The following is a 72089-nucleotide window of genomic DNA, read 5'->3' as shown; positions in this document are numbered from 1 at the left end:
GTGGGCAAAGAATTAAATCAGTTGTCAAATGCCGCGTTCCACAACCAGGTCTTTGTTAGTTTCCTGAACGTCATGAGGGAGGGGGCAGTTCTGATCTCTAATGGCAGGGAGTTCCAAAGTCGAGGGGCCACCATCGAGAAGGCCCTGTCCCTCGTCCCCACCAGCCGTGCTTGTGCAGGCGGTGGGACCGAGAGCAGGGCCCCTCCAGATGATCTTAGTGGTCTTGATGGTTCGTAGGGGAGAATACGTTGGGAGAGGTAAACAGGGCCGGAGTCGTTTAGGGCTTTATAGGTTCGATTAGCTTCCGAGCACTTTGAATTGTGCTCGGAAGCTAATCGGCAGCCAGTGGAGTTTGAGTAACAGCGGAGTGGTGTGCTCCCTGTACCCCGCACCCGTTAGTAATCTGGCTGCCGCGCGTTGTACTTGCTGCAGCTTCCGGGCAGTCTTCAGAGGCAACCCCACGTAGAGAGCGTTGCAGTAATCTAAGCGGGATGTAACCAAAGCGTGTACTACCGTGGCCAAGTCAGCCCTCCCAAGGTACGGGCGCAGCTGGCGCACAAGTTTTAATTGTGCGAATGCTCCCCTGACCACCGCTGAAACCTGTGGTTCCAGGCTCAGCGATGAATCCAGGAGAACTCCCAGACTGCGTACCTGTGCTTTTAGGGGGAGTGTGACCCCGTCCAGCACAGGCTGTAACCCCGTACCCTGTTCGGTCTTACGACTGACCAGGAGTACCTCTGTCTTGTCTGGATTTAGTTTCAATCTGTTGTCCCTCATCCAGTCCGTGACAGCGGCCAAGCACCGGTTCATGACCTGAACAGCCTCCTTAGTGGCAGGTGGAAAAGAGTGATAGAGTTGGACATCATCTGCGTACAGATGACATCGCACCCCAAAACTCCGGATGATCTCTCCCAACGGCTTCATGTATATGTTAAACCCTCCACTCGTGCCTCCTCGAATTCTGCAGCACTGCTTCCAGTTTTGGCAATTATTCAAGGCCACATTAAACATAAAAGCATAAAAATACACAACACATTAAACTATGAAATTAAATAAAGCATATAAATATGATTTAAAACTGTTAAAACATTGCACCTAACCCCATAATCATAATCCATGCTAGGAGCCTCCAGTAGCGCAATGTGTTAAACCTTTGTGCTGGCTGGACAGCTGACTAAAAGGTCAGTGGTTCAAATTTGAGGAGAGCAGGTTAAGCTCCCTCTCTCAGCTCCAGCTCCCTATGCAGGGCCATGAGACAAGCCTCCCAAATGGATGGTAAAACATCAAAAATCTGGGCATTCCTTGCGGACGGCCACACCAGAAATAACTCACAATTTCTCAATTCACTCCTGACATGAAGAAAAAAATCCAAGCTGCTTCATGTATATCGACTCTGTGGATATTGCAATGTGCTTGTGCTACTCCTCAAACACCTGGTTCCACAGCCAGGATTTGAGTGTCTTTCTGGAAACCAGGAGGGAGGAAGCGGATCTGATATCACTGGGGTGGGAGTTCCACAACCGAGGGGCCACCACTGAGAAGGCCCTGTCCTTCGTCCCCACTAGTCGTGCTTGCGAAGGATGTGGGACCAAGAGCAGGGCCTCCCTAGCAGATCTTAATATCTGGGCTGGTTCATATGGCGAGACACATAAGGAAAGGTAAGCTGAGCCAGACTTGTTAGGGCTTTATAGGCTAAAGCTGGCACTGAATTGTGCTTGGTAGCAGAATGCCAGCCAGTGGAGCTGACGTAACAAAGGAGTTGTGTGCTCCCTGTATGTCACTCCGTTGAGTAATCTAGCTGCTCCCTGTTGGACTATTTGAAGCCCCACATAGAGCATGTTGTAGCAGTATATTTAAGATGTAACAAGAGCATGGATTATTGTGGTCAGGTGTGACCTCTCAAGGTATGGGTGCAGCTGTCACACAAGTTTTCATTGTGCAAAAGCTCTCCTAGCTGCCATTACAGTATACCCATAAGATGCTTTCTGAACCTAAGTTATGTTTTCAGAACAAATATGAGGAAATGTTATATACAGTAGAATCTCGCTGATCCAACCTTTGCTCATCCAGTGTTCTGTATTATCCAACGCAGTCTGCCTCCTGCTCAGATCCACAGCTATTTCAATACATTGTTATGTTTTGGAGCTAAATTCGTAAATACAGTAATTACTACATGACATTACCATGTATTGAACTGCTTTTTTTGTTGATTTGTTGTAAAACACGATCTTTTGTGCTTAATTTGTAAAATCATAGCGTAATTTGACGTTTAATAGGCTTTTCCTTAATCCTCTCTTATTCTCCAATATTTTCACTTATCCAATGCTCTCCCAGCCCATATATGTTGGATAAGCAAGACTCTATTGTACTACAAGTTCTCAACTGCAGGACTTTTTGCACAGAAAGATATATTTCTTTGCAGAATATACATTTTGTCCAAAAAGCTCATGTTCAGATTATTGCTGTAATATATAATTGGATGCAGTGTTGCTGCGAAAATTAAAGATGTTTGCATGGACATTTAACTTGATTTCTTTTTAGACATAGAAGCATAGAATCATAGAGTTGGAAGAGACCTCATGGGCCATCCAATCCAACCCCAAGAAGCAGGAATATTGCATTCAAAGCACCCCTGACAGATGGCCATCCAGCCTCTGTTTAAAAGCTTCCAAAGAAGAAGCCTCTACCACACTCCAGGGCAGAGAGTTCCACTGCTGAATAGCTGTCACAATCAGGAAGTTCTTCCTAATGTTCAGATGGAATCTCTTTTATTGTACTTGAAGCCATTGTTCTGCATCTTAGTCTCCAGGGCAGCAGAAAACAAGTTATCTCTCTCATCCCTATTACTTCCTCTCACGTATTTATACATGGCTATCATGTCTTCTCTCATCTTTCTCTTCTTCAGGCTAAACATGCCCAGCTCTTTAAGCTACTCCTCATAGGGGTTGTTCTCCAGACCCATGATCATTTTAGTCGCCCTCCTCTGGACACATTCCAGCTTGTCAATATCTCTCTTCAATTGTGGTGCCCATCTTTCTAATTGACCACCCATCTAGACAGTGACAATTGCTTAATTTACATTTGCTTACAGAATATTAATTTAGGTCTCTATGGTAGATTTAATTGGCCTGAAGAAGTTGTTTTGCATTCTCTTGCTGAGAGAGTCCAGCTAGTCACGTGTTCTCTGATTCTTTAAGACCGAATGCATTTAAGTTTTATGAAAAGAGCCTCTAGCATTCCTTGAGGGATGCTTGTCATAGCTCAGGGACTTGCCTGTTTTTCACTTCTAAACCTCTGTAAAGGTGCCATGTACGTGGATGATACAAAATAAATAATACACAATACCGGAGGTTTATGATATTTGCATTGGTTTGGTTTTCAGTTCACACTTTCTTTATAGCATCACCTTTTTGCAGCGGACCAACCATTTCATTGTATGCACAACACTCTTGTATGTGTTGCATTTTGGATTAAGGGAAAATATTTCATTATGAATATCACATACATAAAAGTGGTGAGTGAAATGGTTTTTTCAACGGCACAATGGAAGCTGCATTGTATATTTTGAAAGACCCATGTCCTTCCAGCAGTCAAATAATATCAGGACAAAGTAGAGTTTTACTGCTTTGTGCCAAAAATATTAGTGTTTTTGAGGGTTGTCATCTGGATGTGCCACTTGAAGACCTGCATTTTAGGGCCTGTCTGGGCATGCATTTTAGGGCCTGTCTGGATGACCCTGCAGCCTAATGTCACGTTGCCCGTGCTCTGCCAATATTTAGGCAGAGATGAACCAAACTCCCAGTTTGTGTTAAACAGTTTAATTAAAACAGCACTTACTTTCTGGCTGTTTTAATAGTCCAAAATATAAAACATAAAGATAGCACTCATTCACAGAATATAAAACAAAACTGTCAGCAAACACTGTTGCAGGTCCAGTCCAGTGGTCAAACACCGAGAGTTCAATGGGCAAGTCCAGGGATCAAGAATCTATACCGTAGTCAGAAGCCAGTCCAGAGATTCAAGGTTCCAGGATTCCAAAGGTTCATCAGTCCCAAGGCTAGCTCATTATATAAAGATCTGTAACCTATCTCTTGCATCCCCTATCCCCAGAGGCGGCCCTAGGTAATTTTCAACGGTAAGCAAACAGTATTTTGGCGCCCCCCCCCAACCAGTCATTGATATATATTTTCTGATTGTCGTGGGAGTTCTGTGTGCCATATTTGGTTCAATGCCATCATTGGTTGAGTTCAGAATGCTCTTTGATTGTAGGTGAACTATACATCCCAGTAATAGTTCACCTTGCCACATTTGCTCCCTTGCCTGGCCCGCTTTGGGTCTGGAGGCGTGCCTGAAGACCGCGTGCACCGAAGGTCGCCTCTTCTCCTGACTTTCTCTTCAGCCATTGGGACCGAGAGAGAGAGAGAGAGAGAGGTGGAGATGCCCACCTTTCCTGAAGGTAGGTGCAAAAACAAAGGAGGGAGCGGAGGTGGGAGATACCTCCAGCTGGAGGGGCTCCCTCCCTCCCTCCCTCTCTCTCTCTCTCTCTCTCTCTCTCGCTTGGTCCCAATGGCTGAAGAGAAAGTCAGGAGAAGAGGCGACTTTCGGTGTGCACACTGGGGTCTTCAGACATGCCTCTGGACCCAAAGCAGGCCAGGGGTGGCGGCTCCGCCTCTTGGCCCACCCGTGGATTGGGGAGAGGAGAGGAGGTGGGTGGAGCGCTGGGGGATCGGAAAAGGGAGCCGGTCATGGGGAAGGGATTGAACGAGGAGAACGATTGAGCACCGGCTCTGCTCGCGCACCCGGTGGCCGGGTGGAGCAGGAACAAGAGGGGCTAGGCGAGGCTCAAGGGCCCGGCCCCTTTGGGAAGAGCATCGCCCGGCAGCGAGGCAAGAAAGCAGAGGCTCCCCCCGGACTGCTAGGGCTGTTGTGAGCTGAGGGGGCACTCCTCAAGTGGCAGTCGAGGGGCATTTACAGAGGCGCCTCTGCACCCCTGGCAAAAAATAGTGTTCTGCGACCGCTTACTTCACGTAATGGACGAGCCGCCCCTGCCTATCCCCAGCTGCAACCTATCTCTTGCATACCTCCACTTTTAATTGCTTTCACCCATGAACTCTTATTTACATATTATTCAACCCTTTAGAACTAAAACTTACATTAATGCTTCCATCACCAACTGCTAGGTCTACCACCACCAACCACCATCAACTTCAGAACATGATAAATGACACCTAACAATATCTGAAGGGACATTTTTCTGTGTCTCTGGGCTAGAATGCATTGATACAGGAAGACTGCAGATTTTATCGAGGCTAGGCAGCCAGGAATCCTACATTTGTGATGCATTGATCAAAACACTTCATGCTTTTATTGTTATTTCTTCATGGTTTTGGAAAGAAATAGAGTTATCTCCAAGCCTCAGGCAAGGAAATTTTGCTTCATTATGCATCAACACTTGCGATGTGCAGCTTTTGCCTTTTCTGAAGCCAGCTTGTTGTGGGATCAGACATGGGTCTATTTTTTCCATAATTCTATGCAAAATAAGTCTCTCCAGAACTTTGTAGAGGTGGTGCAACATGGAGATTAGTCTGTAGCTTTTTGGGTCATCGCAAGTGTTGAACCTGACTCAGCACATAGAAGATGGCTTTGAAAAGCAGCAGATCACAGGAGCTGTCTTCATAGACCTGTCAGCAGCTTATGATACTGTGAACCACCACCTCCTCCTGAGAAAAATGTATAATATCACAAAGGACTACCACCTCACCCGCCTCAAAGGAAACCTACTACAAAACAGGAGCTTTTTTGTTGAGTTCCAGGGCCAGAGAAGCAGATGGCGGAAACAGAAGAATGGCCTGCCTCAGGGGAGCGTGCTTGCTCCATCCATGTTCAACATCTACACAAACGACCAGCCACTGCCAGAAGGGACAGAGAGTTTCATCTATGCTGATGATCGTGCCATTACTGCTCAAGCAGGGAGCTTTGAGATGGTAGAACAGAAGCTCTCCGAAGCTCTAGATGCTCTTACTGCCTACTACAGGGAAAACCAGCTGATTCCCAACCCATCTAAAACACAGACATGTGCCTTTCATCTCAAGAACAGAGAAGCATCCCGAGCTCTGAAGATCACCTGGGAAGGAATCCCACTGGAGCATTGCAGCACACCCAAATACCTGGGAGTCACTCTGGACCATGCTCTTACCTACAAGAAGCACTGCCTGAACATCAAGCAAAAAGTGGGTGCCAGAAACAATATCATACGAAAGCTGACTGGCACAACCTGGGAATCACAACCAGATACAGTGAAGACATCTGCTGCTGAGTATGCATGCCCAGTGTGGAACACATCTCACCACACTGAAACAGTGGATGTGGCTCTTAATGAGACATGCCGCATTATCACGGGGTGTCTGCACCCTACACCACTGGAGAAATTACACTGCTTAGCCGGTATTGCACCACCTGACATCCGCTGGGAAGTAGCAGCCAATAGTGAAAGGACCAAGGCAGAGACATCTCCAGCTCATCCCCTGTTTGGGTATCAGCCAGCACGTCAATGATTTAAATCAAGACATAGTTTTCTAAGATCTACAAAGACACTCACTGGAGCACCTCAGCAAGCGAGAGTCCAAAAGTGGCAGGCTCAAACCCAGCACCTCAACCAATGGCTGATACCAAACGAGAGACTCCTTCCTGGGCACACAGAAGACTGGGCATCTTGGAAGGCACTGAACAGACTGCGCTCTGGCACCATGAGATGCAGAGCCAACCTTGAGAAATGGGGCTACAAAGTGGAATCCTCGACATGCGAGTGTGGAGAAGAACAAACCACTGACCACCTGCTGCAATGCAACCTGAGCCCTGCCACATGCACAATGGAGGACCTTCTTGCAGCAATACCGGAAGCACTCTAAGGGGACAGATACTGGTCAAAGGACATTTAACCAACTACCAAACTCACAAGTTTTGTATTTCTCTGCTTGTTTGCTTTGTTCTGTTAGAAATGTAATATAATGGACTGGTTGCTCTGACTCGACAAATAAATTCATTATGCATTTGCAATTTAGTAGGCAATGAAGAACATGGTGGTTCTTCTTAACTGTAGTATCCCTCCATTGCCTGTTGAAACCATCTCAGTTGAAAGCGCTGAGATCCAGCTTGAAGAGGAACATTGCATGCTGTCCTGTGCTTATTATTAAACTCTCATCCAGCAATTTGTTTGGAACGAAGAGTCTCGTCCTCCATTACCACCAAGTAATACCACATCCTGTATTAGTTGTGTGAGATATGCAGGTTTCTGAGAAATGAGCAGATATAAATATACTTATTGCCTTGGATAGATAATACCACAAGCTCCTTTCCCCCTAAAGAGATGATTAGTAGCAAGGATGCTAACAATTCTGGTTGCCCTAGTGATGGCTGAGTCTACTGGGTATATAGTCTCACTCATTTTTATATACAAGTGTGCACAGTGGACTAAAATTAGATTTATACTGCTGGTAAAAAAACAACCCAACAAATAGATATTTCCAATTAATATCAACACGCAATAGATATGACGTTCAACAGAAATCCTGTTGTGTGGCAGCCCTGGGAGTCATTTTCTTTTAACAGAAGGACAATCAGAAGAGATTACGTGCCTGTATGCATATATACACCCAGGATTAGAAATACAAGGGAACATAAAACCTCGTTTATTTATTTAAGTTCTCAGATCATGTTTTAGGAAAGGGGTTCTCAAACTTTTTCAGACACGGAGCCCTTTCTGAAGCAAACGTTTCTCATGGAGCCCCAAGAAATGTTATTATATTATATTATATTATATTATATTAGAATCATAGAATCACAGAATCATAGAATCATAGAATCAAAGAGTTGGAAGAGACCTCATGGGCCATCCAGTCCAACCCCCTGCCAAGAAGCAGGAATATTGCATTCAAATCACCCCTGACAGATGGCCACCAAGCCTCTGCTTAAAAGCTTCCAAAGAAGGAACCTCCACCACACTCCGGGGCAGAGAGTTCCACTGCTGAACGGCTCTCACAGTCAGGAAGTTCTTCCTAATGTTCAGATGGAATCTCCTCTCTTGTAGTTTGAAGCCATTGTTCCGCGTCCTAGTCTCCAGGGAAGCAGAAAACAAGCTTGCTCCCTCCTCCCTGTGGCTTCCTCTCACATATTTATACATGGCTATCATATCCCCTCTCAGCCTTCTCTTCTTCAGGCTAAACATGCCCAGCTCCTTACGCCGCTCCTCATAGGGCTTGTTCTCCAGACCTTTTATCATTTTAGTCGCCCTCCTCTGGACACATTCCAGCTTGTCAATATCTCTCTTGAACTGTGGTGCCCAGAACTGGACACAATATTCCAGATGTGGTCTAACCAAAACAGAATAGAGGGGTAGCATTACTTCTAGACACTCTGCTCCTATTGATGCAGGCCAAAATCCCATTGGCTTTTTTTGCCGCCTCATCACATTGTTGGCTCATGTTTAACTTGTTGTCCATGAGGACTTCAAGATCTTTTTCATATGTACTGCTCTCGAGTCAGGCATTCCCCATTCTGTATCTTTGCATTTCGTTTTTCCTGCCAAAGTGGAGTATCTTGCATTTGTCACTGTTGAACTTCATTTTGTTAGTTTTGGCCCATCATCTCTCTAATCTGTCAAGATCGTTTTGAATCCTGCTCCTGTCCTCTGGAGTATTGGCTATCCCTCCCAATTTGGTGTCGTCTGCAAACTTGATGATCATGCCTTCTAACCCTTCATCTAAGTCATTAATAAAGATCCTGAGCAGGACCGGGCCCAGGATGGAACCCTGCTGATGGCACTCCACTTGTCACTTCTTTCCAAGATGAAGAGGAAGCCTTGGGGAGAATCACCCTCTGGGTTCGTCCATTTAACCAATTACAGATCCACCTCACCGTAGTTTTGCCTCGCCCACATTGGACTAGTTTTCTTGCCAGAAGGTCATGGGGGACCTTATATTATTATATTATATTATATTATATTATATTATATTATATTATATTATATTATATTATATTATACTAGCTGTCCCCTGCCACGCATTGCTGTGGCTTAGTCTAGTGATCTGGAAAATAAAATAATGAGAAAGTTTTGGTTTCTAATATATGTAATGTCTTTATGCTTGTGGGTAAACAGTATTTCTTGTTGTTTCTTTGTCAGTGTTGATGTGGAGAGTGTCTGGTTTTCCTATTCTGGAACATGCAACATATATTATCTTTCTTTAGAAGTCCCTTTCAAATCTATGTGAGCACCCAGATGGTGCTCACCAATGCTTCCTCTTCATCCTGGAAAGAAGTGACAAGTGGAGTGCCGCAGGGTTCCGTTCTGGGCCCGGTCCTGTTCAACATCTTTATTAATGACTTAGATGAAGGGCTAGAAGGCAGGACCATCAAGTTTGCAGACGACACCAAATTGGGAGGGATAGCCAATACTCCAGAGGACAGGAGCAGAATTCAAAACGATCTTGACAGATTAGAGAGATGATGGGCCAAAACTAACAAAATGAAGTTCAACTGGGCTTTCCACAGAAGTTGAGGAAGCAGGAACCCATTTTGTTTCCTTCTGCTTCAGGGTAAGCTTTGTTTGAATTTAACAGCTTTCAGGGCTGCTTTCTTTGAGAGGCGGGGCTTCCTGAGTTTAAAAACTAACTGCTAAGAGGCGGGGCTTCCTGGTTATCCTATATAAACCAGTGTCTGAACCCAAGGGGCAGCTGGGCTTTCCACAGAAGTTGAGGAAGCAGGAACCCATTTTGTTTCCTTCTGCTTCAGGGTAAGCTTTGTTTGAATTTAACAGCTTTCAGGGCTGCTTTCTTTGAGAGGCGGGGCTTCCTGAGTTTAAAAACTAACTGCTAAGAGGCGGGGCTTCCTGGTTATCCTATATAAACCAGTGTCTGAACCCAAGGGGCAGCTGGGCTTTCCACAGAAGTTGAGGAAGCAGGAACCCATTTTGTTTCCTTCTGCTTCAGGGTAAGCTTTGTTTGAATTTAACAGCTTTCAGGGCTGCTTTCTTTGAGAGGCGGGGCTTCCTGAGTTTAAAAACTAACTGCTAAGAGGCAGGGCTTCCTGGTTATCCTATATAAACCAGTGTCTGAACCCAAGGGGCAGCTGGGCTTTCCACAGAAGTTGAGGAAGCAGGAACCCATTTTGTTTCCTTCTGCTTCAGGGTAAGCTTTGTTTGAATTTAACAGCTTTCAGGGCTGCTTTCTTTGAGAGGCGGGGCTTCCTGAGTTTAAAAACTAACTGCTAAGAGGCGGGGCTTCCTGGTTATCCTATATAAACCAGTGTCTGAACCCAAGGGGCAGCTGGGCTTTCCACAGAAGTTGAGGAAGCAGGAACCCATTTTGTTTCCTTCTGCTTCAGGGTAAGCTTTGTTTGAATTTAACAGCCTTCAGGGCTGCTTTCTTTGAGAGGTGGGGCTTCCTGAGTTTAAAAACTAACTGCTAAGAGGCGGGGCTTCCTGGTTATCCTATATAAACCAGTGTTTATTCGTACACTCAGTAACCTATACTTTCACCCCTGCATACAGACAACAACATCAAACACACACCAAGAGCATTAGCAACCTCCAGATGGAACAAACACGGAAACTTCCCATCTCATGCACAAGCTGTGGCATGTTCAGCTTTTTCACACTACAATTACTCAATTACATCTGCCCCAAGTGTACACAGATCACTCGCATGGAACACAGGATACGACAACTCGAGGACCGTATTAAGACCCTTAAGGACACTCAGGAACTTGAGCTCTTCTTAGACACCACTCACCACACTGGCCTAGACACGCAGCCCATATCGCACCAACATTACGGGGAGGCTCAACAGAACAGCACCTCAGATGTGGACAACCCTCAGGCTTGGAGAAATGTCACCCTTAGAAGGACACATAGGACCCAGAAGCCTCCTCAGAATACCTCCGCTCAGCTGCAGTTACACAATAGATTCCAAATTCTCACACAACTAGCACCTGACCAAGAAACACAACATATTGGGGAAGACCAGAATGGCTTAGATACTGATCAGTGGCTCATCCTTGATCAGTGTGCGGGGGATAGCCCTGACAGGGACAACACTTCACAACATTCACACTTGCACAATCCTGCAGGTGTACCATCCCCAACCATAGACCAGGAGCAACAGGAACACACACAGGAGAACCATAGGCTCTCGGACGAATCTCAATGGATTGTCCTTGACGAATGCACCGGGGATGTCGAGGAGGAGGACAACACTTTTCACCTACACAATTCACACCAACAGGATCACTTTTCTGGAGACCTACACACTACATTGCACAAAAGGGGCGCTGTCATTCCTGAAAGTAAACAGGTCTTGGTAGTAGGCGACTCCCTCCTTAGAGGAACGGAAGCTGTCATTTCCAGACCAGATGGGATGGCTCGAGAAATATGCTGCCTACCGGGGGCAAAAATACACCATATCACTCAGAGGCTCACCAGGCTCCTCAAGCCCTATCACCGTCCTCCCCTCATGTTGATTCATGTAGGAACCAATGATACTGCAAGGCATACGTTTCAAAAGATCACAAATGATTTTCGAGCTCTAGGAGCAATACTAAAAGAATGTAATGTACAGGTGGTCTTTTCATCCCTCCTCCCTGTTGTAAGACACGGACCCACAAGAGCCAGAAAAATAGTACAGGTCAATGACTGGCTTAGAAAATGGTGTCAGGAGGAACGCTTTGGCTTCCTCGACCATGGCCTGCTATTCCAGGAGGATGGCCTACTGGCAAGGGATGGGGTGCATCTCACACAAGTAGGAAAACACTTTTTTGCTCACAGACTCGCAAACCTCATTAGACGCACTTTAAACTAGGTCCACCGGGGGAGGGGGACAACAGCCTTGCGAACACTACTTTACCCATAATGTCTGGGAATCGCCAGAAGGCTAAACGGAGGGCTGCACAAACACAACAAGGACCACGTACCAAAAGCACAATAATCCCAATTAAACAGCTCAAGGGAAGATCCCAGGGGCTCACATGTCTTTACACTAATGCACAGAGCATGGGAAATAAACAAGACGAACTCCAACTTCTAGCACAACACCACAAATATGATATCATAGCCATCACTGAAACCTGGTGGGATGACTCCTATCGCTGGAATGTAGATATCGAGGGGTATAACCTCTTTCACAGAAACCGAACAAAGGGGAGAGGAGGCGGAGTAGCCTTATATGTCAAAAACTCTTATGATGCAGAAGAAATTCAAGACAGCAATCTGGGAAACCAGCTTGAAATCATCTGGATAAGAATCAAGGGAACTGGGACTCAAAAAGACGTCGTTGTAGGTGTCTACTACAGACCCCCAAGCCAGGAGGAAGATCTTGATGAAGTCTTCTGCCAACAGTTGACCAAACAGGCACAGAAAAGAGATGTAGTAGTCATGGGCGATTTCAACTATCCCGATATTTGCTGGAAAACAAACTCGGCCAAGAGTACAAGGTCCAACAAATTCCTCGCTTGCCTTGCAGACAATTTCATGGTCCAGAAGGTAGAAGAGGCAACAAGGGGATTGGCTACTCTTGATCTCATCCTAACAAATGTGGAGGACCTGATCGATGCGGTCGAAGTGGTAGGATCCTTAGGGGCAAGTGACCATGTGCTCCTGCAATTTGAGGTACAAAGGAAGGCCGAAACTAAGACAAGTCAAACCCGCATTTTGGACTTTAGGAGAGCTGATTTCCAAAAAATGAAGGAAACGCTGAGCAGCATTCCGTGGACACAGATACTAAAAGACAAGGGAGCTACGGATGGATGGGAACTTCTCAAGAGTGAAATACTCAAGGCGCAATTGCAAACCGTCCCAACAAAGAGAAAAAATAGGACAAGTGCAAAGAGGCCAGAATGGATGTCCAAAGAACTTCTAACTGTGCTAAGACACAAAAGAGACATGCACAAGAAGTGGAAAAAGGGAGAAATCACCAAAGAAGAATTCAAACAAATAGCCAACACCTGTAGGGAAAAGGTCCGCAAAGCTAAAGCAAAAAACGAGCTCAGACTTGCCAGGGACATTAAAAACAATAAAAAGGGCTTCTATTCTTATGTCAGTAGAAAAAGGAAAAACAAGGAGGCGATAGGACCTCTTCGAGGAGAAGATGGGGCAATGCTGACAGGGGATAGGGAAAAGGCAGAACTACTTAATGCCTTCTTTGCCTCGGTCTTCTCACAAAAAGAGAGTCTTCAACCTCAGCAAGATGGAGTGGATGAGGGATTGGAGGACATCCAACCCCAAATTGGGAAAGAAGTCGTCCAGGAATACCTGGCCGCTCTTAATGAGTTCAAGTCCCCAGGACCAGATCAACTACACCCAAGAGTATTGAAGGAACTAGCGGAAGTCATTTCGGAACCATTGGCAACCATCTTTGAGAGTTCTTGGAGAACGGGAGAAGTTCCAGCAGATTGGAGGAGGGCCAATGTGGTCCCAATCTTCAAGAAGGGAAAAAAGGACGACCCAAACAACTACCGTCCGGTCAGCCTCACGTCGATACCGGGCAAGATTCTGGAAAAGATTGTTAAGGAAGTGGTCTGCAAACACTTAGAAACAAATGCAGTCATCGCTAATAGTCAACATGGATTTATCAAAAACAAGTCATGCCAGACTAATCTGATCTCTTTCTTCGATAGAGCTACAAGCTGGGTAGATGCGGGGAATGCCGTGGATGTAGCGTACCTGGATTTCAGTAAGGCCTTCGACAAGGTCCCCCATGACCTTCTGGCAAGGAAACTAGTCCAATGTGGGCTAGGCAAAAGTACGGTGAGGTGGATCTGTAATTGGTTAAGTGGACGAACACAGAGAGTGCTCACTAATGCTTCCTCTTCATCTTGGAAAGAAGTGACGAGCGGAGTGCCGCAGGGTTCCGTCCTGGGCCCGGTCCTGTTCAACATCTTTATTAATGACTTAGATGAAGGGCTAGAAGGCATGATCATCAAGTTTGCAGACGACACCAAATTGGGAGGGATAGCCAATAGTCCAGAGGACAGGAGCAGAATTCAAAACGATCTTGACAGATTAGAGAGATGGGCCAAAACTAACAAAATGAAGTTCAACAGTGACAAATGCAAGATACTCCACTTTGGCAGAAAAAATGAGATGCAAAGATACAGAATGGGGGACGCCTGGCTCGAGAGCAGTACGTGTGAAAAAGATCTTGGAGTCCTCGTGGACAACAAGTTAAACATGAGCCAACAATGTGATGTGGCGGCAAAAAAAGCCAATGGGATTTTGGCCTGCATCAATAGGAGCATAGTGTCTAGATCTAAGGAAGTAATGCTACCCCTCTATTCTGCCTTGGTTAGACCACATCTGGAATATTGTGTCCAATTCTGGGCACCACAATTCAAGAGAGATATTGACAAGCTGGAAAGTGTCCAGAGGAGGGCGACTAAAATGATCAAGGGTCTGGAGAACAAGCCCTATGAGGAGCGGCTTAGGGAACTGGGCATGTTTAGCCTGAAGAAGAGAAGGCTGAGAGGAGATATGATAGCCATGTATAAATATGTGAGAGGAAGCCACAGGGAGGAGGGAGCAAGCTTGTTTTCTGCTTCCTTGGAGACTAGGACACGGAACAATGGCTTCAAACTACAAGAAAGGAGATTCCATCTGAACATTAGGAAGAACTTCCTGACTGTGAGAGCCGTTCAGCAGTGGAACTCTCTGCCCCGGAGTGTGGTGGAGGCTCCTTCCTTGGAAGCTTTTAAACAGAGGCTGGATGGCCATCTGTCAGGGGTGATTTGAATGCAATATTCCTGCTTCTTGGCAGGGGGTTGGACTGGATGGCCCATGAGGTCTCTTCCAACTCTTTGATTCTATGATTCTATGAACTGTGACAAATGCAAGATACTCCACTTTGGCAGGAAAAACGAAATGCAAAGATACAGAATGGGGGACAATGCCTGGCTTGAGAGCAGTACGTGTGAAAAAGATCTTGGAGTCCTCGTGGACAACAAGTTAAACATGAGCCAACAATGTGATGTGGCGGCAAAAAAAAAAAAAACCAAAAAAAAAAAAAACCAATGGGATTTTGGCCTGCATCAAGAGGAGCATAGTGTCTAGATCTAGGGAAGTCATGCTCCCCATGCTCTATTCTGCTTTGGTTAGACCACACCTGGAATATTGTGTCCAATTCTGGGCACCACAATTCAAGAGAGATATTGACAAGCTGGAATGTGTCCAGAGGAGGGCGGCTAAAATGATCAAGGGTCTGGAGAACAAGCCCTATGAGGAGCGGCTTAGGGAACTGGGCATGTTTAACCTGAAGAAGAGAAGGCTGAGAGGAGATATGATAGCCATGTATAAATATGTGAGAGGAAGCCACAGGGAGGATGGAGCAAGCTTGTTTTCTGCTGCCCTGGAGACTAGGATGCGGAACAATGGCTTCAAACTACAAGGGAGGAGATTCCATCTGAACATGAGGAAGAACTTCCTGACTGTGAGAGCCGTTCAGCAGTGGAACTCTCTGCCCCGGAGTGTGGTGGAGGCTCCTTCTTTGGAAACTTTTAAACAGAGGCTGGATGGCCATCTGTCAGGGGTGATTTGAATGCAATATTCCTGCTTCTTGGCAGAATGGGGTTGGACTGGATGGCCCATGAGGTCTCTTCTAACTCTTTGATTCTATGATTCTATTCTATAACACTCTCATTCCTTCCTGTGGGAAACTGCACTTCTTTACTGTCTATAACAGGGACGTCTATAACAGGGACATTTTGAACCAGACTGTGAACCTGAGTCCCATCATCCTCACCAGAGACACTCTGTGATTCCCAGCTGAGTCACAACAAGCAACTTGTTGAGGACCGGAGACTTGCGCAGTACAGAGATGAAACCCAACAGGCTCAGCCCAGGTTGAACTGGCCTAATGGCAACTCCAAGAATCTTGGCCATTTTCACCAATTAGAACTGCATCCTCAATTTCAAAATTTTATAAACTGGGGTAATTCTGGCAGTGGGCGGATACGTTTTTAGTGCACAATATGGCTTTGCTATCCACATTTATCATCTGGAAAAAAGCCAGTCACCTGTCAGGCATCATAACAAAATAAACCTAAGGGTATTTTCCGACAGCCATTTAGATGTAGAGCTTTTTTTTTTTCAATGAACAAAAATGAGCAAACGAATTTGACGGCTACATAAGCCTCTCTGAAACATGTCTGTGCAGATTTATCTCTGTTATTTCTTGCTAATCTATAACAGACACACAAATATATATATATAGGTAATAGCAGTCTGGTGTCTGGTTTTGATCTATTACAAAAGACCAGACATAAAACGTATAGTTAGAACAGAGAGGCACCTGTTTTCATCATATTTATGAGCCAAATATGTTCTGCTATTTCCTCCAAAAAACTTTCAAAGGCATTTGAAAAAAATGTTTTAAATGGCCATGAAGGATGCCAGATGAGCATCCTGTGAATCATCCATCTGAACTGGCATCCCTTTAGTACCATACACAAATATATCCACTTTCCAGTCCTGTGTCATCTATATATCTGTCTTTGGACCTTATCACATGGACAGAGGTAAAGTGGGGGACAGCGGGGGACATTGTGGGGCAGTTGTGGGGCACCGGAGGGAGTCATTAGGCTCTGTTACGTCTTATTTATTTATTTATTTATTATTTACATCACTTATATCCCGCCCATATCAGCCCGCAGGCAACTCAGGGTGGCACAATTTGATGCCATCAATACAATACAACAGCAAAAACAATTAAATGCATTTAGACACTTAAAGTTTCTAAGTACTTATAGTTTCCCTTCCCACAATGTTTCCCCATCTGTTCCTGCTTTCTTGTCAGCTCTCATGCCTTTTGACTATGAGAAGTCAGGTGGACAATAGACTCCTCTCCTCTGTGCTGCTAACATGATGCTAGCATGGAGCTCAACAGAGCCCCACTGGAAATAGCCCTGTGTCATATGATGGACTTCAACGGACTCCATGCTGGCAGCATGTTAGCAGTGCAGAGGAGCTCAGAGAAGATGCTTCTCATTCTCAATGTGATGAAGTCTTCTACCTCAATATCTACATCTGTTGGTCACTCATTTCCACCAAATTCTAAGGAGGCTGTCCAAATCAGAACAGATGCTGCTAGTCAACCATGAAGACGAGATCATTTGAACAGGAATTCCATGAGGCTTGTGCTTGGTTTCCAAACGATGCCTGATCTGACAAGATTTTCTACAGGCAAACCTTAAATCCCAAGAACTGGTTTCATTTCCCCCCCAGTCTTTGACTTAATTGATGAATTCTTTCAGATCTACATAAACATTGGGCCTCTTGTCAATTCTGGCTAATCTCCAGCTGCCGACTCTGCTTATCTGACACCTCATTAACTTTAGCAGGTGTCAGACTGTTTTCCAAACTAGAATCTGGAGAAACATTCTCATGAGAATCTGCCCTTTGCACCAAAACTTCTCTGTTGGTGTCTGCATGAAACTCATTGACCAAAGTGTCTCTATTTTGCACCTCACAGTCAGTCCCAGCATCCCTCACATCAGAAGCAACAGGTTACTGATTTCCCTCCTCATTGTCCATATCAGACACAGAAACATCAAGAGGCTGAAACACATTCAATCACAAGCTCTGGTTCAATCACAGGCTGAGTCTTAACACCACAGTCTCCCAAAGCAGTTGCTCTACTCCGAACTCAAGAACGGAAAATGGAATGTTGGTGGGCAGGAAAAGAGTTTTAAAGATGGGTTCAAAGCCAACCTTAAAACCTCTGACATAGACACTGAGAATTGGGAAGCCCTGGCCTTTGAGCGCTCCAGCTGGAGATCAGCTGTGACCAGCAGTGCTGTAGAATTTAAAGAGGCATGAATGGAGGGTGAAAAAGAGAAATGTGCCAAGAAAAAGGTGTGTCAAGCCAACCCCGACCGGGACCACCTTCCACCTGGAAACCAGTGCCCTCACTGCGGAAGGGAGAACATGCAGATCAAGAATAGGGCTCCACAGTCACCTATGGACCCACCACCAGCACACTGATCCTGGAAGACTATCCTACTTGGACAACGAGGGATCGCCTAAGTAAGTAAGTAAGTAAGTAAGTAAGTAATGATGGAGCACAGGCCTGTTGATAGTTAGAAGAACTTTGCAATACCTCCACACTGCAAAAGCCTCCCTATATTACACATACTTAACATTCCAAAATCATTTTTTAAAACATGCACCACCTTTGGGCTGCATTGAGTTACAGCCAGAGGAAAATGTTGGGCATTTGCCCAGGGATTCATGAATAAGCATCCCATGACTCATTACCATTTTTACAAAACTGATTTACTTACAGCCGTCCCTTTCGACCTCTTCTTCCCATCCTGTTGCTGGCAGCGAAAACACTTGGAACTGGCCACCGCTGTGAAATACGCCTTATATAAAAACCCTCCAAAGGATAGCGTGGATATGTCCAGCACTTTGTCATGTTTGTTCACAGCAAGCTGTGGTCTCCTAACTAAAATAATTGTTCCAGAACTTTAATGCACATTAGCAATCTGTTAAGAGATTGTCACATACATTTGTGGTTTGTGAAGTTTGCTTTCCTCAAAAAATATTTGCTTAATGCAAATGCAGACCATTTGGCTCCATGACGCATATGTAATGGGCTTTTGCAATTTGCCGAAATCAATATTAGGAAAGTTGCCTTTCACCTCGATGCAAACCTCATCAAAAATCAGAAATTACTTTGCTTTTGCTGCTACTGCGAGAGAAGAAGTTACTCCACTGAATCTTTGGCATATAATCTTATCCTTCTACTGGTTGTATCCGCATCCAAACTAGGAAAGGTTGGCTGTGACAACAATATATATATATTAGGCCTGTCGATTTTAGTTCGGTAATTCGTTTTTCGGAATTTATTCGTTATTTTTAGCATATCCGACGCGATTTCAAAACATATTTTCAAACCCGGAAGGGTTTAAAAATATCGAAACAGCAGCCCCATTTTTTTTACGAGCTTCAGCTCGTCTCGTTAATGGGATGGAGGCTGCTGTGCTGCTGGTGCCTGGGAGCCCTTTCCCTTTCCCTGCTTCACCTACGGAAAGCCTGAAGGGACATACTTTCTTCCTCAAAAAAAATTACGTATTTTGAATACTTGCTTGGTCTGTGAAGCTTGGTTGGCAGGTTGAGGGCGGCGTGTGTGGGGAGGGAAACTGATGGTCAAGGCGAAGGCACGGGAGAAGGGCGCGCGCGAAAGGGAGGGAGATGTGATTGGCCGGCGGGGCAGATGATTGACAGAAACAGGAGAAGGTCGTTGCAGCCAAGCGAAGAGAGAGAGAGGAGGGCGCCCTCCTCCTCCTCCTCCTCCTCCAGCTGGGAAGAGAGCAAGCGAAGAGAGAGAGAGAGGAGGAGGAGGAGGAGGGCGCAGGAGCGCGCGCGCCATCCGATCGGCTCGGGCTGCTGCGCCCTCCTCTCTCTCTCTCTTCGCTTGCTCTCTTCCCAGCTGGAGGAGGAGGAGGAGGAGGAGGGCGCCCTCTTCTCTCTCTCTTCGCTTGGCTGCAACGACCTTCTCCTGTTTCTGTCAATCATCTGCCAAGCGAAGAGAGAGAGAGGAGGGCGCCCTCCTCCTCCTCCTCCCCCTCCAGCTGGGAAGAGAGCAAGCGAAGAGAGAGAGAGAGGAGGGCGCAGCAGCCCGAGCCGATCGGATGGCGCGCGCGCTCCTGCGCCCTCCTCCTCCTCCTCTCTCTCTCTCTTCGCTTGCTCTCTTCCCAGCTGGAGGAGGAGGAGGAGGAGGAGGGCGCCCTCCTCTCTCTCTCTTCGCTTGGCTGCAACGACCTTCTCCTGTTTCTGTCAATCATCTGCCAAGCGAAGAGAGAGAGAGGAGGGCGCCCTCCTCCTCCTCCTCCCCCTCCAGCTGGGAAGAGAGCAAGCGAAGAGAGAGAGAGAGGAGGAGGAGGAGGGCGCAGGAGCGCGCGCGCCATCCGATCGGCTCGGGCTGCTGCGCCCTCCTCTCTCTCTCTCTTCGCTTGCTCTCTTCCCAGCTGGAGGAGGAGGAGGAGGAGGAGGGCGCCCTCCTCTCTCTCTCTTCGCTTGGCTGCAACGACCTTCTCCTGTTTCTGTCAATCATCTGCCCCGCCGGCCAATCACATCTCCCTCCCTTTCGCGCGCGCCCTTCTCCCCTGCCTTCGCCTTGACCATCAGTTTCCCTCCCCACACACGCCTCAACCTGCCAACCAAGCTTCACAGACCAAGCAAGTATTCAAATACGTATTTTTTTTTGAGGAAGAAAGTATGTCCCTTCAGGCTTTCCGTAGGTGAAGCAGGGAAAGGGATTGCTCACGCCGTAGAGCAGTAAAGATGGCGGCGCCCAGGAGAGCAAAGTGATAGCGTTCTGGAGGGGGATCTTTTGGCCAAGCAGGTAGGTGGCTCCTCATAGTTACTCAGGCTATTTATTATAATAATAAATAATAAAGGTGGGAAAGAGAGAGAGAACTAGGCCTGTTTGATCAAGAAAAAAATTGTTTCTAAAATGTTTTGTAAATATTTACGAAATTTTGTAAATAACAAAACATTTTTTTGGAAAGTTTTGTAAATATTTTAAATATCGAAACAAAAAAACACCCCAATTACGAATTGATTTTAGAAACAAATTTTTTCTTGATCAAACAGGCCTAATATATATATATTGTGTTATAGTTAGTATTTTATCTATTTTCTTAAAACAAAGTCCTTGTTTGCATGCATTGCCATAATTCATCTTCCCACCCCATCATCACTTGCTGTTAATGACATCATAATTTAAGTGGATTTAATTGCTATTACATCATCAATTTCATTATGCAATGCTTGGTTGGCTTGAATCACAATGTGGCTAAACTAGGTCAAAGTCAAAGCAATAGAAGAGGCTGCATATGGCACTTAGTTTTAACCATATCCTTTTGTCCTTTGTAACACCCTGAATGTTTAGCAGCTGAACATCAAAAAAACCAAGATTATAGCAACAAGAATGATTGACAACTGGAAAATAGAGGGAGAAAATGTGGAGGCCGTGACAGACTTTGTATTTCTAGACGCAAAGATTACTGCAGATGCAGACTGTGGCCAGGAAATCAGAAGACGCTTACTTCTTGGGAGGAGAGCAATGTCCAGTCTCGATAAAATAGTAAAGAGTAGAGACATCAGACTGGCAACAAAGATCCGCCTAGTCAAAGCCATGGTATTCCCTGTAGTAACCTATGGATGTGAGAGCTGGACCTTAGGGAAGGCTGAGCGAAGGAAGATTGATGCTTTTGAGTGCTGGAGGAAAGTGCTGAGAAGTGCCTTGGACTGCGAGAAGATCCAACCAATCCATCCTCCAGGAAATAAAGCCCGACTGCTCATTGGAGGGAAAGATACTAGAGACAAAGTTGAAGTACTTTGGCCACATCATGAGGAGACAGCAAAGCCTAGAGAAGACAATGATGCTGGGGAAAGTGGAAGGCAAAAGGAAGAGGGGCCGACCAAGGGCAAGATGGATGGATGGCATCCTTGAAGTGACTGGACTGACCTTGAAGGAGCTGGGGGTGGTGAGGGCTGACAGGGAGCTCTGGCGTGGGCTGGTCCATGAGGTCACGAAGAGTCGGAGACGACTAAAAGAATGAACAACAACAACACCCTGAATACTGTTGTTATTCCCAACTATTGTAGATCCATTGATTTGAGGGGATTTACCAATGTGTTTACTAGAGATGTGCAATCTATAAAAAATGGTTCAAAAGTCATTACAAAACTGGGGTGCACTGGCACTTTGTTTCTAAAGTGTTTCTAAAGTATACTTACTGAAAATGTGTTACTACAATGAGAGTAACAAAATTTTGTTGCTATTTCGTTATAGTAATGTCAGATTGACAGATTAGAGAGATGATTGGCCAAAACTAACAAAATGAAGTTCAACAGGGACAAATGCAAGATACTCCACTTAGGCAGAAAAAACAAAATGCAAAGATACAGAATGGGGGACAATGCCTGGCTCGAGGTGTGGTCGTACTTGGCGCATGAGTTTTAATTGTGTGAAGGTTCTCCCGGCCACCGCCGACACCTGCGCATCTAGTGTCAGCATTGAGTCTAGGAGAACCCCCAAACTACGACTCTGTGACTTCAAGCCAACCTAGCAGTTTGAAAACATGCAAATGTGAGTACATTAATAGGTATCACTTCTGCAGGAAGATAACAGCACTCTAGTGAATCATGCTGGCCACATGACCTTGGAGGTGTCTATGGACAATGCTGGCTCTTAGGCTTAGAAATGGAGCACCAACCCCCAGAGTTGGACTCAACTAGACTTAATGTCAGGGGAAAACCTTTACCCTTACCTTTTAATTGTACATAAATTACTGTAATTGGGGAAACTCCAGGGGCTTCTTTCTCCCTCATTTTAAAGCTATTGGGGTGAAACCTGCAACAATGATAAAACACATTTAGCACTGTTAGCCTACCAAATTTCAGAACATTTCACTTATCAATGGATTTGTGATATTATTTGAGTGTTTCTTACAGAGCTCTGTGCTTTAGAACTATTTGTATTTTCCATTCATCAAAAAGCATCTTCCCTTCATGAAAATTCATGCAGACCCTCTAAGTGCAAGTAAGGTTTCTCCATAGACAGAATGTTCAGATGCCACTTCATAGTCTGGGTTTCTAATTAATTTGATGGAACCATTTAATAATAGTTTTTAAGCTGACGTGACTTGCTGAAAATGCAGAATATCAGCAGTATGTTGCATCAGTCCAAGGATTCCCAGGACTTCTCCAAACTTGAAGGTTAGAACACAAGGTGTTTTAGAACAAGAAACAGAACTCCCAGAAGGCATAGTAACATAATCAGAGAGAAAGTGAGACTGATAGATAGGTGCTAATTTCATTTCACTTTGGTTTTGCTAAGAATTTATCCATATTTGCAAAATTCAATTTTGGATGGAAGGACAGTATGAATCATAGAATCATAGAATCAAAGAGTTGGAAGAGACCTCATGGGCCATCCAGTCCAACCCCCTGCCAAGAAGCAGGAATATTGCATTCAAATCACCCCTGACAAATGGCCATCCAAGAAGATTTGACCTTTCTTGGATGTCACCATTTCACCATGAATTTCCGGAATCAATTGCTGCTCTGGGGCCAGAGTGAAGAAGGGGAGCCAAGAAGACACAGTTCCACCATATCTCCTGGGTCATCAGTTGGGAGCCCCTCTCCCCAGCACCAAATGCCGCTCTGGGACTAGAGTGAAGAAGGGGAGCCAGGACGCCAGTTTCACCATATCTTCTAGGTCACCAGTTGGGAGCTCTTCCCCCAGCATGAACTGCTGCTCTGGGGCCAGAGTGAAGAAAGGGAGCCAGGACGACAGTTCCACCATATCTTCTAGGTCACCAGTTGGGAGCTCTTCCCCCAGCATGAACTGCTGCCCTGGGGCCAGAGTGAAGAAAGGGAGCCAGGACGACAGTTCCACCATATCTTCTAGGTCATCAGTTGGGAGCTCTTCCCCCAGCATGAACTGCTGCTCTGGGGCCAGAGTGAAGAAGGGGAGCCAGGAAGACAGTTCCACCATGTCTCCTAGTAATCAGTTGGGAGCCCTTTCCCCAGCATAAATCATCATCATCACCATCATCATCATCATCATCATCACTTTATTTCTTAATTAGTCACTCTCCACCAAAGTGCTCCGAACAACTTACAATTTAAAATAGCAATTTAAAATAGCTTACAATATACATTCAACATAAAAACATTCAACATAAAAACATTCAACAGTGACTATGGCAAAATTTGATCCGATCACTTAAATGCACAACCAAACAGCCAAGTCTTGAGCGCCTTTGCAAAAGGTCGCAACTCCGACATTGCTCTAATATATGGAGGCAATGAGTTCCACAGAATTGGAGCATAGATTGAAAAAGCTCTACGCATTGTAGCTTCCAAATGTGCCTCCCTAGGACCCAGTATGTATAGGAGATTTTCCTGGGAGGATCGAGGTGACCACTGATGGGGAAAAGGAATGAGGCGGTCCCTAAGATATCAAGGTCCTTGGCCATTTTGAGCTCTAAATGTCAGGATCAGTATCTTGTAAGAGATCCGATGTTCTATTGGTAGCCAATGCAGTTGTTGCAGAATCGGTGTAATATGGGATCTTATAGATGATCCCGCTAGCAGCCTGGCTGCCGCATTTTGAACCATCTGAATCTTCTGGGTCGTTGACTTCAGAAGGCCGGCAAATAAGGCATTGCAATAGTCCAACCTCGTGGTGACTGTTGCGTGGATTACAGTTGCCAATGTTTCTACCAAAAGGTAGGATGCCAATTTCCTTGCCTGGCGAAGATGAAAAAAGGCCTGCTTACTAGGCCTGGGTAACAACGGAAAAATTTGTTTCTAAAATCGATTCGTTTTTTGGGGTTTTTTGCGTTTCGATATTTTAAAAAATTCCGAATTTTTTTTTTAAAAAAGTTCGATATTTACAAAATTTCCTAAATGGTAAAAAAATTACAAAACAATAATGAAACAATAACGAATTGATTCGTTAATGGCGGACTCGACCGCGCAATACTCTAAAAAACCTCCAAATGGGACAGGGGGAACTTCTGAAGCTTCCCTCTCCCTCTGTTGTTGGCTGTTGGTGTGATATTATAATTTTTTTTCACTAATTAAACAAAAAACAACTATAAAACTTGCCCCAGACATGCGGAAATAATAACGAAACGACCTCAAACCAATAACGAAACGAATACATAACGAAATACCAAGCATTTACGAAACGAATTGAAAAATTCGTTTCATTTTTAAGTTGCTCCAGAATGGTTTGTTATCGCTTCGTTAACAAAAAAAATAACGAATTTTTAACGAATTACGAATTAACGTAACGAAACGAAACCGCCCAGCCCTACTGCTTACTTATGGCAGTGATCTGGGCCTCCATTGTCAGCGATGCATCCAACACAACCCCAAGGCTTTTAACAGTGGCAGATGGAACCAGAGCTTCCCTATCGAAATCAGGCAGAGACTGGGTTAATTCTGGCGGCTGGCTGGGCCAGAGTATCTCAGTTTTTGCAGGATTGACTTTTAGTCTGCTTGCTCGTAGCCAACTCACCACTGCTTCCAAACACAGCTTAAAGTTCTCAGGAATCACGGTGGTTGTCCCAGGTTCGAGACGCAAGAGTAGCTGGGTATCATCTGCATACTGGTAGCACTCTATGCCAAAGCTCTGCACCAGTCCAGCAAGTGGTCGGACGTAGATGTTTAATAACAGGGGCGAGAGGAGAGCACCCTGGGGAACTCCACAGCAAAGGCAGGAGCTCTCAGAGCTTTGGCCTGACCACTCCACCCTCTGTCTCCGGTCCCGGAGGAACGAATTGAACCATTTCAGGGCTAAACCTCGTACACCAGACAGAGCCAATCGATAAGTCATCAAGTCATGGTCCACGGTGTCAAATGCAGCTGTGAGGTCCAAGAGTACAAATAGCACTGATCCGCCTCGGTCTAACTGATGACGAATTTCATCAGTAATAGCTACCAAGACAGTCTCTGTCCCATGACCTGAATGAAAGCCTGATTGAAAGGGGTCCAAACCTGCAGTCTCATCTAAGAATTGCTGTAGCTGCCCTGCCACTTTCCATTCAATCACCTTGCCCAGGAACGGAAGGTTTGAAACTGGGCGATAGTTACTAGGTATGGCAGCTCTGGGGCCAGAGTGAAGAAGGGGAGCTAGGAAGACACAGTTCCACCATGTCTCCTGAGCCCCTCCCCCAGCATGAACGGCTGCTCTGGGGCCAGAGTGAAGAAGGGGAGCCAGGAAGACACAGTTTTACCGTGTCTCCTGGGTCATCAGTTGAGTATGAGGAAGGGGATGATGGGTTTGCAACATGTAATTTCTGAGAATTCTGAGAAGGATAGCAGGATCCTGGAGAGAAATTGTTTTGGAATCTTCAGCCATTCCTAGGCAACAGGAGAACATTATATCCGTTCCCATGGGAATAGGTCACAGAGGACTTTGAAGGAGAATGTGGGAGATGAAGATTTATCCAGATGGAGTCGTTTGGAGATTAGGAGAAGGAATGTAAAACAAAGATAAACTCATTTTACTCAGAGGCTTAGTGATAAGGATAGAAAAGGCAGGTGTATGCAAAATGATGTAATGGGAGGGATGAGGCCTTTAATGTGGTTTTTGGCCACTCAGGCCTTTAGCGGGAACAATGTTGTAAAAAGAGGAAACAGCTCTTGGTTTCTAGGTTCCTGTATTTCAAGAGTCTTGTTTTGATTTCTGTTTATGAATTCACATTCTTAGAGGCTTTTCTTTTCTTTTCCCGTTTTCATGTTTATGGATATAACTTTTGAACGATACCTTGCTTAAGTATTCTTTTGCTTTGTGTTAATTCAAGTCTCTTTTTCTAGCCTTGGTTCAAAAGCTGATGAACTCTTGCTCTCATTGGGAATTACCTTTTGTACTTTTGCTGCTTCTTTTTTTTACTTACTTTTTCCCTTTTATAATTCATTAATAAACTTTTACTTATTGGATTATCAGCTTACTTACTTACTTAGGCAATCTCTCATTGTCCAAGTAGGCTGGACTTCCAGGGTCAGTGTGTAGTGTGCGGTGGGTCCGTAGGTGATTGTGGAGCCCTATTCTTGATCTGCATCTTCTCCTGCAGGGAGGGCATTGGTTTCTAGATGTTTTCAAATGTAACACCGCCTGAGCTCTGCAAGTGCAGCATTTTTCCGAATGAAGCAGAGAGTGTTTGAGGACCGGGACATCCATAGGGATACCAAGGTGCTTGTTTATAAAGCTATTGTCCTCCCAACCCTGCTATATGCCTGTGAGACATAGACAGTTTACAGGTGTCACATGTAACTCCTGGAACGATTCCATCAGCGCTGCCTCTGGAAAATCCTGCAAATCTCTTGGGAAGACAAGCCGACAAATGTCAGCATGCTGGAAGAAGCAAAGACCACTGTGAAGTTGCTGTAATTATCACTGCCACCAAATTGAGAAGTAGTCAGCAGAGGAGTAGCTAAATGACAAGTGCTGTTGTGTAACAGGAGAGTAGAGGGAGATTTATTATTTATTTCTCTGTATTTCTGCCACCAACGTGAGGTAAGATGTATTATTGTGAGAAATGGCACACTGGATGCAGAATTGATGGAGATGAGGCAGTCTTCAAACAAAAGTTAACAAATTTATTGAGTACAAAGCGTGTGGTTGCAAGTTGTAACTTTTCTTATAGAACTCAGAATAATACTTGGTTAGTTGAATGTTGCACTCTTTCAGGTTACACAGTATCTTGCTGAGGTGAAGCACTTATTACTAAACAAAGTTTAAATACAGGGATATCTCCCTTATCTGATCCTCCCTTGATCAGATATTTAATAAGCTTATTCTTTAGCCTTTCCTTAGACTAAAAGAATACTGGCTATGTTTCCCTTATCAGCCTCTCTAGCCTAAGAAACTTCCAGTAGCTTAATCTGGCTTTCCAAAGCCTCGAAACTTTGCTTCACAATTCACTCTCTGTCAGCTACAACCTCCTAATACTTTCCTCTACCAACTCCTCACCCTCCAATCTTAACTGCCTCACTAACTGTCTGTTTTCAAAACTCTCCCCTCTAGGCTCCTCCCACTTCTCTCTCTGCTGGCTTGCCTTGGTCTCCATAGCAACGCAGATGGAGGATTCCTTTGAAATAGGCCGCTCCAGAGTTACTGCAGCCAACACAAACCCATAAATACAGTTTAAATCATGTAAATTACAGCATGACTGTACAACCACCTGTACTGTCATGCGCTGAGCCTATAATAATTGTCTTTTGAACAGAACTCTATGTGCGCAGCGGGAAGCCGGGGTGCCTCAGCTGAGAGGTTGTAAGGATTTTCCTATACAAAAGTCTTTAGATGCTTGAAAAGGTTAACAAAGTCCTTTATTATTGCTTAGATCTTCAACAATTTAAACAAACACTTCTCAGATCTTCAACAAGTCAGACAAATGCTTCTTAACTTGCCCAAGTGGACAGGTAACTGGCTTCGTGAATTGTTTCTTTTCTTTAGAAGGAAACCCTTTTTTAACCCCTCCCAGGCAATCTACTTTCTATACTTGCTGGTGTGGGCCCTACTCCCGGCTCCAATTGCTTCTGGTTACCTGAGTAGATCTACCAGCGAAGGTTTTGTAGATTTGCCAGCTAGAGTTCTTTTGGATCTTTTCCACGAAAGATGTGGAGCTGTTTGCCCCAGATGCTTCTGTTTCCCTCGGATGCTGTGAGAAACGAAGCTTGTCTACAGATGGAGCTGATCCACGTCATGTAGCTAAGCTTTCCACTATAAGACTGAATTAAAAATGATTCCCTTTCCCTCGCAGAGCCCTGGAAAAAGGGGCGGAACCAAAACTTAACAATGATAGACAGGTCATTGGCCCTATAATTGCAAACCAAGGGAAGCCACCTTACTGCAAAATGCATGGAACCTTGGAATATATGCAAACACTCAATAGAAAGGAAAAGAAGCTGAAGCTCCTGGTACAGCCGTACCAGCACACCACCAGGATTGAAGAGATGGTCCTCCGAATTCAACTCCGCTGGACTGGCCACATTTTCTGGATGCCTGACCACTGTCTCCGAAAGCAGTTGTTCTACTCTGATCTCAAGAATGGAAAATGGAATGTTGGTGGGCAGGAAAAGAGATTTAAAGATGGGCTCAAAGCCAACCTTAAAAACTCTGGATTATCTGAACATCGTGTGGTGTTGGGTGAAAAGGTGTTCCAGGGCTACAGTGAAACAATAAGATTTTCAAATGCAAGACCAAAATCAGTATCATGTGTATCATAATATCATCTATTTCTGTGGGTGAATGGAAAAGTGAAGCAGTGAAGAGATCTGATGATGAAAAACAATGACCCAAATTCATTTGAAATGTGATGCTGGAGGAGAGTTCTATGGTTGCTATAGGGCACTAAAAAGTCAAATTAAGTGAATTGGAGAGCAAATCAAGCTTGAACTCCCACTGGAAACCAAAATGTCTAAATAGCAATACTTTAGGCATATCATGAAATGAAGCAACTCATTAGGAAAATGGTAATGCTCAGTAAATAGAAGGCAGTAAGAAACAAAGGAAGCAAGCATGCATTACAGCTCAGTTGACTCAAACAAGGAAGCCACAGTCCTGAGTTTGCAAGAACGGAGCAGGGTCTCTCATTCATAAAGTCATCAAACGTTGATGGCAACTTCAGAGCACAGAACAAACAAGACAACAAGCACGCAATGCACTGTCCAACGACATCAAAAAAAATCACACACCCATTGAAGCAGAACAAAATTTGTATACAAAGCCCTCCTTCGTGCCAATTTGTAATGGGAACAGACTTGAAACATCTGAATGTAATGTGCTCGCAAATGGGTGAGAACTCATCTCTTTTTCATTATTTACTTCTCGTGATAATCAAGGAAGATTCAATTTCGTAATGCATTGTTCGTTAGCACATGGGCTCATGTCGGAGTAAAGGGGGAAATTATGTCAGACGCCCTCAGGCGCCTTCCTAGCTCTGCTTCGCAAATTATCACCTGTAGTTTGCGATGTACGCTTTTAATTTAATGGCCCCCATTATGAAACATAAAGATGAACATATCAGTGCATTGCATAGTTTGATTCACATGATGACTGCAAATGTAATGATGCGCTTCGGGAGCAGGTGCTGTTAGGAAACCACATGCTGGAGGCAAGAAGGAAAGAAGGCAAGCAGAAAAGAATACAGGTTTTCTGTCACTCATAACCACTTTGTGTCTGAAAAATCATATTGTTAATTGGGAATTTAACCTGTGTGGGTGGAATAGGATTGTGAACAAATCTTATTACAGTGTTTCCTCAGTTATCATGGGTGTTACGTTCCATGAAGTAGGGACAATATATATATATATATATATATATATATATATATATACATACACACACACACACACTAGCCGTCCCCTGCCACGCATTGCTGTGGCCCACACGGGGGGTTCTGTGTGGGAGGTTTGGCCCAATTCTATCGTTGGTGGGGTTCAGAATGCTTTTTGATTATAGGTGAACTACAAATCCCAGCAACTACAATTCCCAAATGTCAAGATTCTATTTTCCCCAAACTCCACCAGTGTTCACATTTGGGCGTTTTGAGGATTTGTGTCAAGTTTGGTCCAGATCCATCATTGTTTGAGTCCACAGTGATCTCTAGATGTAGGTGAACTACAACTCCAAAACCAAAGGACACTGCCCACCAAACCCTTACAGTATTTTCTGTTGGTCATGAGAGAACGGTGTGCCAAGTTTGTTTCAGTTCCATCATTGGTGGGGTTCAGAATGTTCTTTGATTGTAGGTGAAATAAATCCCAGCAACTACAACTCCCAAATGACAAAATCAATTTTTTTGAGTGAAGGACATACATTGGGTTGTTAGTTGCCTTGTGTCCAAATTTGGTGTCAATTTGTCCAGTGGTTTTTGAGTTCTGTCAATCCCACAAACGAACATCACAGTTTTATTTATTGATATATATATTAGGCTTGGGCGGTTTCGTTCGTTAATTTCATAATTCGTTATTAATTCGTATTTAAATTAGCTTACGATCCAATATTGAGCCATGCAGGAATAGTGTGAGGAGTAAATTAGATTCGAAACAATTTTTTCAATTTATTTCGTAATTATTTTGTTATTATTTCGAAATTATTTCGAAATTATTTCGTAATTATTTTCGCATGTCTGGTGCAAGTTTTATAGTTGTTGTTTGTTTTATCAGTGATAAAAAATAAATTATCACACCAACAGTCAACAACAGAGGGAAAGGGAAGCTTCAGAAGTTCCCCCTGTCCCATTTGGAGGTTTTTTTTAGCATATTGCGCAATTGCGTTCGCCATTAATGAATCGATTCGTAATTATACGAAATTTCGTAAATTTTGAAATTTTTAAAAGGAAAATTTCGGAATTCTTTAAAAAAACGAAACGCGATGGACCCCTAAAAACGAAACGAGTTTAGAAACAAATTTTTCTGTTGTTACCCAAGCCTAATATATATATATATATATATATATATATATATATATATATATATACACACACACATACATACACACACACCTACACACACACACATATATACACACACACCATATATACTCAAGTATAACCTGACCCAAATATAAGCTGAGGCACCTAATTTTACAAAAAAAAATAAAACCAAAAAACTGGGAAAACGTATTGACTCGAGAAACATGCATATATAGAAACATATTTATAGATTAGGGCTGGGCAGTTTCGTTCGTTAATTTTGTAATTCGTTATTAATTCGTTATTTTTTAATAACAAAGCAATATTGAACCATTCAGGAGCAACTAAAAATCGAAACGAATTTTTCAATTCGTTTTGTAACTGTTTTGTAATTGTTTCGTAATTGTTTCGAAATTGTTTCGAAATCGTTTCGAAATCATTTCGTTATTATTTCCGCATGTCTGGTGCAAGTTTTATAGTTGTTGTTCATTTTATCAGTGAAAAAATATATAATTATCACACCAACAGTCAACAACAGAGGGAGAGGGAAGCTTCAGAAGTTCCCCCGGTCCCATTCGGAGGTTTTTTTAGCGTATTGCGCAATCGCGTCCACCATTAACGAACCGATTCGTAATTGTTTCCTAATTGTTTTGTAATTGTTTCATAATTTCCGAAAATTTGTAAATTTCGAACTTTTTTAAAGAAAAAATTCGGAATTCTTTTAAAAATCGAAACGCAAAAACCCCCTAAAAACGAATCGAGTTTAGAAACAAATTTTTCCATGGTTGCCCAGCCCTATTATAGATCAATAAGGCTTGCAAAGGCCAGTGAACACTTCCAAGGAACAAAATGTACATGTAAAGTTAATACATTTAGATATACAGAAATAGAGCTTGCAAAAGATTTCAAGGGCAATGCATATATATAAGATGAAAATGCATATAGATATACAGAAAACACAACTTGCAAAGATTTCTGGGGGAAAATGTATATTTTATTTACAAGTTTTGGGGGTATGCATTTGCACAAATAATAATAATAATAATAATAATAATAGATCTTGCAGATTTGCAAGAGCCTTTCTACCTTTTTCTTCCCTTCCCACCCATGCAATCCTTTTCTTTTTTCTGACTTGCAAGAGCTCTCCCCTCCTTTCTCTTTTCAAAACATTCCCTTCTCCTCTCTGTCTGTCTGTCTGTCTGTCTGTCTCTCTCTCTCTTTCTCTCAGAAGAATAAGAGTTTCCAAAATGGGCAACTCCAGCCTGGGAGGAGAAGCAGAATGAAGGAGGCTTTGATAAACAAAACACACTGGTTTTTTATATATATAATTTTTATTTTCAGTTTTTCAAAAGAATGCAGTGAGAGAGGGGGAACAATGTGCTGTTAAAGAAAAGCAGGAAAGAATAGTCTAAAGTAGAAAGGGGCAACGGGAAAAAGAGGGGGGAAGGGGAGAAAAAAAGTGGAACCGTGGGGGGGGGGGGGGGGAAGGAGGGAGAATTGTTGACTTCCAGTTCGGGCCACAGGGAGTAAAACCATTATGTCCAATTGCTTTTTCTTTTATGTCTTTAGTCGCTTTTCCCTTATATTGGTTGCTATGTCCTTCATCTCTATAGTTGGATTTGCATTTCTTCCTGCATGAACCTTTTTAAGGGTCCCCAGTTCATTTGTTTGTTCTTGATTTTATTGTTTAGGTGTTGTGATAAATTGTCCATACTCATGTAATCAAGGATTTTGTTTATCCAGTCTTCAATTTGTGGAGAGTCTTTTTCTTTCCATTTTTGGGCAATTGTTCTTGCCGCGGCTGTTTTGTTGTTGTTCATTCGTTCAGTTGTCTCCAACTCTTTGTGACCTCATGGACCAGCCCACGCCAGAGCTCCATGTCGGCCATCACCACCCCCAGCTCCTTCAAGGTCAGTCCAGTCACTTCAAGGATGCCATCCATCCATCTTGCCCTTGGTCGGCCCCTCTTCCTTTTGCCTTCCACTTTCCCCAGCATCATTGTCTTCTCTAGACTTTGCTGTCTCCTCATGAAGTAGCCAAAGGACTTCAATTTTGTCTCTAGTCTCCTTCCCTCCATTGAGCAGTTGGGCTTTATTTCCTGGAGGATGGACTGGTTGCATCTTCCTTCGCTCAGCCTTCCCTAAGGTCCAGCTCTCACATCCGTAGGTTACTACAGGGAAGACCATGGCTTTGACTAGGCAATGGATCTTTGTTGCCAGTCTGATGTCTCTACTCTTTACTATTTTATCGAGACTGGACATTGCTCTCCTCCCAAGAAGGAAGCGTCTTCTGATTTCCTGGCCACAGTCTGCATCTGCAGTCATCTTTGCACCTAGAAATACAAAGTCTGTCACGGCCTCCACATTTTCTCCCCCTATTTTCCAGTTGTCAATCATTCTTGTTGACATAATCTTGGTTTTTTTGATGTTTAGCTGCAACCGGCTTTTGCGCTTTCTTCTTTCACCTTGATTAGAAGGCTCCTCAGCTCCTCCTCGCTTTCGGCCATCAGAGTGGTGTCATCTGCATATCTGAGGTTGTTAATGTTTCTTACAGCAATTTTTACCCCAGCTTTGCATTCATCCAGCCCCGCACATCGCATGATGTGTTCTGCATACAAGTTAAAAAGGTTGGGTGAGAGTATGCAGCCTTGCCGTACGCCTTTCCCAATCTTGAACCAGTCTGTTGTTCCGTGGTCAGTTCTGACTGTTGCTCCTTGGTCCTTGTACAGATTCCTCAGGAGAGAGACAAGGTGGCTTGGTATGCCCATCCCACCAAGAACTTGCCACAGTTTATTATGATCCACACAGTCAAAGGCTTTAGAATAGTCAATGAAGCAGAAATAGATGTTTTTCTGAAACTCCCTGCCTTTCTCCATTCTCCAGCATCCGGATATTGGCAATCTGGTCTCTCGTTCCTCTGCCTTTTCTAAACCCAGCTTGAACATCTGACAACTCTCGCTCCATGTATTGCTGGAGTCTTCCTTGCAGGATCTTGAGCATTACCTTACTGGCATGAGAAATAAGGGCCACTGTACGGAGTTTTGAGCAGTCTTTCGCATTTCCCTTTTTTGGTATGGGGATATAAGTTGATTTTTTCCAGTCTGATGGCCATTCTTGTGTTTTCCATATTTGCTGGCATATGGCATGCATCACCTTGACAGCATCATCTTTTAAGATTTTAAACAGTTCAGCTGGGATCCCGTTGTCTCCTGCTGCCTTGTTGTTAGCAATGCTTCTTAAGGCCCATTCAACCTCACTCCTCAGGATGTCTGGTTCTAATTCATTCACCACACCATCAAAACTATCCTCGATATTATTATTCTTCCTATACAGATCTTCTGTATAGTCTCGCCACCTTCTCTTGATCTTCTGTTAGGTCCCTGCCATCTTTGTTTCTTATCATACCAATTTTTGCCTGAAATTTACCTCCAATGTTTCTAATTTTCTGGAAGAGGTCTCTTGTCCTTCCTATTCTGTTGTCTTCTTCCACTTCCATGCATTGCTTATTTAAAAATAGTTCCTGAGCAGCGAATGTTGGGATTATTTTATTCTATATATTTTCCCATCTGAATAATAAATTTAAAATCTTACTACTCTACTACGCAGCTCTTTATATATGGCATCGAATTGTGCCTTTTTGTACACCACTCTGAGTCCCCTTCAAGGTGAGAAGGGCCACATAAAACAATGGCAAATAAATAAATAAATAAATCTTATAACGTAAATAATACAATACAAATATACTGGTCGAATACCATTTATCTAGTAACCTGAAATACTTCAGAATCCAAAAATATCCCAGCTACCACATGGGTAGCTGGGATAGTGAGTTCTGGTGGTTTAATGGACAAAAACCTTTGTTTTAGGTGCAAAATTATTAAAAAATATTGCGTATAAAATATCCTTCAGGCTTTGTATCAGAAGTGAATATGAAACATATATGAATTCTGTTTTTGGCCTTGGCTTCCATCTCATTATGCATATGCAAATATTCCAAAAATAACTAAGCATCTGAAATTCAAAACACTTCTGGTCCCCCAAGCATTTCAGATAAGAAATAGTCAACCTGTGTGAGATGAACATTGAAGTTCCAGAAGTTCTTTCCCAGGTTAGGTAATAAATTGAGCTGCAGAAAGAACCAAGTCTTCTCTTTCCACCTGTTTATTGTGAAATTTAAATCAACATCCAGCATTATTTATGCTCCCTCTATTTTCTAATCCTTTAAATGGCTGGCTATTTAGTGGTCATGGAAAGGTGGCAAGTGCTCAGGTAGATTATTTGTGTTTCTGCAGTCAGATAAATGTGCCAAAAAGACACAAAATTAGACATTCACATGTTACAAAAACTTTTATGTCACTTTTAAGGTTATTTATTTATTGTATCAGAAGCACACTGAGGGTACAGTTGTATTGTATTTGAGAAAATACAAAGTTTAAAATCTTGGCATCATACTAAATGTCCTTTGACTAGTAACTGGCCACTTGGAGTGCCTCTGGTGTTGCTGTAAGAAGGTCCTCTATTGTGCATGTGACAGGGCTCAGGCTGCATTGTAATAAGTAGTCTGTGGTTTGCTCTTCTCCACACTCACATGTAGTGGACTCAACTTTGTGATCCCATTTCGTAAGGTTGGTTCTGCACCTCGTGGTGCCAGACCACAGTCTGTTCAACGCCTTCCAAGTCGTCCAGTCTTCTGTGTGCCAAGAAGGGAGTCTCTCATCCTATATCAGCCATAAGTTGAGGTTATGGGTTTTAGCCTGCCACTTTTGGACTCTTGCTTTCTTAGGTGTGCCTGTGAGTGTGCATTCGAAAAAGTAAGTTGGGCCAGAAAAGCAGACATCTGTGTATTAGGTGGATTAGGAATCAGCTGGTTTTCCCTGAAGTAGGCAGTAAGAGCACCTAAAGCTTCAGGGAGCGTCTTTTCAACCATTTCAAAGCTCCCTGCTTGGGCAGTGATGGCATGATCATCAGCGTAGATGAAACTCTATGTCCCTTTTGGCAGTGGCTGATCATTTGTATAAATGTTAAACATTGATTGAGCAAGCACACTCCCCTGAGGCAGGACGTTCTTCTGTTTTCACCATCCGCTTCTCTGGCCATGGGATTCAACAAAAAAGGTCCTGTTGATAATAATAATAATAATAATAATAATAATAATAATAATAATATAATCTTTAATTAGACCTCACCACCATCTCCCTGATGGGGACTCAAAGCGGTTTACATGGGGCCAAGTCTGAACAACATATTACATCAAAATAAAACCAAAACATAAACAACAAGCAACATCTAAATTACATGGGAAAAATACAATAACAAAATAGCATTATAATAAACAAAAAACACAGTCGCAGTATACAGTGGGTGGGCCACATGTACAGGATAAAATGTTAAAAACTCTAATGAGATAAAGATAGGAGCAAGTTATTTGCAGGGAGGTCATAAAGATACACAGGGTTGTTAAACTAAACTTCCCATTTGGGGGTGTGTACTAGGTCTGGGTAACAACGCAAAAATTTGTTTCAAAAATCGATTTGTATTTGGGGTTTTTTTTGTTTCGATATTTAAAATAATTACAAAATTTTCCTTTTAAAAAGTTCGATATTTACGAAATTTCGTAAATGGTAAAAAAATAACGAATCGATTTCCGAAACAATAACGAATTGATTCGTTAATGGCGGACGCGACCGCGAAATACGCTAAAAAACCTCCAAAAACTTCTGAAGCTTCCCTCTCCCTCTGTTCTTGACTGTTGGTGTGATATTATAATTTTTTTTCACTAATTAAACCATAAAACTGGCCCAGACATGCGGAAATAATAACGAAACGACCTCAGAACAATAACGAAACGAATACAATAACGAAATACGAAGCATTTACAAAACGTGTTTAAAAATTCATTTTTTAATGCTTGCTCCAGAATGGTTCATTATCGTTTTGTAATTGGAAAAATTAACGAATTATTAACGAATTACGAATTAACGAAACGAAACCGCCCAGGCCTAGTGTGTACTCCAGTGACAGAAGCGTTGAGGGGAGCAATAGTGTCGTGTTGTGCACCTACTTGCCAAAGGCGCAGTGGAATAGCCAGGTTTTAAGGTTCTCTTTAAAGGTTTCTAGTGTAGGGGTTTTCCTGATCTCTCCAGGTAATGACTTCCAGAGCCGGGGAGCCACAGAGGAGAAGGCTCTCTCCCTTGTGCCCACAAGACGAGCTTGGGAGATTGGCAGGGGCAAAAGGAGGCCCTCCCCCAAAGATCGAAGGATCGGGGTTGGTTCATGGAGAGAGATATGGTCACGAAGGTAGGCGGGTCCCAAACCATTTAGGGCTTTGTAGGTCAGAACCTGCACCTTGAATTGGGCCCGGAAAATAAACGGCAGCCAATGGAGCTCCTTAAACAGGGGGGTTGACCGCTCCCTGTAAGTCGCCCCAATTATTAATCTGGCTGCTGAGCGTTGGACAAGTTGTAGTTTCCGGGCCATCTTCAAGGGTAGCCCCACATGGAGTGCATTGCAGTAATCCAGTCTAGAGGTAGCTAAGGCGTGGACCACCATGGTCAAGTCAGACTTCACGAGGTATGCTCGCAGCTAGTGCACAAGTTTTAACTGTTTATTAGGCCTGGGCAGTTTCGTTTCGTTAATTCGTAATTCGTTAATAATTCGTTAATTTTTCCAATTACAAAACGATAATGAACCATTCTGGAGCAATTATTTAAAAAAACGAATTTTTAAATACGTTTTGTAAATGCTTCGTATTTTGTTATTGTATTCGTTTCGTTATTGTTCTGAGGTCGTTTCGTTATTATTTCTGCATGTCTGGGCCAGTTTTATGGTTTAATTAGTGAAAAAAAATTATAATATCACACCAACAGTCAAGAACAGAGGGAGAGGGAAGCTTCAGAAGTTTTTGGAGGTTTTTTAGCGTATTTCGCGGTCGCGTCCGCCATTAACGAATCGATTCGTTATTGTTTCGGAAATCGATTCGTTAATTTTTTACCATTTACGAAATTTCGTAAATATCGAACGTTTTAAAAGGAAAATTTTGTAATTATTTTAAATAACGAAACGCAAAAACCCCCAAAAAACAAATCGATTTTAGAAACAAATTTTTCCGTTGTTACCCAGGCCTACTGTTTATATTTATGGTAAGAGGATGGAAAGCTACAAACACTGGATCTTTCTGGTTAAGGGTGGGAAACTTTGCAGGAATCAGGCCATAAGGGTACTTTATGCCTCTTGATTGCTTTTCTTTAAAAAAATAATCCACAGAATACTAAATAACAAAGTCTGGCGCTGTCGGGGCTCAAGGGCACATAAATAGGAGAGAAAAGCAACTTGACAAATGAGATTGCCCTTGTCATCCAAATAAGAGGCCATAAATTAGCATTGTTCTATGCCAAAGCATTGTCTAAATAAGATATCCGGAGATGGCATCCAAGTCTCATTGGCAGGCACACAAGAGTCCATTAGAAAAATGCCACTTCGATGACAGGTCAGGACTTGGGCTCTGACTTCGTGTATCTGAATGTTGACAAAGAATTGCACTTTTCACTGTTGATTTAGAGGTTTACAAGGCACGAATATCAATGCCCTTATAATTTCATTATGCAGTTCTGAGATACTGGCTGGGACCTAATTATACAAAGAAAAAACCCAAACAAACCTTGGCTTATGTATAAGAGGTGCTAGATTCAAAGAGGAAAGGCTATCAGATTGAGCACATTGGCTTTTGACTTCTGGATGCATATAAATCATACTTGGTGTGTCTCCAAAAATCATCACCTTGAGGTGTCTGGAAACACGATCTTTGGCCATTTGGACGGATCCCACTGTGGTCATTTACCAGAAGAGGGTAAGGCTGGCTGGCTCTGATGTCAGTGGGGCAAGGACTCTCATCTGTTACTCCCTGAACATTAAAAGAGCTATCAGAGAGCCTGTCCAGACAGTACCTTTATCTCAGGAGTTTCTGCAGCAAACAGGAAGATGGCCAGATGTTGTTCCCTGAAATGCGGACTCAGTCACTACAAAAGACAAAAAATGCGAGATTTCCAGGTGTGGGAATATCCCACTTCTGAGCTGAATATCTGCAACTTCGCATGTCTGTATGTCCCTGCAATCGGAAATCACGAGATTTTTCATCTAGTTTGGTTACCTGGTTTTGGATGTTCAGTTACCTGGTTCGGTTACCTGGTTTTGGACTCTCTTGTTACATCCCGATTAGATTACTGCAACGCACTCTACATGGGGTTCCCTTTGAAGACTGCTTGGAAACTCCAACTAGTCCAGCGGGAGGCAGCCAGACTGCTCACCAGGGCATCATACAGGGAGCATACCACCCCCCTGTTGTGACAGCTACACCGGCTGCCGATCCAGTTCCGAGCACAATTCAAAGTGCTGGTTTTGACCTACAAAACCCTACACGGTTCTGGCCCAGTGTATCTGTCCGAACGGATCTCCCTTTATGTCCCCCCACCCTGGAGTCTAAGATCTTACGGGGGGGGGGGCTGCTCTCGACCCCTCCTTTATCACAAGTGAGGTTGGCGGGGGCGAGGAGCAGGGCCTTCTCGGTGGTGGCCCCCCCACCTATGGAATTCACTCTCCGGGGAAATTAGATCTGCAACATCGCTCCTTTCCTTTAGGAAAAAACTGAAAACATGGATTTGGGACCAGGCATTCGGACAATCGGGCAGATAAAGAAAGAACTTTGAGGATGATTAGGAAATGATTAATGGATCAGAACTATGGAACTCTGAAAGACGAAATGCTGAGCACGAGAATAGTTTTATATGATGTGTTATGTACTGGTTGTTTGATTGTTTTAACTGTGATAATTGCTTTTAACTATGGTTTTGTATATTATGTGTAATTTGTATAGGCATCGAATTGTGCCTTTTTTGTAAGCCGCCCTGAGTCCTCCCTCGGGGGTTGAGAAGGGCGGGGTAAAAGTACCTGAAATAAATAAAAATAAATAAATGTTTCTTCCTGATTGGTCGGTTTCTAAAAGAAGGTGACACTTGAGCAAAAGGCAAAAACTTAATTTGAGTGCCAGAAACTTTATGAAATGTTTCATAATGTTTCATAAAATGCTTCAATTAGTCCAACGATCAGCAGCCAGGTTGCTCACTGGAGCAGCATACAGGGAGCACACAACTTCTCTGTTACGTCCGCTCCACTGGTTGCCAATCTGCTTCCGAGCACAATTAAAAGTGCTGGGTTTAACCTTTAAAGCTCTAAACTGTTCTTTACTAGATAGTAGGCATGGTTAGGTTTGGTCAGAATCTTCTTAATTCAGAATAAATTCTGAAAGATTTGCTTTTTGAAGCAATTTTGAAGTTTTTAAGTCCCTTTGCCCTTCCGAAGCTTGGGAAGCCGTTTTAAACCAGCGTAGATGAATTTTCTCCCTCTCCTATCCCCTGGCTTCTCTCTGGAGCCTGGGAAGCATTTTAAACCCGAGTGGATGAATTTCCTCCCTTTGCTTCCCCCTTTCCCCCCTCGCTTCTGGAGTAAAACAAGTACTTTCAAAGTAAAGACCACCCAATGAAACAGGAAATAACACTTTCAAACCATTAAGGAAGGATTTGGAAGTCTCAGAAGTTTTGAAAAGTTTTGAACATTTTTTTCTGTGAAAATCGGAATTGACTTTAGAATTGAGCCACCAGTTTAGATCATTTTGTTTTGGATCAAACAAGCCTAGTAGATAGGTTTCAGGACCCTGAAGAACACCTTTCCACTTCAGATTAAAACCTGACGCTCCCTGTCAGCTGTCACCACCCCCAAGCTCCTTCAAGGTCAAGCCAGTCACTTCAAGAATACCATCCATCCACCTTGCCCTTGGTCGGCCTCTCTTCCTTTTTCCTTCCATTTTCCCCAGCATCATTGTCGTCTCTAAGCTTTCCTGTCTTCTCATGATGTGGCCAAAGTACTTCATCTTGGCCTCTACTATCCTTCCCTCCAGTGAGCAGTCGGGCTTTATTTCCTGACATATGGACTGGTTAGATCGTCTCACAGTCCAAGACACTCTCAGAACTTTCCTCCAGCACCACAGTTCAAAAGCATCTCTCTTGCTTTGCTCAGCCTTCCCTATGGTCCAGCTCTCACATCCGTAGGTGACATCCGTAGACGCTTTAACTATGTGGATCTTCGTTGCCAGTGTGACGTCTCTACTCTTCACTCTTTTATCAAGATTGGTCATTGCTCTTCTCCCAAGAAGTAAGTGTCTCCTGATTTCCTGGCCGCAGTCTGTGTCTGCAGTAATCTTTGTACTTAGAAATACAAAGTCTGTCACGGCCTCCACATTTTCTCCCTCTATTTCCCAGTTGTCAATCAGTCTTGTTGCCATAATCTTGGGTTTTTTATGTTTAACTGCAACCCAGCTTTTGCACTTTCTTCTTTCACCTTGATTAGAAGGCTCCTCAGTTCCTCCTCGCTTTCGGCCATCAAAGTGGTGTCATCTGCATATCTAAGGTTGTTAATGTTTCTTCCAGCAATTTTCACCCCAGCCTTGTCAAGCCCTGCACATCACATGATGTGTTCTGCATACAAGTTGAATAGGTTGGGTGAGAGTATACAACCCTGCCGTACACATTTCCCATTCTTGAACCACTCTGTTGTTCCATGGTCAGTTCTTACTGTTGCTACTTGGTTATTATACAGATTCCTCAGGAGAGAGACAAAGTGGCTTGGAATCCCCATACCACCAAGAATTTGCCACTTGCCAGAAATACAGCTTAATGGTGTAACATTAGAAAATGCTGACCATTTCCACTCCCTTGGCAGCCACCTCTCCACAAAAGTCAATATTGACACTGAAGTACAACACCGCCTGAGCTCTGTTACTGCAGCATTTTTCCGAATGAAGCAGAGAGTGTTGGAGGATTGGAACATCCATAGGGAGACCAGGGTGCTTGTTTATAAAGTAGGCCTGGGTAACAACGGAAAAATTTGTTTCTAAAATCGATTTGTATTTGGGGGTTTTTTTTGTTTCGATATTTAAAATAATTACAAAATTTTCCTATTAAAAAGTTTGATATTTACGAAATTTCGTAAATGGTAAAAAATTAACGAATTGATTTCCGAAACAATAACGAATCGATTCGTTAATGGCGGATGCGACCGCAAAATACGCTAAAAAACCCCCAAAACCTTCTGAAGCTTCCCTCTCCCTCTGTTGTTGACTGTTGGTGTGATATTATAATTTTTTTTCACTAATTAAACCATAAAACTGGCCCAGATATGCGGAAATAATAACGAAACGACCTCAAAACAATAACGAAACGAATACAATATCGAAATACGAAGCATTTACAAAACGTTTTTGAAAATTCATTTTTTTAATAATTGCTCCAGAATGGTTCGTTATCGTTTTGTAATTGAAAAAATTAACGAATTATTAACGAATTACGAATTAACGAAACGAAACCACCCAGCCCTATTATAAAGCTATTGTCCTCCCAACCCTGCTATATGCCGGCGACACGTGGACTGTCTACAGACATCACATGCAACTCATGGAACGATTCCACCAATGCTGCCTCCAAAAAATCCTGCAAATCTCTTGGGAAGACAGGTGGACAAATGCCAGCATGCTGGAAGAAGCATTGACCACCAGCATGGAAACATACATACCTTATCTCTAACGCATATATACAGAGAGAGAGAGAGAGAGAGAGAGAGAGAGAGAGTGCACCAGTCTACAATGTGCAGTTGAGAGACAATGCACCATGTAATGCAACTGCATATTCAGATCAAACACAGGCAGTCGCTACTCTGAAAGGCAAGACTGCCAAAATTCCCCTTGTTTTCCCATGCGTTTGAGAAGTTTGAAAGCGGGAAACAGATTAAAAGTCCTCCTCCTCCCAAAGGAAGGGAACTGCAAGAGGCCTGCAATAATGAAATGCATTAAACAGATCAGCTGAAGGTGCAAGGAAGGAAATGAAAGCAAATGGTTCGTCAGCCAATCTTCCCGCTTCTGCTGCAGGTGAATGAGTGATAAAGGTGTTAGTAATCCCTGACCTTTCCTCTCCATAATTCCACTCAACACCTTCGAAAGCTATAATAAAAAATTGCAGACTTTGCCCAGGCTGAGCTTTTAAACATTAGGTAAGTTAATAAATGTGAAAGCCTCTTCAGCTTAGATCTTTACACTTACATTTGCAAAAGTCCAACTTTTTGATGATCTCCTTCCCTTCTCTTACCTTCCCATTTACACTCACACGCTCTACCTGGACTGGTCTAATTTCATTTCTAAATCTACTTAAACCTGTGTGCTTTGCTACCACAGGAGCCAGCTCTTGAGCAGAGTGGTTAAGTATCCAAATTTGTTAGATCAGATTAGAAATACATCATGAAGTCATTGGTTGTAGGGGAACACGCTTGAGATGGATTGTCAGCATTGTTAGAGACTAACAGCCAACTTCTTACCCTGGAACGCAGAGAGGTTAATGCTCCATAGCATGGCAATATGCAACTCCCCGTGTCCCAAGATGCTTTTAAGATTGTATTGTCGAAGGCTTTCATGGCCAGAATCACTGGGTTGTTGTAGGTTTTTTCAGGCCATATGGCCATGTTCTAGAGGCATTCTCTCCTGATGTTTCGCCTGCATCTATGGCAAGCATCCTCAGAGGTAGTGAGGTCTGTTGGAACTAGGAAAATGGGTTTATGTATCTGTGGAATGTGTGCCATCACGCCTGGGGGCTATTATTTTCAATAAAGGAGGGATGGACGTGGCATCTTTCCCCCAGGGGATTGCTTCTTGCCCTCCTATAGGAAACTGGATCTTTCAAGAACCCAAAATGCTGTAAATAACTCAAAATAAGTTTTATTTATCACAAAGTCATTCAATGCCATTTGGAAAGACAGGACAGAATGGACAGAAAGGAGGTATGTTGTATCGACATCCAGCTTTCGGCATCTTTTGGAGGTTGTGCTCAAATCCAGCCACAGGGAGGTGCTGTTGCTCTATCCTCTATGACAGTGTTTCTCAACCTGGGGGTCACGACCCCTGGGGGGGTCGTGAGAGGGTGTCAGAGGGGTCACCAAAGGCAACCAGAAAACACAGTATTTTCTCTTGATCATGGGGATTCTGTGTGAGAAATTAGGCCCAATTTTGTCATTAGTGGGGTTCAGAATGCTCTTTGAACTATAAATTGCAGCAACCACAACTCCCAAATGTCAAGGCCTATTTTCCCCTCAAACTCCAACAATGTTCACATTTGGGTATATTAAGTATAAATGCCAAGTTTGGTCCAGATCCATGACTGTTTGAGTCCATTGTGCTCTCTGGATGTAGGTGAACTACAACTCCAAAATTCAAGGTCACTCCTCCCAAACCCTTCCAGTATTTTCTGTTGGTCATGGGAGTTCTGTGTGCCAAGTTTGGTTCAATTCTATAGTTGGTGGAGTTCAGAATACTCTTTGATTGTACGTGAATTATAAATCCTGTCAATTACAACTCCCAAATGACAAAATCAATCCCCCCTCAACCCCACCAGTATTCAAATTTGGGTATATTGGGAATTTGGGCCAAATGTGGTCTAGTGAATGAAAATACATCCTGCGTATCTGATATTTACATTACAATTCATAACAGTAGCAAAATTACAGCAATGAAGTAGCAATGAAAATAATTTTATGGTTGGGGGTCACCACAACATGAGAAACTGTATTGAGGGATCACAGCTTTAGGAAGGTTGAGAACCACTGCTCTATGACAAAGAGCCATCGGGACTTCCTCCTTCCTTTTGGTCAACAGCATTTTCTGGTCTTTTTCTTTTATGGTAAAATGGTAAAATATGTCCCCCACTTTTTAGTGGTACCTAATTTCTCTAATTGGAGCCCCCGGTGGTGCAGCGGGTTAAAGCACTGAGCTGCTGAGCTTATTGACTGAAAAGTCACAGGTTCGATTCTGGGGAGCGGCGTGAGCTTCTGCTGTCAGCCCTAGCTTCTGCCAACCTAGCAGTTCGAAAACATGCAACTGAAAGTAACGGTGCTCCATGCCAGCCACATGACCTTGGAGGTGTCTATAGACAACGCCGGCTCTTCGGCTTAGAAATGGAGATGAGCACCACACCCCAGAATCAGACATGACTAGACTTAATGTCAGGGGACTACCTTTACCTTTACCTTAATTTCTCTAATTACAACTCTAAGCTGTTTTCAAACTGCTTAGGTAAACAGTGATCTTGGTTGACAGTCAGGTGCTCACCCCAACCCAGGCTTTGAACTGGCAACCTCTCAGTTGGTAAATTTTATTGCTGCTTGTGGTGATTTACCAGCTGTGTTAGAGCATGTGGCAGTAAACTATTCAGGATGTAACAAGAGCATGGCCTACTGTAGCCAAGTCTGGCCCCCCAAGGTATGAGTGCAACTGGCACACAAGTTGTAATTGTGTGGAGCTCCCCTGGCCATCACCAAGACCTGGGGTTCCAGGCTCATTAATGAATCCAGAACCACTTCCAAGCTGTGAACCTGTGTCTTCGGGGGGAGTGTAACCTCATCCAGCACAGGCTGTAACCCTATACCCTGTTTGGCCAAGATTCACACTGATGTCATGGGACGGAGACAGTCCTGGTTGCCATTATGGATGAACTCTGTCGCCAGTCTGACAATGGTAGATCTGTGCCACTGGTACTTCTCGATCTTACCGCAGCATTTGACACCATCAACTATGATCTAATGATTCACCTTCTTGCCATGTCCAGAGTTCGTGGTCAGGCCCTCAATTGGTTCAACTCATTTCTCCGGAACCGGAGTCAACGCATGGAGCACATGGATCAAGTCTCCAATAGATCCCCCCTCCTATGTGGGGTCCCCCAAGGTGCAATTCTCTCTCCTCTTCTCTTCAACATCTACGTTAGACCCCTTGCTAGTTTGGCTCAGAGTTTCGGCCTGGACTGCTACCAATATGCAGACGATACCCAACTCCTTCTGCGCCTGGAGCCTGGAGCAATGTCAATACCAGACAATTTCACCCGATGTCTGGAAGCTCTGTCAAACTGGCTACGTGCTAGCAGACTGAAGGTGAACCCGGCAAAGACTGAGACTCTCTGGCATGGCCGCCCGGCAGGTCTGACTCCTCCATTACCCACCTTCGATGGTGCCGCCCTATCTCCATCGACCACTGTTAAGAGCTTAGGTGTCATCCTGGATTCACAGCTGACAATGGAAGTTCAGGTGGCTGCTGCCAGCAAACAGGCCTTTTTCCATCTACGACAAGCGAGGCAACTGGCACCCTACCTATCTGACGAGGCTCTGGCAACTGTCATCCATGCCACGGTCACATCTAGGCTGGACTATTGCAACACCCTGTATGTGGGCCTTCCGATGTCTACGACCCGGAAGCTTTGTATTGTTCAGAATGCGGCAGCCAGGTTACTCACAAGAACGCCCATGAAATGCCATAGAACACTGATGTCGAGCACCCCCCCCCCAAAAAAAATAAGGGATAGTGACTTATACTTCTGCAAAGGGCAAGGGCACCACACTACACAACAAGGGTTAAGTCTTGGTCACATTGCCAAGGCACTGACAACAACAAGGACCCCACGAGGCTTTTGGGAAATGGCTGGATCTTGGGACTTCTGCCCTTTGTGAGAGTTGTAGTTCCCCCAAGGACCGAGCGATGGATCATGTTATCTATCAACTCAGCGCCCATCCGCTGACTTCTACCAAGAGAAATAACTCTTTGCTGCCTGACTTGGACTGCAAGCCACCTCCGCTTCCACAAACCTTCCCCAGGGGCATGGGATTTCCAGTTCTTTTAATAAATCAATATTGTAATTAAATAATAAAGATGTGGGGTGGGAAGGGAAATTTTATATGAACTTTGTATAAGAAATTATTGTATGAAATGTAGTTTGCTTCCCCCTTTCCCCCTTGACTTTTGCCCTACTAAAAGTGACCAGGAAATGTGGAAATGCCCGAGGGAGACCCCCTGCCTCCCTCGGAACTCATTTTTGATTGACTCATAAGGCATGGACAGGAAAGCCTTTGTTTACAGAGATTGTATCTTGCTGGCAAGAAACAAAGACAATCATCACAGCCGGCAAATCTGTAATCCCATCATTTCCCCCATTGTCTGCGGTTGTCCCGCCTTGCCTGCTTCTGATTCGCCCATCCTCAGAAGCAAGGAAAGCCTGCTGATTGGCCCTCCAGAGGCAGAGGGCGGGCGGGGGATTTGAACTGTTTTCCTTTGTATTTTCTCTATAAATATGCTTGTAACTGCCCTAGCAGCATGCTTGTGGTGGAACTATTCCCACTTGCATCCGATCTCAGCTGAATCGCTAATAAACACCTCGATGCCTCTTCTTCACTTTGGCAAGGGTCTCATTTCAATTATTAATATTAAATAAAATTGCTGGAATCAGGCTTCTCTGAAGGCTTGCCAAGGTAGCGTTCCCTCTTTGGTGGGAACTAAGGGTCATCTCTCCTTGGAGTTGACCCCCCTAAAGTCTAGTTTGGCTCCAACACCAGTGCTGCAACATTTACATTGGTTTCCAACTGAGTCCCGTGGCCTGTATAAGATGCTAGTTCTGACCTTTAAAACTCTTTACGGCCAGGGTCCATCATACCTTAGGGACCGCCTCTCCTTCTCCCATCATCGGAGGTCGCAACGACCAGCCCAACGTGATTTACTCCATATACCGGGTCCTAGAGAAGTGCACTTTTCTATTTCTGCCCCTGCCTTGTGGAATTCCTTGCCGCCCTACTTGAGAGCCATGCATGACTTAGGGCCTTTTACTCTCGCACTTAAGACCTGGCTTTTTACTAGAGCATTCGATCTCTGTTGATTTTTAATTTTTGTATGTATGTATTTTATCTTTTAGAATTTAGCTGTAAATCGCCTAGAGCATTCTCAGATGGAGGGCAATTAATAAGTTATTAAATGATGATGATGATGATGATGATGATATCAAGATTCATATTGAATTTCCATGCAACAAACTATGACAGTTGTCCTGTTCTTGTGGGGTTTTTTCGGGCTATATGGCCATGTTCTAGAGGCATTTCTCCTGACAATGGGCACAGTCAACCCATTGTATGCTAATCAAGGTGGTCAGTTGAAAGATTCACACCTAGCCCAACTTACAAAAGCCCTTTGTCTCACCCTGGTCATTCCACAGATATATAAACCCTTTTTTTCCCAGCTCCAGCAGACCTCACCTCTGAGGATGCTTGCCATAGATGCAGGCGAAACGTCAGGAGAAATGCCTCTAGAACATGGCCATAAAACCCACAAGAACTGAGTGATTCCAGCCATGAAAGCCTTCGACAATACATTATGGCAGTTGTGTTCTCAATCTACATACATTCTGAGGTATCATTGGGGTTGAAGGAGTGATAAAAGTAGAAATGAAGGGATGTGATAAAATTCTATCTTTTATACCTGGGTTGTTTCCAAATGGGAAACAAAGAGCATTTTAAAATCTCATTGTTTCCCAGGTCACATCATCATCTGGAGACATCAAAATTTAATCTGGCACCAAAGTGGTAAAATCCCAGAGACAATAATGTAAATGTGAAGTGATCACATTTACTCATCACTCCCAAAGATCTTATCTATTCAGATAAGGATGGAGAAATAAATGACAAAGAAGAACATTGTGAGCAGAACAGTTGTCTTTGCTCTCCGCAGTCTCCAAACACCCGTAAACTATTTGGCACGTCTCTCACCTTTAAGTAGATCATCAATAACAATGCCTGAGTTCTGTATCTAGATGCCAAAATATTTCTTTCCCTTCTTTAAAGGGAGAGCAAAAGAAATCAGAAAATAAATTGGGGGTTGTAAGCGAAAATGTCCTTGTGCCAACACTGCACTGGGGGCTGAAAATATACCTTTCTTTTGTTTGTTCCAAGACCCCAACTGGCCTCCTTCACTGCAGGAAAAAGGGTATTAAGGATGGAAATCCTGACTCCATTGTTCTGGGTCCAGTAAATGACACAATTTGCCTTATTTCCTCCTCAGTGTGAGCTAGCAGCAGCCACTGTGCCTCAGACAAAATGTATTTTATTCGTGGTTGTTGTGCTTCAGAAAAAAAATACAGTATGGAAAAAATGGAGAACAGTTGCTTTGAAATAATAAATTGTAGCACTGAATGGATTGTCTATGCCTTTGACAATGTCATCCAGCCTGACATTTTCTGCTTGCTATTTTCCACAAAGGGAAGTTTCACGCATGGGCCAGAATTTTCCACCAAATATATTTTGTGCAAATGTGAAAAGTCATGTTATCATATGTGGGAGAAAATGCTTGGAATGTAGAATTTGGGATGGAGTTAAAATCTATCAAATAGACATCCCATGGTGCTGGCTTGCTGTGTGGGGACTAGGGCTGGGGGGTTTCGTTCGTTAATTTCCTAATTCGTTATTAATTCGTTATTTTTTTTGATAACGAAGTGATATTGAACCATTCAGGAGCAACTAAAAAATGAAACAAATTTTTCCAATTCGTTTCGTAATTGTTTCGTAATTGTTTCATAATTGTTTCGAAATTGTTTCGTAATTGTTTCGTTATTATTTCCGTATGTCTGGTGCAAGTTTTATAGTCGTTGTTTGTTTTATCAGTGATAAAAAAATAAATTATCACACCAACAGTCAACAACAGAGGGAGAGGGAAGCTTCAGAAGTTCCCCCTGTCCCATTTGGAGGGTTTTTTAGTGTATTGCGCAATCGCGCCCGCCATTAACAAATCGATTCGTTATTGTTTCGAAATTGTTTCGTAATTTCCGAAATTTTGTAAATATCGAACTTTTTAAAAGAAAAATTTCGGAATTCTTTAAAAAAACGAAACGCAAAACCCCCCTAAAAACGAATCGAATTTAGAAACAAATTTTTCCGTGGTTGGACAGCCCTAGTGGGGACCGCATGTCTCAACTCAGAGTTCTTCATATTTCTAGAGAATATCAACAAAATGTGCATGATCCATGGACTTAGCGGAAATTCATCAGCTAGATCAAAACTGGGGAATTTGTACCACCTGGATGCTGTAGGTCAGTGTTTGTCAACCTTCCTAATGCCGCGACCCCTTAATACAGTTCCTCATGTTGTGGTGACCCCCAACCATAAAATTATTTTCGTTGCTACTTCATAACTGTAAGTTTGCTACTGTTCTGAATTGTAATGTAAATATCTGCATTGCTTCTCCAGAAGCAAACAAGAAGCTCGGCCTGTCATTGAACATCGAGAAAACCAATAATGCTCTTCTAGCAGTCACGAGCCAATCCCTCTCTAATGCTGTAATGGTGTGACAGTAGAAAATGTTGACCATTTCCACTACCTTGGCAGCCATCTCTCCACAAAAGTCAACATTGACACTGAAATACAACACCGCCTGAGCTCTGCGAGTGCAGCATTTTCCCGAATGAAGCAGAGAGTGTTTGAGGACCGGGGCATCTGTAGGGACACTGAGGTGCTTGTTTATAAAGCTATTCCCCTCCCAATCCTGCTATATGCCTGCGAAACGTGGGCAGTCTACAGACGTCAAATGCAACTCCTGGAACGATTCCATCAGCGTTGCTCTTTGAACAATCCTGCAAATCTCTTGGGAAGACAAGTGTACAAATGTCAGCATTCTGGAAGAAGCATAGACCACCAGCATTGAAGTGATGGTACTACACCATCAACTCCGCTGGACCAGCCACATTGTCTGAATACAAAACCACTGTCTCCCGAAGCAGATAATCTACTCCGAACTCAAGAATGGAAATGGAATGTTGGAGGACAGGAAAAGAGATTTAAAGATGGGCTTAAAGCCAATCTTAAAAACTCTGGCATAGACACTGAGAACTGGGAAGCCCTGGCCCTTGAGTGCTCCAGCTAGATGTCAGCTGTGACCAGCAATGCTGTAGAATTTGAAGAGGCATGAATGGAGGGTGAAAGAGAAACATGCCAAGAGGAAGGCGCGTCAAGCCAACCCCGACCGGGACTGCCTTCCACCTGGAAACCGATGCCCTCATTGTGAGAGAACATGCAGATCAAGAATAGGGCTCCACAGTCACCTAAGGATCCACCACCAGAACACCCATCTTGGAAGACAATCCTACTCAGACAACAAGGGAACACCTACGTTAGTAAGTAAATATCTGATATGCAGGATGTATTTGCATTCACTGGACCAAATTTGGCACTAATACCCAATATGCCCAAACTGGAATACTGGTGGGATTGGGGGAGGGATTGATTTTGTCCTTTGGGACTTGTACTTGCTGGGATTTATAGTTTGCCTACAATCAAAAAGCATTCTGAACTCCACCAGTGATGGAATTGAACCAAACTTGGCACAGAACTCCCATGACCAACAGAAAAGAGTGGAAGGGTTTGGTGGGCATTGACCTTGAGTTTTGGAGTTGTAGTTCACCTACATCCAGAGAGCACTGTGGACTCAAACAACGATAGATCTGGACCAAACTTGGAATGAATACTCAGTATGCCCAAATGTGAACACTGGTGGAGTTTAGGGAAAATAGACCTTGACATTTGGGAGATGTAGTTGCAGGGCTTTATAGTTTAAAGAGCATTCTGAATCCCACCAATGATAGAATTGGGCCAAACTGTCATGATGCCAGTGCTCTGCCTTATTCAGGTAGAGATGAACCAAACAAATACCCAATTTGTATTAAGTAGTTTAATTAAAACAGCACTTTCTTTCTGGCTGTTTTAATAGTCAAAAATATAAAACATAAAGATTGCACTCAGCCACAGAATATAAAACAAAAACAGCAAACACTGTTGCAGGTTCAAGATAACTTCATAGTCAAAAGGTCCAGTCCAGTGGTCAAATGCCGAGAGTCCAATAAACGAAGTCCAGGGATCAAGAGTCTATACCGTAGTCAAAAACCAGTCCAAGATTGAAGGTTCCAGGACAGGTCAGGGCACCAAAAATTCACAAACCTGGGGGAAAACCATCAGCATCTACCAAGATTAGACAATACTTTTCTCCCAAATATCAGTTCCAAGGCTTGCTCCTTATATCCAGAAACATTCAGCAGCAACCTATCTCTTGTATCCCTCCACCCTTAATTGCTTTCATCCATGAACTCTTACTTACAGATTACTCAGTCCTTTAGAACTAAGACTTACATTAACCTTTCCATCATCAACCACCAGCAGCTTCAGAACATAATACATGACACAAACTTCTCACAGAGAACACCCACGATCAACAGAAAATACTGTTTTTTCTGATGGTCTCTGGTGAATCCTCTGACACCCCTTTGCGACCCCTCCCCCAGGGGTCCCAACCCTAGTTGAGAAATGTTGAATTAGTGCATATTGGTTTTTCTAATTCGAAGGGAACCAATTTTCCTTTTTGAGCCTCTGCCTGCAGGGGACACCATGAGTTATCGCATTGGGGTTCACTAACCCTGGCGGCACCATTGGCTGAACAGTTCCTATGCCTAAGTATCAGTCCCGTATTGCCCCAACTTTATTCTCCATCTTCATCGCTATGATACTTCACCTTGTTGACGAGAAGCTTCCCACCGGAGTAGAAATCATCTATCGGACAGATGGCAAGCTGTTTAACCTCAGCAGACTGAAAGCCAAAACCAAGGTTACAACAACATCTGTTATAGAACTCCAGTATGCTGATGACAATGTCATCTGTGCACATTCAGAAGAAGATCTACAAGCCACTCTAAACGCCTTCGCAGAAGCATACACGAAGCTTGGCCTGTCACTGAATATTGAGAAAACCAAAGTGCTGTTCCAGCAGACACCAGCCATCCCCTCCCCAATGCCAGAGATACAACTTAATGGTGTAACATTAGAAAATGTTGACCATTTCCGCTACCTTGGCAGCCACCTCTCCACCAAAGACAACATCGACACCGAAAAACAACACCGCCTGAGCTCTGCGAGTGCAGCATTTTCCCGAATGAAGCAGAGAGTGTTTGAGGACCGGGACATCCGTAGGGATACCAAGGTGCTTGTCAATAAAGCTATTGTCCTCCCAACCCTGCTATATGCCTGTGAGACGTGGACTGTCTACAGACGTCACATGCAACTCCTGGAACGATTCCATCAGCGCTGCCTCCGGAAAATCCTGCAGATATCTTGGGAAGACAAGCGGACAAATGTCAGCGTGCTGGAAGAAGCAAAGACCACCAGCATTGAAGCAATGGTCCTCTGCCATCAACTCCGCTGGACCGGCCACGTTGTCCGGATGCCTGACCACCGCTTCTCAAAGCAGTTGCTCTACTCTGAACTCAAGAATGGAAGACGGAATGTTGGTGGACAGGAAAAGAGATTTAAAGATGGCCTCAAAGCCAAACTTAAAAACTCTGGCATAGACACTGAGAACTGGGAAACCCTGGCCCTTGAGCGCTCCAGCTGGAGGTCAGCTGTGACCAGCAGTGCTGCAGAATTCGAGGAGGCACGAGTTGAGGGTGAAAGAGAGAAACGTGCCAGGAGGAAGGCGCGTCAAGCCAACCCCGACCGGAACCGCCTTCCACCTGGAAACCAATGCCTTCACTGTGGGAGAAGATGCGGGTCAAGAATAGGGCTCCACAGCCACCTACCAACCCACAAAAATAGTCATCAAGGAAGACCATCTTACTCGTCCAATGAGGGATCGCCTAAGTTCAATCAGTCCTGTGATTCCTTACCTATACAATGGGAAAGCCGAGACCATGTATCATCAAACAGCCATAGGTACGGAGAGGATTGCTAAATCAAATGATGCATTTTACATGTGGAGATTCACTGCGTTGTATTGCATTTTGAAGCAGAAATCTATCATCTAGTTGTATAAAAATCATCAAAGCCATTTGGTAGGATTATCAGGGAAACATTCTTTCTTTAAATTCATCCAAAAATAATGACTTTTTTATAAAAAAAGCCTCTCAAGGACGAAATGTTATCGATGTTATAGTACTTGCAATTTGTTTGCATTTGGCCTTGGATAGCTGAAATATGGCATTTATTCATACTTGTCATTCTTGAAGTTGTTCAGCATTTGATGCCTCAATTACCTTCTTTCACAAATATTTTTCAAGGGAGGAATGGGTGTGTTTTGAATCCCCTTTCTTCCATTTCCTTTGATTGCCTTTTTAAGCCTGACAACACTGTCAACAATTACGTAACAGATAATTCTATTTCTCATAACTCTGCTTTCATATTTACCTGTGAAGTCCGCTTATTGAATATTGTGATTAATTTGCCTGTCAGAAGCATTCTCCACGCTTGCATTTCATCCCACAAATGGTCACCTTTTCCACATTTCCAAAGTCATTTTATTTTCTTTATAATCTCATTGGATCCTTCTATATATATATATATATATATATATATATATATATTCCTTTTCCCCCTTTTAAAAATCATCTAAGGGATGATTTCACATTATTGGTTCAACTCACAGTGTTGTTATAGCCAAAGCCCCTGAAAATGCTATCTAAAATGATTGGAATATTTCAGAAATGCCTGTTTTGTATTTGTATTTTCAGCTACTATATTTCTTTAATGGATAGCAGAAACAAGATGTGCATTGTGGAAATGGTATACATGCCTGAATTCACCTGTATGATAATAGGAATCCTTGTTGTACTTAAAAGAGATTGAGAAAGATGGACCCAGTAGTGCAGTGATGTTCACTCTGTGATTGTGTCTGATGTTCATGTTGATGTTCATGATGGGAATGGGGATAATGTTCTTGATTATGGATCTGGTGATGAGGGTTTGCTTGTTGTTGTTTGTTTGTTCAGTTGCTTCCAACTCCTCGTGACCTCATGGACCAGCCCATGGACATGATGATCATGTTGATGCTCATGATGGGAATGGGGATAATGTTCTTGATTATGGATCTGGTGAGGAGGGTTTGCTTGTTGTTGTTTATTTGTTCAGTCGCTTCCAACTCCTCGTGACCTCATGGACCAGCCCATGGACATGATGATCATGTTGATGTTCGTTATGGGAATGGGGATGATGTTCTTGATTATGGATCTGGCGATGAGGGTTTGCTTGTTGTGGTTTATTTGTTCAGTCGCTTCCAACTCCTCGTGACCTCATAGACCAGCCCATGGACATGATGATCATGTTGATGTTCATGATGGGAATGGGGATAATGTTCTTGATTATGGATCTGGCGAGGAGGGTTTGCTTGTTGTTGTTTATTTGTTCAGTTGCTTCTGACTCTTCGTAACCTCGTAGACCAGCCCATGGACATGATGATCATGTTGATGTTCATGATGGGAATGGGGATAAAGTTCTTGATAATGGATCTGGCGATGAGGGTTTGCTTGTTGTTGTTTGTTTGTTCAGTTGCTTCCAACTCGTGACCTCATGGAGCAGCCCATGGACATGATGATCATGTTGATGTTCATGATGGGAATGGGGATAATGTTCTTGATTATGGATCTGGTGATGAGGGTTTGCTTGTTGTGGTTTATTTGTTCAGTCGCTTCTGACTCTTCATAACCTCATAAACCAGCCCATGGACATGATGATCATGTTGATGTTCATGATGGGAATGGGGATGATGTTCTTGATTACGGATCTGGCGATGAGGGTGTGCTTGTTGTTGTTTGTTCAGTTGCTTCCAACTCCTCGTGATCTCATGGACCAGACCATGGACATGATGATCATGTTGATGTTCATGATGGGAATGGGGATAATGTTCTTGATTATGGATCTGGCAAGGAGGGTTTGCTTGTTGTTGTTTATTTGTTCAGTCGCTTCCAACTCCTCGTGACCTCATGGACCAGCCCATGGACATGATGATCATGTTGATGATCATGATGGGAATGGGGATAAAGTTCTTGATTATGGATCTGGCGATGAGGGTTTGCTTGTTGTTGTTTATTTGTTCAGTCGCTTCCAACTCCTCGTGACCTCATGGACCAGCCCATGGACATGATGATCATGTTGATGTTCAAGATGGGAATGGGGATAATGTTCTTGATTACGGATAAGGCGATGAAGGTTTGCTTGTTGTTGTTTGTTTGTTCAGTCGCTTCCAACCCCTCATGACCTCATGGACCAGCCCATGGACATGATGATCATGTTGATGTTCATGATGGGAATGGAGATAATGCTCTTGATTATGGATCTGGCAAGGAGGGTTTGCTTGTTGTTGTTTATTTGTTCAGTCGCTTCCAATTCCTCGTGACCTCATGGACCAGCCCATGGACATGATGATCATGTTGATGTTCATGATGGGAATGGGGATAATGTTTTTAATTATGAATCTAGTGATAAGGGTTTGCTTGTTGTTGTTTGTTTGTTCAGTTGCTTCTGACTCTTCGTAACTTCATAGACCAGCCCATGGACATGATGATCATGTTGATGTTCATGATGGGAATGGGGATAACGTTCTTGATTATGGATCTGGCGATGAGGGTTTGCTTGTTGTTGTTTATTTGTTCAGTCGCTTCCAACTCCTCGTGACCTCATGGACCAGCCCATGGACATGATGATCATGTTGATGTTCATGATGGGAATGGGGATAAAGTTCTTGATTATGGATCTGGCGATGAGGGTTTGCTTGTTGTTGTTTATTTGTTCAGTCGCTTCCAACCCCTCATGACCTCATGGACCAGCCCATGGACATGATGATCATGTTGATGTTCATGATGGGAATGGGGATAAAGTTCTTGATTATGGATCTGGTGATGAGGGTTTGCTTGTTGTTGTTCAGTCGCTTCCAACTCCTCGTGACCTCATGGACCAGCCCATGGACATGATGATCATGTTGATGATCATGATGGGAATGGGGATAAAGTTCTTGATTATGGATCTGGCGATGAGGGTTTGCTTGTTGTTGTTTATTTGTTCAGTCGCTTCCAAGTCCTCGTGACCTCATGGACCAGCCCATGGACATGATGATCATGTTGATGTTCATGATGGGAATGGGGATAATGTTCTTGATTATGGATCTGGTGATAAGGGTTTGCTTGTTGTTGTTTATTTGTTCACTCGCTTCCAAGTGCTCGTGACCTCATGGACCAGCCCATGGACATGATGATCATGTTGATGTTCATGATGGGAATGGGGATAATGTTCTTAATTATGGATCTGGTGATGAGGGTTTTCTTGTTGTTGTTTCTTTGTTCAGTCGCTTCCAAGGCTTCGTGACCTCATGGACCAGCCCATGGACATGATGATCATGTTGATGTTCATGATGGGAATGGGGATAATGTTCTTGATTATGGATCTGGTGATAAGGGTTTGCTTGTTGTTGTTTATTTGTTCAGTCGCTTCCAACTCCTCGTGACCTCATGGACCAGCCTATGGACATGATGATCATGTTGATGTTCATGATGGGAATGGGGATAATGTTCTTAATTATGGATCTGGTGATGAGGGTTTGCTTGTTGTTGTTTATTTGTTCAGTCACTTCCAAGTCCTCGTGACCTCATGGACCAGCCTATGGACATGATGATCATGTTGATGTTCATGATGGGAATGGGGATAATGTTCTTGATTATGGATCTGGCGATGAGGGTTTGCTTGTTGTTGTTTATTTGTTCAGTCGCTTCCAACTCCTCGTGACCTCATAGACCAGCCCATGGACATGATGATCATGTTGATGTTCATGATGGGAATGGGGATAATGTTCTTGATTATGGATCTGGTGATGAGGGTTTGCTTGTTGTTGTTTATTTGTTCAGTCACTTCCAACTCCTCATAACCTCATGGACCAGCCCATGGACATGATGATCATGTTGATGTTCATGATGGGAATGGGGATAATGTTCTTGATTATGGATCTGACGATGAGGGTTTGCTTGTTGTTTATTTATTCAGTCGCTTCCAACTCCTCGTGACCTCATGGTCACACCAGAGCTCCCTGTCTGCCATGGCCACCCCCAGTTCCATCAAAGTCAAGTCAGTCACTTCAAGGATAACATCCATCTTGCCCTTAGTCGGCTCTTCTTCCCTTTCTCTTCCATTTCTCTTCCCAGCATCATTGTCTTCTCCAAGCTTTCCTGTCTTCTCATGATGTGGCCAAAGTACTTCACCTCTCATCTCCTTCCCTCCAGTGAGCAGGTGGGCATTATTTCCTGGAGTATGGACTGGTTGGATATTCTTGTGGTCCAAGGCACTCTCAGAATTTTCCTCTAACACCACAGTTCAAAAGCGTCTATCTTCCTTCGCTCAGCCTTCCTTATGGCCAAGCTCTTGTGTTCCATAAGTGGATACAATGTACTGACAAGATGTGCCAAGACAGATAATCAGGGCACATATTTGGGTGGATAACAAACGCTACATGTAGCTAGCTAACCTTGGACTGTTTCATGAAAAACTTCTAGAGCAGTGGCTCCCAACCTGTGGGCCATGGCCCATAAGTGGGCCACAAGAACGAAAACACGATCCGTGAAACTCCTTTCTCTTTATTTTATTTTATTTTATTTCCCCCAGCATCACTGTCTTCTCCAAGCTTTCCTGTCTTTTCATTATGTGGCCAAAATACTTCATCTCTGCCTCTAATATCCTTCCCCCAGTGAGCAGTTGGCCTTTATTTCTTGGAGTATGGACTGGTTTGATCTTGCAGATCAAGGCACTTTCAGGATTTTCCTCCAGCACCATAGTTCAAAAACAGCTATCTTCCTTAGCTCAGCCTTCCTTATGGTTCAGCTCTTACATCCATAGGTTGCTTTGGGTTTGCTTAGGCCTGAGTTAAGTTCACCAGAGAGGACTGAGCTTTTTAAGGAAGATTCACAAGGCCACATTCTTGAGAGAGGCCCTTCACCTCTTTTCCCAGAACAACTGTCTGATATTCATTTGTCATGTGTTAAAAGTTAGGAGTCCTGGTGGCACAGTGCATTAAACCCTTGTGCCAGCAGGACTGAAGACCGACCGGTTGGAGGTTTGAATCTGGGGAGAGTGTGGATGAGCTCCCTCTGTCAGCTCGAGCTCCCCATGTGAGGACATGAGAGAAGCCTCCCAAAAAGATGGTACATCAAAAACATCTGGGCTTCCCCTGGGCAACGTCCTTGCAGACGGCCAATTCTCTCACACCAGAAGCAACTTGCAGTTTCTTAAGTTGCTCCTGACACACACCAAAAAGGTGTAAGAGTTAATGAGGGAGATGATAATGAAAGTTTAGACAGAAAGCTAAGTTTTAGCAAACAGAGGCAAAGTCTTCAGAGGCTGAGACAATCAGTTCGGCTACAACAAATGAAAGTTAACAAATCATTATCTGGTGGGAAGGTAAAAAAAAATGCTTTCCTTTCCGTTTTAGGATCTGAAAAAGCTTTACAATGATTCATGGGAGGGAGTTGCCTCAGTGGGGTCAACGTTGTTATTTTATTACAGTCTTGCTTTGAAGTGCTTTGAGTTTCATGTACCAAGTTTTTGCCAACCTTTTGTCTATGAGATTTTTCTGCTGTCTTGTTTCATGGATTTTTATGTACTTGTGGATCTTGTTTTCCTCTCAAACGTATGGACTATTTCTTAAATTGGATCTTTACTATTTTTGCTATTTTTACTGCTTTGCCTACATATACAGAGGCGCCTCTGCGCCCCTGGCAAAAACAGGTTTTCTGCGACCGCTTACTTTGCGTAATGGATGAGCCGCCCCTGCGTGGTGTTTAAGGTCAGAGGTGTTCCTGCTCTGGTGTACGACAGTGATTCCCAATCTTTTCTTGAGCAGAGACCACTTTGATTTTTTTTATTTGTTAGCAGGGACCACAAGGTTCAATAATAATAAACTGTGTTGATCTAAAAATAAACTTTAATCAAAACTTTTAACATATTTGCTAATCCTGGGGCTAATATTATTGCCCAAAGCTACATGCATATCATCATTTACTTTCAATCGATTCCTGGACTTGTTTTTAATTACCAGCAAAAGCAGAAAACCCTTGTTCACATAAATAAGTTGTGGAGAATTGCATAAGATAGTGCAAGGTGATTATTTGGTTAAATGGACATACCCAGAGGGTGCTCACCAATGCTTCCTCTTCATCTTGGAAAGAAGTGACAAGTGGAGTGCCGCAGGGTTCCGTCCTGGGCCCGGTCCTGTTCAACATCTTTATTAACGACTTAGATGAAGGGCTAGAAGGCAGGATCATCAAGTTTGCAGACGACACCAAATTGGGAGGGATAGCCAATACTCCAGAGGAAAGGAGCAGAATTCAAAACGATATTGACAGATTAGAGAGATGGGCCAAAACTAACAAAATGAAGTTCAACAGTGACAAATGCAAAATACTCCACTTTGGCAGGAAAAATGAAATGCAACGATACAGAATGGGGGACAATGCCTGGCTCGAGAGCAGTACGTGTGAAAAAGATCTTGGAGTCCTCGTGGACAACAAGTTAAACATGAACCAACAATGTGATGTGGTGGCAAAAAAAGCCAATGGGATTTTGGCCTGTTTCAAGAGGAGCATAGTGTCTAGGTCCAGGGAAGTAATGCTACCCCTCTATTCCGCTTTGGTTAGACCACACCTGGAATATTGTGTCCAATTCTGGGCACCACAATTGAGGAGAGATATTGACAAGCTGGAATGTGTCCAGAGGAGGGCGATTAAAATGATCAAGGGACTGGAGAACAAGCCCTATGTGGAGCGGCTTAAGGAGCTGGGCATGTTTAACCCGAAGAAGAGAAGGCTGAGAGGAGATATGATAGCCATGTATAAATATGTGAGAGGAAGCCACAGGGAGGAGGGAGCAAGCTTGTTTTCTGCTTCCCTGGAGACCAGGACGCGGAACAATGGCTTCAAACTACTAGAGAGGAGATTCCATCTGAACACGAGGAAGAACTTCCTGACTGTGAGAGCCGTTCAGCAGTGGAACTCTCTGCCCCGGAGTGTGGTGGAGGCGCCTTCTTTGGAAGCTTTTAAGCAGAGGCTGGATGGCCATTTGTCAGGGGTGATTTGAATGCAATATTGCTGCTTCTTGGCAGGGGGTTAGACTGGATGGCCCATGAGGTCTCTTCCAACTCTTTGGTTCTATGATTCTATAAGATAAAATACATAGCAGCAACAGTTATAAATAGTTAAAACAGTCCAGTTATACAATAACAACTAATAAAAGCCAATCCAGTGATCAACATTCGCCAAGTTCAAAATCCATAAGGCTCTGCATAGAAGGAGATACAGAGCCATTGAGCGATGATCTGCCCTCCCTCCATTCAGTGTTGAATAATCTCTCCTTCCTTCATTGTGGTTTATCATCTGGTTTGTTAAGTGCTCTGTGTTGTGATCAAATGGCACTCTATAATCAGTTTGCATGAACCTGGTATTCAGCCGAGTGTAATTCAAACAAAGAAAATCCCTCCCGCGAACTCTCCCCATTCTTACATTATCAGTATAATTTCCTTCTTATAATAAGTCTTTCTAAATGCTCAAAGGCAATGGCGGTAAGGTGAGTCTCATTCCCATTCCATTAATGCAGTGAAAGGAAATAAACACCATTTATTTGGGAAATATAATTGAATGCTTCTCTTGCCTTTTTATTTTGAAATCCCATTACATTAAGCAGGGAGCTGCACATAAGCCATTAACACTTCTGTTTTGGTTGTTGCTCTGTACGGAGTGTATAAAGTGAAATTCTTTTAGCTACAGTTGGTTTGATAACTACTTATCCCCTACCCCTTGTATTTGTACATTATTGGAAGCAACTCTCCTTTGTACCTGAACGAGGTGGAATAGAATCATAGAATCATAGAATCAAAGAGTTGGAAGAGACCTCATGGGCCATCCAGTCCAACCCCATTCTGCCAAGAAGCAGGACTATTGCATTCAAATCACCCCTGACAGATGGCCATCCAGCCTCTGTTTAAAAGCTTCCAAAAAAGGAGCCTCCACCACACTCCGGGGCAGAGAGTTCCACTGCTGAACGGTTCTCACAGTCAGAAAGTTCTTCCTCATATTCAGATGGAATCTCCTCTCTTGTAGTTTGAAGCCATTGTTCCGCGTCCTAGTCTCCAGGGAAGCAGAAAACAAGCTTGCTCCCTCCTCCCTGTGTCTTCCTCTCACATATTTATACATGGCTATCATATCCCCTCTCAGCCTTCTCTTCTTCAGGCTAAACATGCCCAGCTCCTTAAGCCGCTCCTCATAGGGCTTGTTCTCCAGACCTTTTATCATTTTAGTCGCCCTCCTTTGGACACATTCCAGCTTGTCAATATCTCTCTTGAATTGTGGTGCCCAGAACTGGACACAATATTCCAGATGTGGTCTAACCAAAACAGAATAGAGGGGTAGCATGACTTCCCTGGACCTAGACACTAGGCTCCTATTGATGCAGGCCAACATCCCATTGGCTTTTTTGCCGCCACATCACATTGTTGGCTCATGTTTAACTTGTTGTCCACGAGGACTCCAAGATCTTTTTCCCATGTCCTGCTCTCGAGCCAGGCATCGTCCCCCATTCTGTATCTTTGCATTTCGTTTTTCCTGCCTAAGTGGAGTATCTTGCATTTGTCACTGTTGAACTTCATTTTGTTAGTTTCGGCCATTCATCTCTCTAATATGTCAAGATCGTTTTGAATCCTGCTCCTGTCCTCTGGAGTATTGGCTATCCCTCCCAATTTGGTGTCATCTGCAAACTTGATGATCCTGCCTTCTAACCCTTCATCTAAGTCATTAATAAAGATGACTTAGAATCTAAAGAATAGATTCTCTTCCAATCTATCTATCTATTAGGCTTGGTTGATTAAAAAAAAAAAGAGAATCCATCCACACAGGGTAAAACTGCATCTCTAGCCCAAGTCTCACCAGGAGGGAAAGGAAACCGAAGGGAATCCATCCACACTGATTTGAAAAGCTGAATCATTTCCGACTCACTTACTGATTCATAAGAGAAATGGCAGAAAAAGCTTCAGAAGGGCAAAGGGACTTCTGGTTTCCTTAAAAATGTCAAAATTGCTTCCAAAAGGAAATCTTTCCGAATTTATTCCGAATTACGAAGTTTCCGGCCAAACCTAACCATGCCTACTATCTATACACATATTTATCTATATCTATATCTATATATATAATAAAAGTCAAAACTTGTATGCGGCGGATGTGTGGCGGTGTATGTGCCTGCTTTCTGATTGGCCAGCCTGAAAGTTCCAAGATTCTGACTGGCTGCTGCTGTGGTGCTATTTGCATATGATCCCTGATTGGCCTGCTTCAACAGGAGCCCCTGGTGGAGAAAAGGGTTCATGACAGAAACAGGGACATGACAGAAGGAAATTTGCATATGGTCTCTGATTGGCCAGCCTCAATTCCAAGATTCCGAGATGACAAAGAGAGGAAAGGAGAGGCCAGGGGCTCTGTCAGAAAATTACCAATACAGACCACACTTTGCAAACAGAGCACACAAGACCCACTCGACATCCTACTGCAGTTTGGAGGAGGATGAACCATGGATGATGGGACTTGCAGTACCATCACTCACATTCTGAGACCGCTGTTAACCTCATCCAATAACTGATCAGGACCAAACTTGGCACATAGACCTCTCATGACCCACTTTACGTCCTGGTGTTGTTTGGCTGGGGATGGACCATGGATTATGGGACTTGCAGTACCTTTGCTCAATTCTTGAGACCAATGCAACCCTCATCCAATTAGCGATAAAGACCAAACTTGGCACACTGAGTCTCCATGATGCACTCTACATCCTGGTGCAGTTTGGAGGATGATGCACCATGGACGATGGGGCTTGCAATACCTGCACTCCCTTCCTACGACCATTACAACTGCCAACAATGATGGGTCAGGACCACAATTTACACAGAGAGCCTGCAGGACCCATTCTACATCCTGGTGCGGTTTGGAATAATTTGTCAATGCATGATGGGACTTGCAGTCACTGCACTCACTTCCTGGGACCACTGAGACCCTCGCCAATCACTGATCAGACCAAACTTGGCACACAGAGTCTCCATGACCCACTCTACATCTTGGTGCAGTTTGGAGGAGGACAGACCATGGATGATGGGACTTCAAGTACCTCCACTTCCTTCCCAAGATTGCTGCAACCCTCATCCATAGACCAATCTAGACCAAACTTAGCACACAGAGCCCCCATGACCCACTCTACATCCTGCTGCAGTTTGAAGGAGGATGGACTTTGGATGATGGGACTTGCATTACCTTCACCCACTACCACCCTCATCCAATGGCTGATAAAGACCAAACTTGGCACACAGAGCCCCCATGACCCACTCTATATCCTGCTGCTGTTTGGAGAAGGGTGGACCATGGATGATGGCACTTCAAGTACCTTCACTCACTTCCTGAAAACAATGCAACCATCATCCAATGACCAATAAAGACCAAACTTGGCATAGAGAACCACCATTACCCACTTTCTCTAATAACCCGGGCAGCGCCGGGTCCCCAAGCTAGTATATAATAAAAGTCAAAGTTTGCATGCGGCGGATGTGTGGCGGTGTATGTGCCGGCTTTCTGATTGGCAAGCCTGAAAGTTCCAAGATTCTGACTGGCTGCTGCTGTGGTGCTATTTGCATATGATCCCTGATTGGCCTGCTTCAAGTACTTCCACTCCCTTCCCAAGATTGCTGCAACCCTCATCTAATGACCAATCTAGACCAAACTTGACACACAGAGCCCCCATGGCCCACTCTACATACTGCTGCAGTTTTGGAGGAGGGTTGACTATGGATGATGGGACTTGCAGTACGTTTACTCACTTACTGAAACCACTACGACCCTAATCCAATGACTGATCAAGACCAAACTTAGCACACAGAGCCCCCATGACCCACTCTACATCCTGCTGCAGTTTGAAGGAGGATGGACTTTGGATGATGGGACTTGCATTACCTTCACTCACTTACTGAAACCACTACCACCCTCATCCAATGGCTGATAAAGACCAAACTTGGCACACAGAGCCCCCATTACCCACTCTATATCCTGCTGCTGTTTGGAGGAGGGTGGACCATGGATGATGGCACTTCAAGTGCCTTCACTCACTTCCTGAAAACAATGCAGCCATTATCCAATGACCAATAAAGACCAAACTTGGCATACAGAACCGCCATTACCCACTTTCTCTAATAACCCGGGCAGCACCGGGTCCACAAGCTAGTACATAATAAAAGTGAAAATGCGTATGTGGTGGAGGTGTCTACTTACACAGACAGCCTCCTGCCTCCACAAATAGGCTATAATTCCCAGTGCTGAGGAGCCATCAAAAGCATTCCCCCCAAGGACATTTCAGATTACAACAAGCACCATGAACATATATCCCATCCCCTGCCAATGTCTTCTCCAAATACCATACTGCCCTCCACTCAAGTGAAGGCTTTCATACAGGGACAATTGCAGCCTAGATTTGATGTGTTTCCTACACATCCCGGTGTTCCTTTCTCTCTCCATTGGTGTGCTATTTGCATGACCCATTGTTGCACTCCAGAAAAGGAATAACCCTCTGATTTTAAAACTCGTCACATAGGAAAACAATCCTTTTTTTTTTTTTTACTGAAGATAAGTAAAAGCAGCAAAATTGAAAAACACTTTAAGGGAACAGGTAAATCCAATTAGGTAAGAAGATAAGCAGGAACAAATTAGTCCAAGGTATGGTTCAGCAAATTTCAAAAACAAAGTCCACATTTCAAAAACAAAGTCCAAACTTCTCTAAAAAAAATCTAAAGAAACAGGGAAACATTAATCCAAGGCATGAATAGGTAATTACAAGAGAGAAAGAGTCAAACCATACAGCAAGAAATTCTTAAACATGAATCTTCCAAGCAAGGTTTCAATGAGACAGGAGCAAGACTTAGCAGGAATCTGAAACAATGCTTCATCTGACTATATTTCCCATGTGTGGAACTTTATATCCTCACATCAAGCCATTCCAAGCACTCAGAAATTGTTTTCGTTTTCCATGAATGCCTCTCATCCTTATCTGTCGAAGCCTGGCAGAATGCCGAAGGCCTTGGTCGAGCTGTCTGTTTTGGCTAATTTCCACCCACCTGTCTATACGCTCATTAGTCCCTGCAGGTGCCAAGTTGTTTTCAGTCCCCAAATCCTGGGAACTCTCTGGGAGCAATTCAGGGAATAAACTCTCATTTTTTAAAATTTATTTATTAGACTCCCAATTTGGCTCGGAGTGGTTTACAGCAGTAGATTAAAACAATACAACCAACTTTAAAATACAATAAAAACGAGAACCGACGTAGTCCCGAGTTATTCACCCATTGAAAGCTTGTCGGAAAAGAAAGGTCTTACAGGCTTTCCGAAAAGCAAGTAGCTCTCAGATGGTTCGGGTTTCAACTGGCAAGGCATTCCATAAATAAGGGGCCACAACCGAGAAGGCTCTCTGCCTAGTAGAGGACAGATGATAAGTCCGGATGTTGGGGACTTCAAGCAAATGTTGGTCCTCGGACCGAAGTAATCTCTGGGGTTGGTAGGGGGATAAGCAGGCCCTCAGGAACGCCAGCCCCAGACCATATAAGGCCTTAAAGGTTAGTACCAACACCTTGAAAGTGATCCGGTACTCGATCGGAAGCCAGTGCAGCTGTTGTAGAACTGGGGTGATACGACACCTCGCCGGCACCCCGGCGAGAAGATGAGCTGCAGCATTTTGCACCAGCTTCAGTTTCCGGATCACTGACAAAGGAAGGCCAATGTAGAGGGCGTTACAGTAGTCAAGCCTTGGGATGACCGTTGCCTGGGTCACCGTAGCCAGGTCATCCCTATACCTGTAGGAACATTCTCATGGGAAACTACACTTTGAACTGGCGTCTCTATGTCCTTCTCTGTATTAATATCATTGACCAAACCATTGCCATCTTGATCTTCATTGACATCATTTCCCATACCCAAAGCACCTTGATCTTGAAACACAATCACAGGCTGAACTCCAACACCCCCACTGCCTCTCCCTTAACCCTATCCTACCCTTTCCTGTGGTGCACATAGAGCAGTGGTTCTCAACCTCTCAAGTACCATGACCCCTTAATAGAGTTCCTCATGTGGTGGTGACCCCCAACCATGAAATTATTTTCATTACTACTTCACAACTGTAATTTTTTGTTTACTGTTTTGCAGGATGTATTTTCATTCACTGGACCAAATTTGGCACAAAGACTCAATACGTCCAAATTGGAATACTGGTGGGATTGGGGGGGGGGGGGGGATTGATTCCATCATTTGAGAGTTGTAGTTGCTGGAATTTATAGTTCATCTGCAATCAAAGAGCATTCTGAACTCCACCAATGATAGAATTGAATCAAACATGGCACACAGGACACCCATGACCAACAGAAAATACTCGAAAGGTTTTGTGGGCATTGACCTTGAGTTTGGAAATTGCAGTTCACCTAAATCCCAAGAGCACCGTGGACTCAAAACAATGATGGATCTGGACCAAACTTGGCATGAAAATCAATATGTCCAAATGTGAACTTTGGTGGAGTGTAGGGAAAATAGGCTTGGCATTTGGGAGTTGTAGTTGCTGGGATTTATTGTTCACCTACAATCAAAGAACACTCTGAACCTCACCAAGGTTAGAATTGGGCCAAACTTCCCACACAAAACCCCCATGACCAACAGAAAATACTGTTTTCCGATGGTCTTTGGTGACCCCTCTGACACCCCCTCACGACCCCTCCAGGGGTCCTGACCCCCAGGTTGAGAAACACTGACATAGAGGAATTGATCAGCAACTGAACAGTCTTGAGGAGTTTTGGAGGACTGACTCAACATGATAGATGTTGTAGATCACCTTGCATCAAGACAGAGTACTGTGACCCTCGTTCATTTGGGGACAATTTCATCCTAGATGTTCTGTTTTCCCTCCAGAATGGACATCCCAGGGTTCCTTTCTCCATTGGTATGAAACCTGCATAACCCCACCCACTGCCTTTCCCTTAATCCTTTCCTACCCTTTCCTATGGCACACAGTAAATGCATCTAGAGCAAACTTGCTCGACATGACAAAGTTGAACTACTGAGGAAGTTTCAAGGGGTTAACCTGACATGATGTGAGTTGTAGTTCACCCACAACCTTATGCATTTTGTAAAATACAAAAAAAATATGACTTTTTCAAATAACTTGGGCAACGCTGGGTACCCAAGCTAGAAGTAAATATTAAAGGCTTCAGTGATCTGAAGGAAATGGCTCTGAATGTTATTAAAGCTTGCACTGGCAATGGCTGCAAGAATGATCTGGGAATGCTACTAAAATGAGTTCATCGGAGAAAGGTTCTTCTAAATTGTATGAAGAACAATGCAAGGTTGAAAGCACTCCACATCCCATAGTAAGCTCTCTGCCTCTGTTACTTTCAGAGTGTGCTTTCAGAGTGCACTGCCAGTTAGAATGCCATCAAAAGGTCATAATGCAAGAGAAGGAATAGGCTCAACAGCACTCTGGCATTATGAGTTGCCTCTTATTTCATCTCATGAATTCTGGGACAAGGATTTCATTATATGGGTTTGTAGGCCATCAAACTAGAGGGGGGGGGGGCAAAGAACAAACTATGGGTCGCATGTGGCCCTGAAGCATGGGGGGCATTTTAAAGACTTTTGTCTCCTGTGTCAATTTAGGCTCTGGAGAGGTCTTCTGTGAAATAGGACGTGAACAGGACGATACTTCTTCTCACTTCTTGCGGTTAGAAGAAGTCCTCTCCTCAACATAACATGACCCAGGTCCTTCAAAACATGATGAAAATGTCATCTCATTCCTAATTGGGCTTTTTTTTGGGGGGGGGGGGGTCATTACGTTGTGAAGACTTCCAAGGTCTTCTCCTGGGGTTTCTAGGATTTCACAATTGTCAAATCCAGGTATGGGCAAACCCAGGTCCATACCAGATGCAGCTCTTTTCTCAGCCCCCCCCCCCTCACCATCCTATCCTTCCTTCCTTCTCTCTTTCCTTCCTCCTTCCCTGCTTCCTTACCTCCCAGCCTTTCATCCTTCCTTCCCTCTTTCCTTGCTCCTTCCCCCCTCTTTCTCCTTCCTTCCTTTCTTCTCTCTTTCTTCCATCCCCCCTTTTCCTTTCACCCTTATTTCCTTCCATCTTTCCCTCCCTCCCTTCCTTCCTTCCCTTTTCTTTGCTCCTTTCCCCTCTCTCTTTATATTTCTTTCCTTCCTTCCCTTTTGTCTTTCCTTCCTTCTCTCTTTCTCCCTCCCTCCTTTTTCTTCCACCCTTATTTCCTTCCATCCATCCATCCCTCCCTCCTTCCCTCCCTCCCTTCCCTTTTTCCTTGCTCCTTCCCCCTCTTTCTTTCTCCTTCCTTCCTTCCTTCCTTCCTTCCTTCCTTCCTTCCTTCCTTCCTTCCCTTTTGTCTTTCCTTCTTTCCCTCTTTCCTCCATCTCTCCTTTTCCTTCCACCCTTATTACCTTCCTTCCTTCCATCCTTCCCTCCTTCCCTTCCTCCCTCCCTCCCCTTCTTCCTTGCTCCTTCCCTCTCTCTCTTTTTCCTTCCTTCCTTCCTTCCTTCCTTCCTTCCTTCCTTCCTTCCTTCCCTTTTGTCTTTCCTTCTTTCCCTCTTTCCTCCATCTCTCCTTTTCCTTCCACCCTTATTACCTTCCTTCCTTCCATCCTTCCCTCCTTCCCTCCCTCCCTCCCTCCCTCCCCCTCTTCCTTGCTCCTTCCCTCTCTCTCTTTTTCCTTCCTTCCTTCCTTCCTTCCTTCCTTCCTTCCTTCCTTCCCTTTTGTCTTTCCTTCCTTCTCTCTTTCCTCCATCCCTCCTTTTCCTTCCACCCTTATTTGCTTCCATCAATCCTTCCCTCCCTCCCTTCCCCTTTTCCTTGCTCCTTCTCCCTCTCTTTCTCCTTCCTTCCTTCCCTTTTGTCTTTCCTTCCTTCTCTCTTTCCTCCATCCCTCCTTTTCCTTCCACCCTTATTTCCTTCCTTCCATCCATCCATCCATCCTTCCCTCCCTCCCTACTTCCCTCCCTTCTCTTTTTCCTTCCTCCTTTCCTCCTGGGAGATGATTACCTGGGAGAAGAGATGGTTGAGAGGGAACATGAGAACCATGTTTGAAGATTTCAAAAGGTCTCCCATTTGGGGGGGGGGGGGGGTGACTTCCTGTTGCTCTAGAGATCAGGCCACAAGGGAGCAATGGGTTCAAATGGCAGGGAAAGAGATTCGACTGAAAAGTTTAAGGAGAACTTCCCGAGAGTACGAGTTGTTGGAGAGTGGCATAGGCTGCCTTGGAGTGTGGTGGTGTTTCCTTCTCTGGAGGCTTTTCTGCAGAGACTATTGGAAGTGCTAATCCTAATCCTACTGCTAGTGAGCAGATCCCTTATACATGTGAAGATGGTCTTGGATGTTTTTTTCCATGGACCACACACTCATCTTGACATTTTGGGCTAGGTGGCAACTGGTTATGAGGCTATTTTTCCTAAATGTTGACCTCCACTTGCTGGATGGTTTGTCCATCAATAGCAGAGTGGGGTAGACCTGGAATTGGAGCTGTTTCCACCTAAGTCCGACCACATTGGAATTGTCGATGCCAGTTCTTGACTCCATCATATAATGGGGAATCATCCCCATCAACCTGGTTTGTATTGATTGTCAATGCATCGTTGGAGCAAGGGATTTTTCCATCTGGTTTGAAACAGGCAGTGGTTCGTCCACTCCTCAAAAAAGCTTCCCTTGACTCCACGGTGCTGAATAACTACAGACCAGTCTCCAACCTCCCTTTCTTGGGTAAGGTGCTGGAGCGGGTGGTCGCCTCGCAGCTCCAGGGCTTCCTAGACGATACCAACTACCTAGATCAGGCACAGTCTGGTTTCAGGCCTGGCCATGGCACCGAGACAGCCTTGGTCGCCTTGGTGGATGACCTCCGCAGAGAGCTGGACAGGGGGAGTGTGACTCTGCTGGTTCTCTTGGACATCTCAGCGGCTTTCGATACCATCGATCATGGTATCCTTCTGGGTCGTCTCTCTGGGATGGGCCTTGGGGGCACGGTTCTGTCGTGGCTCCAGTCCTTCCTGGAGGGACGCACCCAGATGGTGAAGCTGGGAGACGCCTGCTCGGACCCCTGGCCTTTGACCTGTGGGGTCCCGCAAGGATCTATCTTGTCGCCCATGCTCTTCAACATCTACATGAAACCGCTGGGAGAGGTCATCCGGAGTTTTGGAGTTGGGTGCCATCTCTATGCGGATGACACACAACTCTACTACTCCTTTCCACCTAATTCCAAGGAGGCTTCTCGGGTGCTGGACGAGTGCCTGGCCGCTGTGTCGATCTGGATGAGGAAGAACAAGCTGAAGATCAATCCCGACAAGACAGAGGTCCTCCTGGTCGATCGTAAACCGGATCGGGGTATAGGGTGGCAACCTGTGTTGGACGGGGTTACACTCCCCCTGAAGCCACAGGTCCGCAGTTTGGGTGTCCTCTTGGATTCTTCGCTTACACTTGAGGCTCAGGTGTCGGCGGTATCCGGGAGGGCCTTTGCACAACTGAGACTTGTGCGCCAGCTGCGACCGTACCTTGAGAAGGCGGATCTGGCCGGGGTGGTCCACGCCTTGGTCACCTCTAGAATGGATTACTGCAATGCGCTCTACGTGGGGCTGCCCTTGAAGACGGCTCGGAAACTACAATTGGTCCAGCGGGCAGCAGCTAGGATGCTAACTGGAGCCCATTATCAAGAGAGGTCAACCCTCTTGTTCAAGGAGCTCCACTGGCTGCCATTTATTTTCCGAGCCCAATTCAAGGTGCAGGTGCTCACCTACAAAGCCCTGAACGGTTTGGGACCACCCTACCTGCGTGACCGCATTTCCATCTACGAACCCACACGCTCGCTCCGGTCATCTGGGGAGGCCCTGCTCGTTATCCCACCTACGTCGCAAGCGCGCTTGGTGGGGACGCGGGACAGGGCCTTCTCTGTGGCGGCCCCCCGACTTTGGAATGCCCTTCCAAAAGAGCTTCGTCAGGCCCCTACTCTGGCAGTTTTCAGAAGGAACCTAAAAACTTGGCTGTTCCGATGTGCCTTCGCAGATTAGGAATCCCCATCCCAAGTCCTAGATGCACTTTAGCACAACTAACATTGCTGCACACCACACTTTAATCCTACGTTCCTCCTGCCATCTCAGCACTTTTAACCCTGTACCCCATTGCGCTGGCCGAACCAGTTTTAATAGTGTCTTGATGTATTGTCATTGTGGTTATTTTGCTTAATTATTTGATTTGCTTTGTTTATCGCTGTGTTATGTTTTCTATTGTATTGTGTTTTGTGGCTTCGGCCCGTGTAAGCCGCATC

This window comes from Anolis sagrei, chromosome 10 (assembly GCF_037176765.1).
Source record: "Anolis sagrei isolate rAnoSag1 chromosome 10, rAnoSag1.mat, whole genome shotgun sequence".
Taxonomy (NCBI): Eukaryota; Metazoa; Chordata; class Lepidosauria; order Squamata; family Dactyloidae; genus Anolis; species Anolis sagrei.
The sequence above is the reverse complement of the archived record's forward strand: the minus strand, read 5'-3'. Positions refer to the sequence as shown.